Raw genomic sequence first — 70,152 nt, forward strand, 5'->3', positions numbered from 1 at the left:
CCTTAAGGATTAGTGATACTGAGCATCTTTTCATGTACTTATTGGCCATTTGTATGTCTTCTTTGGAGAAATGTACATCCAAATTCTGTGTCTATTTTACAGTTTGGAATTGTTTTTTGTTCTTGAAATTTAAGAGTTCTCTATATAATCTGGATGTCAATTTCTGGTCAGATATGTGATTTGCAAATAAGTTTTCCCATTTTTCTTGCTAGTGTAATTTAAGTTTTTAATTTTGGTGAAGTCTAATTTATCTGTTTTTTTTCCTTTGAAGCTTGTGCCTTTGGTGTCATAGCCAAATAAATCATTGTCAAATCCAAATGCCATGATGTTTTCTTTAAAGAATTTTATAGTTTTAGCTCTTCCATTTAAGTCCTTGATCTATTTTCAGTTCATCTTTATATATATATTAGTTAAGGGTCCAATTCTATTCTTTTGCATGTGGATATACAACTTTCTGAGGATCAATAGTTGAAAAGATTGTCCTTTTCCTCATTGAATGGTTTGGGTATGCTTGTCAAAAATCATTTGACTAAATATATATTCACATGTTATTTATATTTATTTTTGTTATTTTTATTTATTTTTGAGCTCTCTATTCTATTCTATTGGTCCATATGCCTGTCTTTAATGTCAGCATCACACTGTTTGCATTAATACCTTTTTTGTAAGATTTTTTTTAGGGTTTTGGTTTGACACAGGATCTTACTATGTAGTTCAGGCTGACCTTGAACTCAGTATGTAGCCCAGGCTGGCATCAAACTCATGGAGCTCCTACTTCCTCAGCCTCCTGAGTGCTGAGATTACAGGTGTGTACCACCACATTGGCTGCTTTTTTGTAAGTTTTGAAGAATCAAACAGAAAAAAGTTATAAAAAAAATTTACCTATGTAGTTAACTTTCTAGTGGTCTTTATTTCTTCATGGGGATTCATGTTATTGCCTAGTGTACTTTCATTTCAACACGAAGGATTCTTCTTAGTATTTCTTGCAGAGCAGGTTGGCTAATGATGATTCTGCTTTTTTTTATTTGGGAGTATCTTAATTTCTCCTTCATTTTGTAACATAATTTTGATGGTTATACAATTTTTAGTTTACAGTCTTTTTGTTTCAACATTCTGAATATGCCATCCCACTAACTTCTGATCTCCATGGTTTCTGATGAGAATCAGATTTTAGTTTTAGTAAGTTTATCCTACTTGGAGTTTATTGAATTTTTTAGATTTGCAGATTAATATTTTTCATTAAATTTGTAAATTTTATCTATATTTTCTCAACTATGTTTCCATTTATTTCTTTCCCTTCTCTCCTTCTGAAATTCCCACTAGGTATATGTGAGTATGCTTGATGGTGTCTCACAAGTTAATTTTTCTTTATTCTTTTCTCATTCCTCAAGGAGATATCAATTGACTTATCACAAAGGTCATTATTTCTTTCTTCTGCCATCTGAAATCTACTGTTGGGCCTCTGTAGTCAAATTTTTATCTTATTTATATTTATGAAATGTCACCATAATTTTAAACTCCAGAATTTTCTGTTTGGTTAGACATTATCCTCGTACTTTGCTTTAATTCTTTAGACTTGTTTTCCCTTAGTTCTCTGAACATATAATACCCTATTTAAGGGGCTGGGGATTTAGCTTAGCAGTTCTGCTGCCTGCTGCACAAGCACAAGGACCCGAGTTCGATCCCCGGTACCAAAAAAAAAAAAAATACCCTATTTAAAATCCTTGTTTGATAGGTCCCATATCTGGTCTACTTTGTGACCAGTTTTTATGAAAGCTTTATTTCCCAGTGTGGGACACACTTTCCTTTTTCAAGTGTGTTTTATAAGTTTTGTTGAAAACTGGACATTGTAGATAATATAATATCAGTTTTGGAAATCTGATTTCCACCTTTTTTTGTGTGTTGTTTTTTGTCTCTTGCTCAGTAGACTTGGTGGTCAGTTAAAGATCAGCCAGTGATTTCCTTAAATACATTGACCAGTGAGTTTTTCCTCCCTTTGCCAAGAGGCACTGTGCATGTAAAATGAGGCAAGCCTGCATCACTCAGACAGTGTTACAACTCTGCTGTAGCCTTCATGTCCTGCTTGCTCAGGGCCTCAGATCCATCCATATGTAAAATATTTGAGATCTTAAGCATGCACACACTTGATACAGCCTTCTAGATCCTCAGCAATATGTCAGACATTTTCAGCGTGTACTGGGATCTTAAATTTTTGGCCAGGCTCCTGTTTGACCTAACTGGTATCGCTGCCTCAGGCAGCTGTGGATGTTAAACATTTGTTGCTGATTGATTTGACAACCACCCTGGAGATAGGGCTTTCCTGCAAACTCCAGATTAGATTAGATACAGGCAACATCTTGTGAATGGAACTTTTCCAGGAGACCAAGACAGATCAAATAGGAACAATGCTCTGTGGATGAAACTTTTTGAGGAGTGCCAAATCTGCTCTCCCTGCTCTTTTTGCTTATAGATATATTGAATTTTGGGGTCGGGGATTTAGCTCAGTGGTTCTGCCGCCTGCTTTGCAAGAGCAAGTTCCTGAGTTCAATCCCCGGTACCAAAAACAAACAAACAAACAAAAAAGGTGATATATTGAATTTTGTGAGACCTTTGTGTCTTAAGGCTACCTCAGAGAAAGGAAGGGAGGAAGGAAATAGTCAAGTTACCAAGCTACAAATCCTAGTGCTGTTATTGGGAGTTAGAAAATTTCTTGAATGAATGTTCCTCAGATGGCTGTAAATGTGGTACTTTCGAGTTTGGTAAAAGTAAATTTTGACAATTTTTGTCAGTATTTTCATTGCTTTGTAGAGATCCTTTCTCCTGAGTTCTCACTTCCAGAACATGAGTTTTTAAGTATGCATATATTCTTTATTGTGGAAGAATTCTAGCATGTATCAAGGTAGAGAGACCAGAATAACAAGGTTTCATGTACCCATCAAGCCAGGTTCAACAGGCATCAACCATGGGTGATTTTGTTTCATTTTTGCCCTCTTCTGTTTCCTGAGAAGGCAGAGCTTGAGGCCAAGACATGTGGACATCTTACGAAATGGGGCTTTACCAGAGTGAGAGCCAGGCCAAGTTGTGATATTGAGGTAGCCACTGCAAAGTGCAACTTGTTGCACCCAAGAAATCATTGCTTGCCACTTTTCAGGACTATGCAGCTGAGTGAGAAAGATGAAAAGATTTATCCATTGAGCCCTGTGTCCTTATGATGACAGGAGCATCAGCAGGGCACGAGCGCCCTGTCCTTCCTGTTGCACATTTGTGGATGCTGAGCTGGGTCCTGAGCATTGGAAGGAACGTCACGAACAGGGAATAAGAGCCCAAAACACGGGGGCAAGGGGAGGGGCTGTTAGGTGCTGGAGCCAGAGACTGAGACAGGTGCTGGCCAAGAGAATTTGGAGTGCCTGATACACATTTATATTCTATCCCAAGGCCCTGTTCAGCCTTCCTATGCTGAATCGGGACATGCATTTTTAACAAGCTTTTCAGGGGCTTGCAATGCACTCTCTAGGGCTTTGGCTGTCACTCTTGGTTGAAGTTACTGGTTTCCAGTCTGGCATTGGCAAGTTGTTAAATTCTGTAGGCCAGTCTTTTAGGTCTCCCTCTGCCGGTTATCATTAAGATTGCAGCAGGCTGTCTCTAGTCCTAGCCCTCCTCGGGTCCTAAGATTCAGGCCACAGCCATTTGTGTCTGTCTCTGACTCAGCAGAGAAGGGGGCTCTGCTGTGCTCCGGGCAAACACTCACAGTCCTGGGATGAGTTTCAGCCCTGGTTAGACCAGTTCTGACCAAAGAGGAACTCAAATCTCCTCTCTGTCTAAGGTTTTTCCCATTACCTCCAGGCAGAATGAACTGTGTCCTCTCTGGCTCTCTCAAATACTACTGCTGTGGAGCAGGGGGTGGGAAATCATGCTGATTAAGTTGATGCTTTGCCCAGTCAATGCCTGGCCCTGGTGGTAATAACTAGGGCTGATCCTTTCTCTCTGCCAGACCCTGTGCTAACTGCTTAACATTATTTACTCACTCATCATCACAATTTTGTGAGGTGGGCACCATTATTATCTTCATTGTACAAATGAGGAAACTAGGGCACAGAGAGTTCAGGTAAATCATAGAGGCAGTTAAAAGGCAGAGCCAGCATCCTAGACAGGCTGGTGAAGCAAATGTTACTGTGAATACTGTTATTGTGCCCAGGCGGTGTCAGCTACTTGACATTGATGATAACATCTCATTCACAGATGAGAAGCTGAGACTCAGAGAACTAAGAAAGTGCAGCAGGATGAGTCTACCTGTCCCATGCTCCCCTTAGCCAGGGGACTCTTTTGGTAGAGTTACCAAGTCTGCCTGGTGGACACCTGCATCAGGTGCCTTGGGTGTTAAAAGCATCTTCCTGTGAGCCAGCACATTTGGGGATAGATTGTGAGGATCTGTATTTTATTTTTCAATGTTTTAGGGTTTTTGAGATGGGGTCTTGATACATAGCTCAGGCTGGCCTTGAACTCACTATGTAGTCCAGGCTGGCCTTGAACTCATGGCAAGCTTCCTGCCTCAGCCTCCCAAGTGCTAGGATTACAGGCATGTGCCACCATGCCTGGTGGTGAGAATCTGTATTTTACATAAGCACCCCAAGTTGATCCTGATTCATATAAAAGTTTGAGAAATCTTATTGCATAGCCTCTCATCCATTAGAGCCCATCCTACTAGAGACTCTAGATAAAAATTATTTCAGAATGGGTCTCTTCCCCTCTATAATGGTTTAAAATGCATTCTCCTCAAGTAATAGACTCTCTGACAACAGTGGCTTAAAACCCTAAAGTCCTTTCTTTATTTTTTAAAATCTTTTCTTTTTTATTTAATAAAATGTCCAGAATTAGACATTCTCCAGCCTGGTGTAGTAGGTCAGCAGTGCCAGGAAGGACTTAGTTCTTTCAACATCTCAGTTCCATTGTCCTTGACTGCAGCTATTCTTCATCCATGTTGCTTCATTGCCACAAGATGGCTGCTGTATATCTAGAGATCTTGTTCAAATGATTACTCCCTCAGGCTTTGTTGAAGCAAGGGGATATTTACATGATAGGCTCAACCCAGCAGATATTCTCTTCTGAAATTTTTAATTGGAGATGTTGCTAGAAGAAGAGAGTATATTGTAAAGGACAATGGTTGTGGTTTTTGTGGCCAAATGGATTCTCACACCACATTATTTTTAGGTGAAGCTAATGCAGTCATCCCCTGATGTGTTTTGTGATACATTTTAGATTGTGGTGCTGGCTGTGTGGCTATCCTTTGTCCTGCCTGTTTTCTAAACCTGATTCTCTAATTTTGTCAGCTAGGTTATGAGTTACTTGAGTGCTTCAAATATTTTCTTGTCTCCTTGGTTAAGCCAGAGTCCCTTTCCAGGGCTCATAAACAAGTCTACCATGCTTGGCTCCTCCTGATCTTAGCTGAAACAGAATTCTGTAGACCGATCTCGTCTGGCCAGAGGACAGAATAAAACAAGTCTTCCCTTTATTACACTTATTACAATCTGTCTGCATTTTATTTATTTGTTTGCTTGCTCTGTCTGACTCCCCACTGGGGTACAAACCCTATGAGGCCATGGACCACTGTGTTCTTTTGTGCAGAGCATAGTGCCTGACAGTGTTCAGAATGGCTGGATTTGACAGGATGGATGAATGAATATTTAAAGAATCTTGTTTGTGATGGGCCTGACCTGGGAGTCATGAGATGGGCAGGTGACCCTCATTGCAGGTCACATTCCTTCTTCAGAGTCACCTGAAGACCTCAGTTCTGCTCCTGTAGGATGAGCAGGCCCCTTATTGACTGTTATTAAACAGAGTCACAAGGGTTGTCTCTGCCCTGGGAGAAGTGTGCCTGCATCCTCAGCAAACAGATCTCAGCCAAGCACAACAGGGAACAATAATAAAACAATATTTAGAATAAAGGCTATAATTGGCTTTAATGCCTAGGCACAATGCCTATGTGTTAGACATTGATAACCCTGGAAATAACAAGGGAGACATTCATGACACTGGGGAGTTATCCATAGTCTGGTGTGTATTGGGGGTTATTCCAGTCATTACAGCTGCATGACAAACTACCCTCAAACTTAGTGGTGAAGAAGATTCACTTATTCCTGTGGATGAGGCCTGTTGGGGATGGCCGGTCTGTTTCAGAATATCTGGGGCCTCAGGTTGAAGACACAAGGCCTGAGGGTAACTGGATGCCTCTGAAGTCATATTGCATCCTTTCCACTATATTCTAGTAGTCCATGGAATCTAAAGGACAACACAGAGCAGATGGGGAAACTGGACTCCAGCTTTAGACAGACTGTGTGTAGAAGGGGATATGGAATTAGAAATATTACTGTGGGCCAGGGATTTAGCTCAGTGGTGCCGTGCCTGCCTGGCAAGAGCAGGGTCTTGAGTTCAATTCCTAGTACAAAAAAAATATAGAAAGAAAAAGTAAAAGAAATATTACTGTGATGATTACTCCCCTTGCCACTCCAGGACCATCACTTCCTTTCTGTTCCACATACATGCCAAGTTCATGCACCTCAGGGCTTTGTCCCTATGCCTGCAACTCACTTCTTTAGATTTATATGTGATGCCCTCATAGTTCGTGTTAGGTTTCCATGCAAATATCACCTATCAAGGGCTAGGGGTGTAGCTCAGTGGTGCTGTGCCTGCCTGGCAAGCGCAAGGTCCTGAGTTTGATTCCCAGTATCTGAATAAAATATCACCCATCAGGAGGGCTGCCCTGTCCAGTTCCTCCCCATACCTATCTCCTCTCTTTTATTCATCAGCATACTAATGTATTGTCTATCTTCATAGCTTCTTGGCCTTTTGGCTAAGATCAAGTGTCTATCTTCTCCCCCTTCTAGAACCTATGCCACCGTATGACCGCAAACAGCTAGAAAGCATGAATCATCGCTGCTGAGTCCCCACAACTGATCACAATAGGGACCCATTAATCATTTGTGATTCAGTGAAATCTTGGTCATGGAATATAATAGGCTTGGTGACTCTAGGAGGTTATGTATTGCAGGATAAAGTGAATTACAGTGCCACTGTCACATAGAAAAATATCCAAAATTTTCTGTGAAGTTGTACTTATAACCCTCACAGGCATCTTGTAACTAAACAAAAGGCTGAAGCATTGGCCATCAGGTTAACTTTATAAGTGACTGTAATTCTCCCATGGGCCAGTAGGATGTGTGCCACTCTCACCCCTTTTGTCTAGTTGTTCTGTATGTTTGTGACAGTAGGGTATTGAGGTCCCCCACTACTATTGTATTAGTGCTTATTTGATTTTTCATGTCCGTTAGTATTTGTTTTATAGAGTTGGGGGCACAAATATTTGGTGCACATATATTTATGATTGTCATCTCTTCCTTTTGTATTGTTCTCTTTACAAGGACGTAAAGAGACTTTCTTTATCTCTCTTAATTAGTCCTAGTTTGAAATCCATTTTGTCTGCAAATAGGACAGCTAGTCCTGCTTTTTTGGGGGGGGGGTTCCTGTTGCATGGAGTATTGTTTTCTACCCTTTAACTTTCTGTCATTATATTAATTTCTTTTTGAATTAAGTATGTTTCTTATATGCAGCATTGTTGGATCTTGCTTCTTGATCCATTCTGCCAGTCTATTGATTTTGATTGGTGAGTTGAGACCATTAACATTGATGGTTATAACTGATATGTTTTGACTTATTCTTGCCATGATCTTTTCCTGTTGTTTGATCCCCACCTTTTGCATTTAATGTCTTATCTTGCCTAATGGATTCATTCTGTTGGGCTTTGTGGGGTTGTGACCCTTGTTGTCTTTTCCTAGGATACTGTTTAAAATTTTTTGGAGTGCTGGTTTGATATTCATGAAGTTCCTCTGGTGTTCTTTGTCCTGAAAGTATCTTATTTTTCCATAGATTTTTGAAACATAGTTTTGCAGGGTACATCAACCTGGGTTGGAGGCTGTTTTCTTTTAGGGCTTGAAATACTTCACTGCAGGCTCTTCTTGACTTGAGGGTTTATGTTGAGAAGTCTACTGTGATTCTGATGGGCTTCCTTTGTATGTGATTTGTTTCTTTTTCTCTATCTGCTTGTAATATTTTGTTCTTCTGTTGGGTTTCTGGAATCTTGACTATTATATACCTAGGTGTAAATTTTTTTTTGGTACTGGGGATCAAACTCAGGACCTTGCACTTGCAAGGCAGGTGGCAGCACTACTGAAGGTATAGATTTTTTTTGATCATGGCTAGTTGGAGTCCTATATGCCTTGCTTATATGTGTATCAATTTTTTTTCCCCTGCTTGGGAAGATTTCTGCCATTACTCCTGTGAACAGTTTTTTTTTTAATGTCATTTGCACTGGCTCCTGTTTTTCCATTGACTCTGATCAGTCTTATGTTATTTTTCTTTGTATCATCTAGCAGCTGTTGTTGTTGAAAATTAAAGCCTACTGGGAAAGCGAAGACAGAGTAGACTACAGCAATTTGTGAGTTGCTGGGACCAGCACCTTCTACTGAACCTGGACCTGCTACAGGGGAAGGTTGGTTCAAACCTGCAGTAGAACCTTGTAGAGTTCTAACCCGCAGGAGGTCAGGGAGCTCAATTCTGGCCTCACAGTCAGAAACCAGCCTGAATCTCACTGAGTCCTTCCCATTTTGATGTTTCAGGTTAAAATGTTTTTTAAAGTATTTAAATTTTAATTTCTGTTTTGAGCCATGAGTTATTCAGGAGGCTTTTCTTCAGTTTCCAAATATTTGGACACTATTATGATCAAAGAATGCTGAAACTGTAATTTTTATTCTTCTTTTTGTCCTTAGAAAATATTCCCTGGTAACAATTTTTGTCTATTTTTTCTGATATTTTATTTATTTATTTATTTTAAAATTCTTTTATTGGTACATTTTAGGTATACATTTACATTTCTCATTGGGAACTTGTACCTTTACATGATGTATCTTTGTTCTTATTTTTTCCCCATTCCCCTGCCCTCCATTCACCCCCTCCACCCTTCCCTATTTGCAAAGACTTTGTTTCCACTTTTTTCCATTTCTCATAATTTTTTCTTTCCCTTCTTTTCTTTCCCCTACTCCTCCCACTCCCCCTGCCCCTTTGGACCATTTCTTCCTATTTTGCATTATCAATTATTCATTTTAATCATTGGTACATTTTAGATATACAATATAAGGGCATTCATCATTGGGAATTTTACACCTTTACATAATCTCTCTTGGTTCTTATTTTTCCCCCTTCCCCTGACCTCCCTTCAACACCTCCATCCCTCCCTATTTACAAAGACTTTGTTTCCATTTTTCCATTTTCTCATATTAATTCCATTCCCTTCTTTCCTTTCCCCTACCCATTCCACTTCCCCTTCCCCTTTGCCCCTTTTCTTCCTATTTCACATTATCTATTATATCTTTTAGTCCTTATTTACACTTTCAGTTTCTCATGCTAGAGAAACTATTCAGTGTTTGCACATGTGTGTCCTATTTCACTTAAGAGTATCGCCTCAATGTGCATCCATTTAGTTATAAATGTCTCTAATTTCTCATTTTTGATGGCTGAGTAATACTCCATTTTATAGAAAAACCACATTTTCTTTATCCAGTCTCCAGTTGATGGGTATTTTGGCTGCTTCCAAGTTTTAGCTATTACAAACTGTGCTGCTATAAACATGGGTGTATATATATCACTGTGGTATGATTCTTTTAATTCTTTGGGGAAGAATTGAAGGGCAATAGCTGGGTCAAATGGGACTTCTAGTCCTAGTTCTTTGAAGCATCTCCATACTGATTTCCACAGTGGTTGCACCAGTCTGTACTCCCACCAGCAGTGGAGCAGGGTTCCTCTTTCACCACAGCCCCACCAGCATTTGTTATTGATTGATTTCATAATAGCAGCTGTTCTTTCTGGAGTGAGGTGGAATCACAGCATTGTTTTCATTTGCATCTCTCAAATGACCAGTGATGTTGAAAATGTTTTCATATGTTTATTTGCTATTTCTACTTCTTTGTGTGAGAAATGTCTGTTCATTTCAGATGCCCATTTTTGGACTGGGTCTTTAAACTTGGGAGGTCTGATCTTTTAAAATTCTTTATAGATTTGAGATAGTGGGCCTTTGTCTGAGGAACAGCAGGTGAGGATTTTTTCCCACATTGTGGGTTGGTTGTCTCTTCACACTGCTGGTGGTTTCTCTTGCTGTGCAGAAGCTTTTTAATAAGAAGAGATCCCACTTGTTGATTGTTTGTGCTAGTTCACAGACAATTGAGTTTTTGTTCATACAACCTTTTCCTACACTACTGTCTTCAAGAGTTCTACCTAACCTCTGTTCCAGCCAGTTCAGCATTTCTATTTTAATATATAGATCTTTAATCCATTTCAATTTTAGTTGAGTGCATGGCAAGAGATATAGGTCTCATTTTAATCATTGGCATGTTGAAACCCATTTTTTCCAGCACCATTAAAGAGGCTATCTTTCCTCCAGTGAGGGTGGTTGGCTCCTTTATCAAAGATGAGATGGCTGAGTGTGTCTGGAGTTGTTTCTGGATCTTCTAATCTGTTCTGCTGGGCCTCAGTTCTGTTTCTTTGCTAGTACCATGCTGCTTTTATCACAGTAGATTTGTAGTATAGTTTCAAGTTGGGGATTGTGATACCCCCTGCCATGTCTCTGTTATCTAGAATTGCTTTTGCTATTCTGGGTCTCTTCTTATTCCAAATGAATTTCTGGATTTTTTTCTCAAGGTCTGTGAAATATGCTGCTGTGATTTCAATTGAGACTGCATTGAATCTATACAGCAGTTTTGGAAGTATGGTCATTTTCATTATATTGATCCTTCCTACCCAGAAGCAGGGGATGTCTTTCCATTTTTTGATATCATCTTCAATCTCTTTTCAGAGTGCTATAGTTTTCAGAGAAGAGGTCTTTGATTCCTTTCGTTAGGTTGATTCCTAAGTATTTCAGTTATTTGGGTGCTATTGTGAAAGGAATTATTTGCCCTATTTCTCTCTCAGTGAGTCTGTTCGTGTAGAGGAAAGCTCTTGATTTTTGTTCATTGACCTTGTATCCAGGTACATTACTGAATTTGGTTATTAAGTCTAGAAGACTTTTGGTGGAGTTGTTGGGGTCTTTGATGTAGAGTATCATGTCATCTGCAAATAATGACAGTTTGACTTCTTCATTTCCTATCTTTATTCCTTTTATTTCTTTCTCTTGTCTAATTGCCGTGGCAAATGTTTCCAAAACTATATTGAACAGGAGTGGTGATAATGGGAAGATACCCAGCAGGGGAATAGCTGGGTCAAATGGGACCTCTAGTCTAGTTCTTTGAGGTATCTCCATACTGATTTCCCAGTGGTTCCACCAGTCTGCATTCCCACCAGCAATGGAGAAGTGTTCCTTTCTCCCCACACCCCTGCCAGCATTTGTTACTGGTTGATTTCTTGATAGCAGCCATTCATTCTGGGGTGAGGTGGAATTTAGTGTTGTTTTCATCTGCATCTCTTAAATGACCAGTGATATTGAACATTTTTTCGTATATTTATTTGCTGCTTTTACTTCTTGTCTTGAGGAATGTCTGTTCATTTCAGATGCCCATTTTTGAATTGGGTCTTTGAATTTGGGGGGTCTGATTTTTTTTTTTAGTTCTTTATATATTCTAGATAGTAGTCCTTTGTCTGAGGTACAGCTGCTAAAATTTTTTTCCCACATTGTAGGTTGTCTCTTAGCTCTGTTGGTGGTTTCTTTTGCAGTGCAGAAGCTTTTTAATAAGATGAGATCCCAGTTGTTGATTCTTTGTGCTAGTTCTTGTGCTACTGAGGTTTTGTTCATAAAGTCTTTTCTTATGCCAATGTCTTCAAGATTTCTACCTAACCTATCTTCCAGCAAGTTTAGTGTTTCTGTTTTAATATTTAGATCTTTAATCCACTTAGATCTTAGGTTAGTGCATGGTGATAGGTATGGGTCTAGTTTTAATCTTTGGCAGGTTGAAATCCAGTTTTTTCAATACCATTTATTAAATAGGCTATCTTTCCTCCAATGATGGTGGTTGCCTCCTTTGGCAAAGATGAGATGGCTGAGTGTGTCTGGAGTTGTTTGTGCATCTTCTAATCTATTCCACTGATCCTCAAGTCTGTTCTTTTGTCAGTACCATGCTGTTTTTTTTTTTAATCACAGTAGTTTTGTAGTATAGTTTCATGTTGGGGATTGTGATACCCCCAGCCATGTCTCTGTTGCTTACAATTGCTTTTACTATTCTAGGTCTCTTACAGTTCCAAATGAATTTTTGGATTGTTTTTTCTAGTTCTGTGAAGTATATTGTTGGAATTTCAATCGGCATTGCATTGAATCTATATAGTAAATGCGCACCCATGTTCATCACAGCATAGTTTGTAATAGCTAAAGCTTGGAAACAGCCCAAGTGTCCATCAACTGGAAACTGGATAAAGAAGATGTGTTTTTTTAATAAAATGGAGTACTACTCAGCCATAAAGAATGAAAAACTAGAGTCATTTATAGCTAAATGGATGCATATCAAGGCCATACCTTAAGTGAAATAAATAGGACACACATGTGTAAATACTGAATAGTTTCTCTAGTGTGAGAAACTGATAGTGTAAATAAGGGTTAAAATGATTAAAATGAATAATTGATAATTTGAAATAGGAAAAGCGTCCAAAGACATAGGGGTGAAGGGAGGGGAAGGGGAAAGGAAAGAAGGGAAAGGAAAAACTATGAGAAAAGAAAAAAAATGGAAATGATGTCTATGTAAATAGAGAAGGGTGGAGGGAGTGAAGGGCGCACAGGTAATGGGGAAAAAATGAGAACCAAGATATATCATATACAGGTACAAACACCCAATGATAAATGTAAATGAATTGTATGCCTAAAATGTACCCATAAAAGAATTTAAGAAAAAAAAAAGAGTGGTGATAATGGACATCCTTGTCTTGTTCCTGGTTTTAGTGTGAAGGATTTCAGTTTTTGACCATTTAGTATCATACTAGCTGTTGATTTTTCATAGATGGCTTTTATCAGATTGAGGTAGGGACCATCTATTCCAATTTTTTGTAGGGTTTTTTATCGTAAATGAATGTTGGATTTTATCAAATGCTTTTTTAGCATCTATGGAGATAATCATATGGTTTTTGTCCTTGGCTCTATTGATATAGTGTATTACATTGATTGATTTGTGTATGTTGAACCATCCCTGCATCCCTGGGATGAATCCCACTTTGTCAGGGTGTATGATCTTCTTGATGATCTTCTGCATTCTATTTGCCAGTATCTTATTAAGGATTTTTGCATCCATGTTCATTAGTGAAATTGCCTATAGTTCTCTTTTTCAGTTGGGTCTTTCTCTGCTTTGGGGATCAAGGTGATGCTTGCTTCCAGGACTGAATTTGGGAGTATTGCTTCCCTTTCAATTTCACTGAAGAGTTTCAACAGTAGTGGCAGTAGTTCCTCTCTGAATGTCTTGTAGAATTCAGCACTGAAGACATCAGGACCTGAGCTTTTCTTAGTTGGTAACTTTTTAATTATGTTTTCAATTTCATTTGTTGATATTGGGTTGTTTAGAATTTTTAGGTCTTCTTCATTCAACTTTGGTAATTCATATGTATCTAGGAATCTGTCCATTTCTTCTGTGCTTTCCATCTTATTGGCGTATAGGTTCTGGAAGTAGGTATTGATGATTCTCTGGATTTCTGCTGGGTCTGTTGTAATTTCACCCTTTTCATTCCTAATTGCATGGATTTGGGCCTTTTCTTTCCTTTTTCTGATAAGGTTGCCTAAGGGTTTGTCAATTTTGTTTATTCTTTTAAAGAACCAACTCTTGGCTTCATTAGTTTTTTGTATTGTTCTCTTAGTCTCCAATGAATTGATTTCTGCTCTGATCTTTATAATTTCCTCCCTTCTATGAGTTTTGGGTTTGTTCTGCTCTTCTTTTTCTAGAAGCTTGAGCTTCAGCATCAGGTTGTTCAATTGAGCTTGCTCTGTTTTCCTAATATGTACATTCACTGCTGTGAATTTCCCTCATAAGACTGCTTTCATTGTGTCCCATAGATACTGATATGTTGTATTGTCATTGTCATTTAATTGAAGAAACTGTCTGATTTCTTCTTTAATTTCCTCTGTGACCCATTGGTTATTCAGAAGTGTGTTGTTCAATTTCCACATGTTTATGAAAGTTTTTCACTTCCTTTTCCTATGGATCTCCAATTTCATTGCACTATGGTCTGATAATATACAGGGGATAACTTCAATTCCTTTGCATTTACTTAGACATGTTCTATGAGTGAGTATGTGGTCTGTTTTGGAGAATGACCTGTGTGCAGCTAAGAAGAATGTGTATTCTGATTTTGTGGGGTGGAACACTCTGTAAACATCTGTTAAATTCATTTGTTCAGTAGTTTAGTTGAGTTCTAGTATTTTATTACTTATTTTTAGTCTAGTTGATCTATCTATTTGTGACGGTGGAGTGTTGAGGTCCCCCACTACAATTGTATTTGTGCATGTATTACTTTTCATGTCCGTTAGTATTTTTTTTATATAGTTGGGGGCACTAGTGTTTGGTGCATAGATATTTATGATTGTCATCTCTTCCTCTTGGATTGTTCCCTTTTCAAGGATGTAGTGTCTTTCTTTGTCTCTCTTAACCTGTGTTAGTTTGAAATCTACTTGATCTGCAAAGAGGATAGCTACTCCTGCTTTTTTTCGGGTTCCTGTCACATGGAGTATTGTTTTCCACCCTTTAACTTTCAAGCTATGAGTTTCCTTTTGAATTAAATGTGTTTCTTGTATGCAGCATATTGTTGGATTTTGCTTCTTGACCCATTCTGCCAATCTATTTCTTTTGATTGGTGAATTGAGACCATTAACATTGATGGTTATAACTGAAACGTATTGACTTATCATTGTCATGACTCTTTCTTTTTGTTGGGTTCTCCCCCTTTACATTTAATTTCTTGTTGTGCCAGATGGGTTCATTCTGCTGTGCTTCCTGGGGTTGTGATCCTCATTGTCTGTTCCTAGGATATTGTGTAAAATTCTTTGGAGTGCTGGTTTGGTATTCATGAAGTTCCTAAGGTGCTCTTTGTCATGAAAGTATCTTATTTCTCCATCCATTTTGAAAGATAGTTTTGCAGGGTACATCAATCTGGGTTGAAGGCTGTTTTCTTTTAGGGCTTGGAATATGTCACTCCAAGCTCTTCTTGCCTTGAGGGTTTGCATTGAGAAGTCTGCTGTGATTCTGATGGGTTTTTCTTTGTATGTGATTTGTTTCTTTTCTCTAACTGCTTGTAGAACTTTGTTCTTCTGTTGGGTTTCTGGAATCTTAATAATTATATGCCTATGTGTAGATTATTTTTTGATCAAGGCTATTTGGAGTCCTGTATGCCTCACTTATCTGTATGTCAAGTTCTTTTCCCCTGCTTGGGAAGTTTTCTGCCATTACTTCTGTGAAGAGTTTTTTTTATGTCATCTGCACTCTCCCCTGTTTCTTCGTTGACTCCAATCAGTCTTATGTTACTCTTCTTTGCATCATCTAGCAGCTGCTGGATTGATTTCTCGTGTTCCTTTACAATTTTGAAGCATTTTTTCTTTTCCTGGTCACTAATTGCAATCTTATCTTCTATATCTGAAATTCTGTCCTCACATTGGCTCATTCTGCTGTGTAGACTTTCAATGGAGCTTTTGATCTCCTGGAAATCTGTTTGCATCTGTTTTATGGTTTCCATTTGTTTCCTATGTTGGGATTTCATCATGTTCCTCAGCTCTTCCCTAGATTTATTAATCACATCTTGCACTATGAGCACAATCTCTGCTGTTATGTGAGAAATTATTTCTGATTTCATTTTTTCCAGATCCTCTTTTGTTGCCAGTTCAGGGATTCCAGGTGGTTGAGTATCAGAGTGTTCCATCTCATTTCCCTTTGGGGTTGCTGTAGGTGATCTGGAAGTCTGGTTTTGAGACTTGTTTACATGTCTTCTCATTTTGATGGGGGTGATGCTCTTCGCACCCGTGCGGTTCACCTCCTCTGGGCTGGGAGAGGTGGAACCTTTTCTGATATTTTTATAGCCACTGAAACTTTCTTTTGTCTACTGTTTGTATGGTATATAATTTTCCATCCTTTTACAATTAACCCATTTCAACTTTGTATTTGAAGTGCATTTTTTTTGTAGCAACATATATTTGGATCTTGCTTTTAAAATCCACTTTGACAATAGGTTCTTTTTAATTCTTTTTTTTAGGTCATTTACATTTAACATGTGATTATTGATATGTTGGGTTTATTATTGATTAATTAATTAATTTAGAGGAAGCATTTTGTTTTGCAGCCCATGTGTCTTACTTTTCTTTTTGCTGAGACAAAATACCTGACACCCAACGTTAAAGGAGAAAATGTTTATTTTGGCTGATAGTTTGTAGAGGTTTCTGTTCATAGTTGGATGGCTGTAAGGCAGGGTGGCATATCAGAGGGGCATCCCAGAGGAGAAACAGTCCATGACAAGCAGAAGGCAGAAGCGACAAGGGATAATAGCAGCTTCTTTCTGTCCCTTTTGTATTATATCTAGGCTATATGCCCAGAATGATCCCAAACTGATCAGTGGACTAATTTAGTAACCACACACCCTTAATCCCAGCATCAAATACTCTAGATCCAGCTACCTCTGAAAAAGCCCCATCTATAACCGCATGAGACTTTGGGGGGACATCAGGCCATAACACCATGTCAGCCTCAAACTTGCTATGTAGCCCAGGCTGGTCTCAAACTTGTGATCCTCCTGCTTCAGCATCCCAAGTACTAGAATTACAGATGTGTGTTGCTATGCCCAGCTAATGTGTTGGGTTTAAATCTGCCATATTGGTACTTACATTTTACCTGTTGTCTGTTTTTTGTCTCCTGTTTTCTCTTTTTCTGCACTATTTTCTACTAATTGAGTATCTTTAATTACATTGTATTGTATTACATTGTATCCATTTTCTTAGCTTATTCATTATAACTGGATTTTAGAAGTGAGAACAGAAGAGAGGACAGGGATGCATAGGCCTTCAGTAGTGAGGAAAAGGGATGGGTATGCCAGCAGTAGAAAGAACAGGGAATGTGTATGCCAGCGTGATTGCTTTAGTTTTATAGTATATATCTTTAACTTCTCACAATCTATTTTCAGGTAGTATTTTGCCATTTTCTGTGTTATATAAGAAATTTATGTCAATATATTTCAATTTTTCCCTTCCAGGTTATTGTACTAGTTTTTTCATACACTTTATTTGTACAATGTTGCTATTATTTTGTTTTAAATGTAGAGGAAGCCACTGCTGTATTTTTTAATGATACTGATTGCTCTGTCATGGGCTCATTCTTGACCTTGATGAATAGTGGTGTGGCTACTGGGCCCTCTAATGGAAAATAATCCTCTGGTGGGTGTGGATGTGTGCATGTTCTGGCCCCATATAAGATGTCAGCTCTTGGATGCTTCCTTCCTTGAACCTTTCAATTCCTTCTTTTACCATCCCCCACAATAATTCAGCCATTTCAATTTCACTCAACATAAGCTATCGTGTTTTCTTGATGTTTGGAGCCACTTAACTGCAAGTTTGCATCAGCTGTGGTGTCCTCATCAGAGTACTAAATCTCGTATCATGAAAAGAACAGCCTAGACAAGAAACGCTTCCTCATTCAGGCTAAAGCTGCAGCCCCCTTGATCAAGTACTCTTCCTTAATAGAAAGGGACTCAGCCAGGTCTGTGGGCCCTAGGCATACAGAGGCACCCAGGGAACCCAAATCTCTGAGGGTATCCACCTAGATCCATCAGTGCAAGTGACAGGGGAACTACTGGATCTGCTTGGGGTTATTTTAAGGGGCAAAGACTGAAGAACCATCAGAGCACATGTGAAGGCATGGAAGATTCCAGCTGAGTTGACAGTGCTGTGGCTAGCTGAAGTCGCACATCCTGCCTACACACTCTTCTATCTGCCCCAAACCTTAACTTTCTTATTTGGACTTTCAGCCTTCAAAACTGTGAATTAAATAAACTTTTATTCTTTGGACATTACCCAACCTCAAGTGTATTGTTATAGCAGTGGAAATTGGACCAATACAGCTTGAGAAAGCCCAGTGTGAGCAGAGATTGGGGCTGTCTGCTCTGGCAAAGAGTTTCAGTAAATACTTGGAAGTCTTCTCAAATACACTCTTTCATACTTTTGAAAGGACCTAAAAAATTTTCCCAACACATAGAGCTTGAGCTTAGCATGATGAGCCTCCCTCATACAGCCTTGTTCATTTTTGGACACCATATTAGTAAATTTTCTATAAACATTCTATAAAAATTTCTATTGGCTTGTAAGGTGTCCTTATTTTTGTACTTGGTAGCATGCATGCAGAACTGGGTCCACTCTCTATGGGCATTGGCACACAGAAGACAAAGCCCCCTAAGGCCATCCCTTCTCCAGGTGGATGACTCTGGCCCCTCTTCTCCACCACCTTAAGTAAAATAGTAGTCTGGAAGAATAGTGCTACGTGATGGCACTTGTTTATTTGAGTGTAAGGATATGAATACCAGAATAGATGATTAACCATTCCCTTCCCTTCACAGTGACCTGAGGGAGGAGCAGGAATGCCCCAACTGAAGTCTGGGGACCAGCAAATAGTCTAGACCACCTTCTCCCCTATATCCATTTGGAGAGTCCTTGGGTCAGGTGCTGTTCCATCCTGAAGCTTTGATGGGTTCAAGGGATGACTAGGGCCTTGGGGCTCACCAAGCAGGTGGCCTCAGGGGGGCAGCGGCCAGGGAACATGCAAAAGTGATCAAGTTGCAGGCCTCAGACTGGGAGTGAGAAGAGGTGGGGGTGTGTGCTGGAGGTCCACATCTGGCAGCCTTTAGGACAGACTGGGCTTCCCAGGCTGGGCAGCATGGGCAGCCAGGAGTCTTACTCCACTGGCAAGCCCTTCCTGCTCTGTGGTACCCAAGTTTGTATGGGGGGCCACCAGGGCCCTTCACTCGACCACGTCGATGGACAGCATAGCCTTGATCGCTGGGAACTTGTTGCAGGAGAAGTCTGCAAGCAGCTGCTTGGTGCCACTCCGGGTGGGCAGGATCTCAAAACGGACCCGGGACCGCTCCTTGGGGCGCAGGGCTGGCACCCTGAGGAAGAAGAGCATGAATCAGTGTTGTAAGATATACAGAGCTCAGGCTGCACTGACTTATGTGGCCCCACTCCCACTCTGGTGAGGGTAGGCAAGATCACCACTTCTTCAGCTGCCTGTATCACCTAGTCCCTCCAGGCCCGTGACCTTCAGTGAGGAGGGGAATTTCTTATAGCCTCCCAAACATGCTAAGCCCTGAGGGGTCAGCTCTTAGTTCTGGAGCCCAGGACCTCCCATGAGTTCAGGTTTAGTGAACCCCCAAACCAAGTGCAAATGCATATTCTTGAGTTCCAAGACTCCCAAAAGAGTGAAGACCCCAAGACCAGTGGAAACTCTGTCTGCCCTGCCCAGTAGCTCCAGGCAGGCCCTCCTGTCCCCTTCCTGCCATTCCCACATTGGCCACCCAGGCTAGGGACTCACTCAATCTTGAGGTTGCCCCGCAGCAGGCCGCTGCCCTCCACCATCAGCACACAGTCCTTCACGGGTTCATCCAGGGGGTTGGAGAAGAGCATCTGCACATTGACAGGCTTCCTCACTCGGGCACGGTCCAGCACCTGAAGAGGAGAGGACTTGCCAAGTCAGGATGCTGGCTGCTGGCCCTGTCTGCCACTGATGAGGACTAGGAGGAATGATGTAGTGATGGGGAGGATGTCACTGAGGACTAAGGAAGGGAGGGTCGTCCATGTAGCTCTCCTAAGTGCCAGGTGGCCTCCCAACATCCACACAGGGGGTTCTAAGACATTACCACTGTCCCCATGCTATGGACGGGAGGCCTAAGCTCAGAAACAGGGCACCTTACAGAGGCTGATGGTGCAATGATGTCCCTGTCAAGCTCACAAGCCCTGGGTGAAGTTCATCCAGGGAAGGGCAGACCCTGTTTCCCAGGACAGCCCAGTCCACCACCGGCTCTCAGAGGGTTAGAGGGTTTTTCATGCTGAATTCAATTACATTAATTTCCTTGAATCCTCCACTCATTCATCCTGTTTTTTCTCTTAAATCCTGAACCTCCCTTCCTGAGATACCCCATAGGTACTGAAGGTGGTGACCACTGACCTAGTTCACAGCCCCTTCCACTTTTTGTCACAGGTGTTGGGTCTCCCCACCTCCATGCAGGCCTCTTCTCTGATGACACCCCAGTCTATTGATTTCCTGCTAAGCTTCTAAACCATAGAAGTTTCCTTGTGTGCCAAATTCTGATGACACAGGGGTCAGAGAAGATGAAGCCAGGGATTTGGGTCAGAGAAGGAAGCTGAATGATTTATTTACCCCAAAAGACAAAAGGTGTTATGCTTCTGCAAAAACCATCCATGACTCTGGGCAGACATAAGTCATAAAGATGGACAGTTATCTCTCCCCTCCTCCAAGGGACCAAATGGAATCATGCATAGGGAAGAAAGAGTTTTGAAGAAATAGAAATAGAAATTGTAAACTAGTGGATTTCTTTTCTTCTATTTTTGAAGACCACTGTGTGTGTGTGTGTGTGTGTGTGGTGCTGGTTTTCGTTAGTTTGGTTTTTGTTTTTCTTGTCATTAGTCCTCACAGGAAATGTTTTACAGTGACAAAGCTAAAGTTCAGATTGATTCAGTAACTTGGGAAATTCACACACCAGGAAATAGCAGGACCCAAATGGTTCCAAAGCCTTTACTCTTTTTTAAAGGCCCTGCAATACCAACCAACAATTTGTGAATAACTGAAGCATTTTAGAGACCATGATATGTACTATAATTGGTCTCATGGACCTCACTTATATGCATAATGTAACTTTTAGAGTAAACAACATTATGCTATTGAGATATAATAAAGCACATAAATGGTGCCATGTTTTTTGTGTTCATATTTGAGACTTCTATGTATTTGCTTTTGTTCCTTATTGTTGATTATTGGCTTCTTCTATTGGCCTGAATCCATAAATGTAGCCAAAGGATAGTACGAGGATCACAGGTCATGGATTTGAAGGACGTCACCCTTTGGGACGATGTTGAGATTTTACCTCTGATTCCATGGTGTAAGGTCCTCAATGCTAACTGCCAATTGGTGCCAGATGAGACAATATGATTTTACCCCAATTTTTTGTTTTCTATTCATACAGATCACCTTCATTAATTTAAAATCCTGTGCCCTGCTCGGAGTGAGCTATGCATTGATTCATTCAGTCAAGACAAGAATGTCTCAGTTCTTCAGAGGTTTAAGTAGAATAGAGAATGTGCCTGAAAGAAGGGAGACCAGGTATATTTTATAAAGATTAAACAAGAAATTTCACAATAGCCTATTTTTAATCCATGTGTGCTCTGATTTCCTTTCTAAAGGTATTATGGGATCTTTAGAGATAAAGTAGACTTGATAGGGAAATCTGAAAGATGTAGGGCAAAAGTGTTGAATAAAAGATAATGGGAACCCAGGATGTAGCTCAGTGGCACTGCGCCTGCCTGGCAAGAGCGAGGTCCTGAGTTCAATCCCTGGTACGAAAAAAAAAAAAAGGGGGGATAAGGAGGTTTGAGGTTATTAAATAAGAAAACATAACAGGAAAATTTAACTTCTTTAAACACTGATCATTTTTAAGGCGAATATTTTCATAACTGAATTGGCCAATACCCAGTGTCATTTCCTAGCTTCACATGTTAGAATGGACACTCAATTGCCCATTGTGTCCTCAGAAATGGGGAGTGTTCTTGGGAATTCCTTGTGAAGTGGGAGATGGTGCACCATGAGGGGACACAGAAGCAATGACAATGCCAGCTCTCCTCCGGGAGAGCCAATAGCTCTGTTCCAATCATGATCCATGAAGTACACTGTGGCTGCCTACACTAAGGTACAGTGCAGGGGAGACAGTGATGAGCCCACAACATGGGCAGCAGCTGCCCTCCTGATGTTTGTAGCCAGGTAGGGACCAAATCACTGCACATGTAAAGGTATGATCTCAGCTGGGAAAATGCCATGAAGGAAGAGGACAGAAGGTTCTCAGGGTATATATGGGATCAGGCCTGATTTGGGGGGGGGGGTCAGGAAATGTGACACTCTGCCAAGGAAGCACCTTATTCCATGACAGAGTTGGAGCAGCTGAGACTAAGTTAAAGAACTTGCTCAGTGTCAGTGCTGATAAATATTGGGGCATAGATAAATACCATTTGCCCTTTTAGTCCATTTGGCTGCACTGCCCAAGGTCAGAGTGACTGTCCCTCTCTGCTGTTCCTACACTGGCTCTCCAGACCCTGGATCACTAGCCTCTGAGATAAAACCACCCCTATCCTGAAGCACAGACCAGAATAACTAGCACAGTGAAAAGGCTCATCACAGACCAGCTGTAGGAGAGAACAGGACACCACATCAGAGTGAGTACCCTAGGTCCCCCTGACCTCTAAATCAGGAACCCTGGCAGTTAGGGCATAGCAATTACCCTGCTCCTCCAGCAATGGTGTGTTTGGGAAGCCAGCAGTGGATTAGATAGGACAGCCAGTGAAGGCAGGTGGTAGACATGGCAGATGGGGGAGCACTGGGTCATGGGCCTTTTGGGAAGGGAAGATAACATTTTCTCTGCCCACCACCTGTCTGCCCTTTCTGCCCTTGTCCAGTCCTTTTCCCCTCAGGTATGTGCTGCCTGGGCCTGGGCTGGTGGGTGGGGCCCAGGGGCTGGAAGGTGAAGAATGGGCTTGGAGGCACATGGGTGCTCCTGCTAGTGCTGAGGAAGGGATAGAGCGGCACCTGGGGCCTCCTGCAGACTCACAAACCCCTGCATGCTTGGGTGGCAGTCTGGGAGAGGAGTCCTTAGACTCAACCACTTTGAAGATGTTATTGCTGGTGACTGGGTGACTTAGAAAGGGCACGGCTGGGATTCTGGGGCCTGAGGTCTAGCCCTGGCTCTGGCAGTAACAGACTGCTCCCATGTTTCTGAGTTTGGTTTACTCAGGTGTGAAAGGCCTGGGACTAGGCTCCTAGGAGGCCATGATTCTGCATTCCTGGGTTCTAGAGAGTGGGAGGTGCGGGCGAGTGATACCCACTTCTGATCTGTTCCATGAATGGTGGCTGTGGCCACGTGCGATCGCCATGGACCCCAACCACAACCTGTGCCAGCACAGAACACAGCCCATGCTCAGCAGCTGAGCAAGTGGGTGAATGGGCCAGAGAGAGGGTCCTTTCTTCCAGCCTGGCTCTAGCGATATCCCCAGTGGGTCTAGAATGGGAGCCAAAGAAGCTGCCAGGCAAATGTGCCCATTTATCTTGCCAGAAGGGAGCAAGAGCTCTGGCCTGAGCAGATCCACTTGGTTGATGCTAGGTCCACTCAGAGCCCAGTTCTCTGCCCTCCCAGCAGGAAAAGATTTCTTTTGTGGTCTAGCAGAGCTGCAGGTGACAGGGGCCAGTGAGTTCCTGGGGACTGGACTTGCTAGGGGAGGCACCCTTGGCACCCCTTACCTCCAGGGTCAAGGTGGGGTTGTCCAGGATGATGTCCCGTTCTACCACCACCTCAGCCTCATCAGACACCTTGCATACAGCTGTGGTCCGGATCATGTTGTCTGCCTTCAGGTACTTATCATACTGGGCATACGTAATCTTCACGGGATGTTGCACTTCTGTAAGGAGAAGCCAGGGGATGGATGGAGAGTGAGAAAGTGCTCATTCTCTTCAGAGCTGATGTCAAGCCAGGGAGAGCTGGCAGGAGCACTTGCAGCCTGAGGGCTTGACTGACCCCTGTTTGGGCCAGGTCCTGTTGTGAGTGGACTCCAGAGCAGGGACTGAAGGAGAGACCAGGACTCAAACTGGCCGGGGAGACTCCTCAAAGTATAAGCTTCCAGGGACTGTGGTAAGCGGCTTCTCCCAGTTCCGGGAAACATTGCCTAATGGCATTAACAATAACGATGACAACATAGTAATAACTAGGAAGGGAAGGCAGGGCATTGGCTAAATAAATGTTTAGAATCTTCCCAGTCATCAAATACCCTGGGGTTCTATTGCAGCAGCATCTCCAAGTAGCATCCCACCTTGGGGCCCTGCTGCTTCCGAATCACCCCCACACCAGTAGACAAAGCTTTGTAAGACAATGCATTTTTCTAAATTATGTCTTTCCTATTCCAAGTCATGACAAAAACTTTCCATGGCTCCTCACTACCTTAGGGGTAAAGTGCAGGCCCTAACCTGGCCCCACATCATCTGCGCCCTATTCACCTTTCCCCTTAAAGAACCTGCCGCACTGCTCATTGTGCCCTCTACCCTTTGGCTGGCAGGTTCGCTCACATGGCACTGCCTCCTCCACCTTCTCTCCCTATGCCTGGGTCCTCTCCAGGCTTTGAAGCCTCTCATCTTCTGACATGTACACCACAGGGCCCTGTTCTTCTTCTGCTGGTCCTGGGCTCTGCTCTCCCTCAGGTGGTTATGCTGGGTGGCCTAGAGGTGAGACTGGGAGGAGGAAGCTGCCTCTGCTCATAGTACTGGAGGAATTTGCTGTGCTTGTTTCTAATGTAGAAAAGACAGACACTTGCTCCAGCTGGTCCAGCCCTCCCAGTGGCTAGACCCTCTCAGCTCAGGCCTGATGCTCAGAAAGGGAAGGAGACACATCCAAGGTCACCCAGCAAAGTACATGACATCGTCAGGGCCCCAGGACTACTTCACCTGCTTCCCCTCCTGCTTTTCATTTCACTCTGCTGTTTCATGCAAAGGGATTTTTTAAAAAATTTCCTTCACAAGGATTATTTTTGGCCTGCAGAAATAAGCTCTTGCTTGGCTAGAGGAGGAACAGTGGCCATATTCAATTGTAGAGCATTTGCCTTGCATGTGCAAGGCCCTGGGTTAAATCCTCAGCACGAGGGGAAAAATGCTCTTCTTTTGAGCTTCAAAAGTAAATAGTAGGGCCAGGATGTAGCCCAGCAGCACAGTGCCTGCCTGGCAAGCACTAGGCCCTGAGTTCGTTTCCCAGTACCAAAAAAAAAAAAGAAAAAGTAAATAGTAGTCAGGCAATTGCTTCTTATTTTGAGATTTCTGCCAAAATTTTGCCAGAAGGCAGACTGCTAGGGGATTTGCCTACTGACAATGCAACACATCTCAATTTCTCTGGCTGACAGAATTTTTTCAAGATATCACTTCGTGGCCTTTTGGGTAAGATCAAGTGTAGAATTTTTTTGAGATGGGCTGTATAATTAATCAGTTTCTATTTGTTCCTTTATGTAAGGCAAATAGTCACCCTACCCTTATTAATCTGCTTTTAAGCCCAAACTTTTCATAACAGCCTGAAATGTGGGCGCACCTGCATTCTAATCCCACAGCATCCATCTTCTTCTGTTCCACCTCCTTCCCTTCCCTTCTTTGCTACTCTGAGGCAAGGAGTTGCTGTTCCTCCAAAGTGCTCAGATCTTCAAGAAAATCCATCTCTGTTGTCAAGAATCAAGAAATTCCACTCACATCCTGGCAGCTGTGGGGAAGCACTGGGCCAGGAATCATGACCCCGTTGTATATTATAGCCCATCCAGGGCCAAAACCAAACTGGTCGGTTGTGGGGTGAAGGGAGGTGGGGGCGGGGCGGCATGTGGGAGGTCTGGCAGCAACACAAATAGCAAACACAGGGTGGTGCTGGATTAACCATCAGGAAACCAAGACCTGGGCATTGCCAATTACTAGGTATGACAGTTAATCTCTGAAACAAGTTACAAATCTCTCTAAGCCTCATTTCTGCCTATATAATATGGATCTTGAAATCCACCCTTTTTAGAAGGTCAAGTGAGGTAGTTTGTAAAGACTTCAGGGTAGTGTACAGCTGTAGGGTTATCAGGCCATGACAAACCCTCCTTCCTTTCTTTTCTAGGGCTTAAAAGGATTTTGGTTGGAGCCACCATGACTTGTGCTATTCATAGAGTCAGTAACTTCTGGAATATAAAACCCAAGGCTTAACCACTGAGGCTGTCACTGCTCTGACCCTAGTCAGTGGGTGTCCTGGAGTCTGCCAGGAACCCTCCAGTCCCAACAGTCTATTTACTACCTCACACACATGGACTCACCAACTATAGCTCAAGTTACCTTCTTCAGGGTCCAGGGATACTGTGGCAGAGCCCTTCCACACCTCATGTACAAGTGTGCCATTGTAGACGATGGTCCAGGCTGTCATGTTCACTGTCACTGTCTTCCTATCACTGGCCAAGTTTTTGAGCAGCAGGGCTAGGTTGACTTCTTGGCCCACTGCCAATACACCATTCACCTTGAATCTCCCAGAGATGCTGGGTGCCCGTTCCTCTCTTGGCAAGTCCTCTGCAGATGTTGCGCCAAATGATGGATTTGGTTTAAGTTTGCTCAAGGCCTTTTCTTGCACTCGTCTTTCCTCATTGGAATCTGTGTGTTGGGAAAAGAAAGAAGGATCTCAGGGATGTGGCAGCAATTTGGGCAAAGGACAGTGCCCTGCTAGGAAGGGTGAACTGGGACTACTCTATGGTTGAGCCACCAAGCTGCTCCAGGCAAGTGACTGATTGATTGTTTTTTACTTTTAATTTTTCGATGATAAGTCTATTATGAGACTTAAGGAACCAAAGATCATTTAAAAACAAATAACAAAAACTGAGCTGCTAAATTTTAAGATGAATTCATAAGCAAAAACAAGGTTTGATTTAAAACTGACTTTGTTAAAAAACGTCAAAACACATCCTCACCTACCCCTGCCCTTGCCTAGAGGTATTACGAGAGGTAGCGAGGGACCAAGGTCTCCATAGCTGGAATGGCTCCAAGTTATGAGCAGTGTGAATTGTCAAGAGATTTTAGGGTTCAAAAATGCAAGGACTGAATTAATGCATGGGTTTTGGACTTGTACTCGAGTTGCAGGTGCTGCGAAGGTGAGGTGTGAGGAGCCCACGAAGAGCCCTGGTGGCGATGGTCCCTGAAAAGGCCTGTGGGGCACTAACTACTGAGTGACCAACTGCAAAGTCTCTGTTCCAGGCTGACTAAGCAGTTCACACAAAGTTCCTGGCCTTGACCTGAAAACAGATCTGCATGAGGATGGAGAAGGTGCTTGGGCCAAATGTCCAAGAACCTTGGAGGAAGGACCGGATTTATACCTGAAGGCCTTAGGGATGGTCCCTTGGCTTCCCTAGCCAATTTGTGAATTTTCCAAGGTACCAGACAACTTATGATAAGCACTTTACAATTCAGCAAGCCCTTCCCCAAGTTACGTATAACACCTGGTTGAGACTTCAGGGGCCAAATCCATCAGGTTCAAGAAGAAGCAGCTGGCCTGGAGCCACTCTGGGGATTAGATGCAAGCGGGGAGGGGCCAGTCCCCAGGTGCTTGGAGCCCTAGTGTAAGGTTCCTCCCCACTCCCTACTATAAGGAGGCAGCCAGGTTACCCGAGCTGAGGGCTCCTGGTGGGCTGGGTTCCTCTGGGTGCCCCTCCATTCTCTGGTCGAGGTGTAAGTCCACGGCCAGGGCTGATGGTTGTGCAGGGATCTGAGACTCCAGTGCTCAGGACCTCGACCCAGTGTGTTTGCACAATGAGGCTCAGAGCCTGGATGCCTATATAGGTCATCTGCTGTGCTTACTCAAGACTAAACTTCCTGCTTTTGTTTTTGACCATGATGTTGATTGCATAAATGCTTAGCAACCCATTTTACAAGCTTTTCTCCCTGGGGCCTTCTGAGACAAGCTGGTACAATTAAGTAAGAAGAGCTAGGTACCATCAGCAGCTGACCTGTCCAGCCATCATGCAGAGGCTGAAGCATTGCCAGGAGTCCTGCAGGGGCCACTCCACCCCTACCCTTCTCTGTCACTCAGGAGGTGTGGCTGGGATGGCCAGAGCCCCCTAGAAGCAGCATCAATGTGTAAGAATGATAGGAAAACTCACAGGCTCATATATCCAGGTAGACAGGGCCTGCAAAATAGTCACCTTGGGAAGGCATTAATCCAGGTATGCTGCAGATGTTCAAATGGATAAAGATCACTCTGTTATTTAAGTCCTAGCTATGTGCCAGACATTTCACTTGGCACATTGTGTGCATTTGTGCATTGAAATCCAACTGAAGACAGGCATTGCTAGTCAAGTTTCACAGGCAAGGAAATGAAGGGTCAGAGGCCACAAGAAACCTGCTTGGGGTTGCACAGTTCTAAATGGTAAGGCTGGTGTTCACCTTCTGCCCCAGTTAATTTGTTCCCTGCGGCTTATATTTGTAGTTGAACATACTTGTTCTATGCCTGCCTCCCCCATAGGCCCATCTGCAGTGTTCTCTGCTGCATTCCCAGGGCCCAGCCTGGAGCAGACACTTGGGTGAAGCTTGTGAAAGTTGTGAGAGCCAAAATGGAGTCACTTGGGTCAGCCTTAATAAAAATAAATAAAACCAGGAGGTTAGAACAAAGGGTTCTTACACATGACTGCTTCATAGTAAGTATTCCAAAAGACTCTTCTAGAGCCACAAACTTTCACAGAGACTGCCACAACCTTACACAAAAAGTACTTCTCCAAGGACATCTGCCTAGCAACTGGTTGTTGAACCTTGGACTGATGTTACCCTGGCTATTAATCACTGTGGCCAAAAATTACTGTCTCAAAATATCTGATGTAACCCTTCCGTTTTTCTCTTTAGAACTGTCTCCTTGCTTCAATCTCCGTGAATATGCCTATAGTTTACTAGTGTGGTGCATTTCCATTGCAATGTTCTGCTGCTTGCAAATAAATAGTTATATTTTGGAGACTCTCATTCTGATTACTTTTTTAGGTTGACAGGCTCAACACTTGTTTATTGATTAGGACAAGGTCCATCTGACTTCAACCCTGGAAGCAGCCTGCAGAGACAGAAGGGGGTCAAACTGAGGTCGCCAATCTCATTACCCAACAGTTGTGCCTCAAAATGTCCTGAAATACCAGCACCCAGTGGGACCGTCCCCTTGGCCTTGGAGTTAGACCCCATCTCCTCTCCTCAGCTTTCCTCTTTTGAAAGCTCTGGCCAACACCAACAGCCAGAAGTTGCTCAAAGAGAGTTTGTTTTAGGGGATAATGTATTTTTATTGACTCCTTGGAACTGACTGTGAGGAGAAAATAAATCAATGATTTTCAAGAATTTTGGAAACAGTAAACTATTGACCCCATTAAAGAGTGACCATGTCCTGGTAGAGCAAGTGCTAAATTACTTTGGGCTGTTTCTAAAAATGAACTTCACCTTCAAATGAAAGACTTTTGTCACCAATGAGACTACTGTGTGGCTGGTTCCCAAAACAAGTTCTGAGTAAAAACGATAGAGTAAAGGCAGCTTCATAGCTCTTGGCCTTCCAAGGTGACCCTGGGGGACCAGTGCTGGTGGGACTTGGGAATTTGTCTTCCTATGTAATCACAGCTCACCTGGCTTCTTGGGAGCTCCAAATGTACATGGCACAAGCCCACATCTTTGGGCCTCTTCATCCATTTCTTTGTTCAAATGGTATTTTCTGCCTCTGTTTCTTGGAGGCTAGGAAAGCTGATTGATGGAGAAATATCTCCCCAAACCCTTGGAACCTCCCATGGGGGCCTTGTCTCTCTGTGTGATGTCCATTCGTGCTGCTGTCACCCCTTTCTGCAACTGAGATGAGCTGGGCTGACAGCTTTCTGTCCCTTACTGCACACTGCTGCTGGCATGGCAGCTGCCCTTGATCTTTCTGTACCCACTGAAAGCAGAGCAGTTGGGTGTTTGACACCAGGGAGCCATCCTCCCATTTGGGCAGAACTGAAAACTTAGGGATCTGATAGGGTGGAGATGAGTCCTTTTCTTTCCACTCTCAAATCCACCCACCCACCACTGAGCCCTGTGGGGCACCACCCTGTCATCACCCCTCCTACCTTCTGGGTACTTGTACTTGTCTGTGATGTCCATGCGAGAGTAGCTGCCCACTGCCTTGGTGCTGATGTACCTGCCAACCGACCGAGTATCTATGGAGTTCTGCTTCTGGGTACCGTTGGAAGCATTATAGATCCAGGTAATGCGATCAGCATTGACCTCCGAGTAGATGAAGGGCATGTCGAAATTCCGGTCCACATCCCCCTCTCGGACTGCGATGACTGAAGCGGGGCCACACTGGAAGACCCCTGGTGGGAGGTGTGGAGGTTGGACACACATATGCCAAGGCTAGGCCTATGCACAAAAGCCTGCTCATGGCCTGCTTTCCTGAGGGCCATCCACTTGGCCATATCAATCCCTGTCTCCATCCTGGCCAGGCTGTCTCATCTGGCATTCAGTAGATACCCTCCCAGTGCTATCTTTCTGCAATGGCACCCAGGTACAGCTCCATTTCTACCTAGAACTGGCTCCACTCTGCCTCCCCAGGTTACCTAAACTGAGCTGACCCACTGCTGCCAGTCTGTTTCCTAAAGAGCAAAGTCTTGCTATCTATATTCAGAACAGCTTCCTTTTTTCTACCTCTGCAAATCATTCTACCCTAGAAAGTCATTGCCCTATTACTCTTGGAAGACTTCCCTGAATACCCAGCCCACAGGACCTCTTGCTTCTCCAAGCACCCAAGGCCTGACCTTCACCTTGCTCCTATAGCACTCAGCATTGGTAGCTTACATAGAAGATAGATAGATAGATACATAGACAGATAGATAGATAGAAAGAGATAGAGAGATAGAGTTTCACTCAGGATGTGTCCAGCTGAAAGAAAGCAAGGTGTAGCAGTATAGAAAGATTATTCTATTATGTTTACAAAATAAATAAACTCTTTGTTTAAACACCCACACAATTTTTTACGTGCTTGAAACAGTGACTTATTGTTTGTTTGTTTTTTTGTTTGGCTGTGATCCTTAGAAAGAAATACATTTGCTGTCCTGGAACATGTGTAATACTGAAACAAAAATTTCACAGGACAATACTTAGTTTTATTAGGTCCAATGCACCCCGATAATTTATTGTTTTTGTTTCCATTCTATTTCATTTTCATTTCTTACAATGATGGTCACAACCCATTAACTTGATTGTATAAGCACTAATGGGTTGCAATGGGATATTTAAAAAACAGTGGGCTAGAAAGTATCTGAAGGTGACTCCCAACCCCAAGTCTGGTAATGCATCTTGCTTCTGGTAGAGGAGCTAAGGGTTATGTGGTGAGGTTAGACTCAAGTTTCATTGTTAACTCCTTTTAAAACTATGTGTGCATAGTGTGTGTGTGTGTGTGTGTGTGTGTGTGTGTGTTTGAAAAAAACAACTCAAATTGAAGTGACAGACCAGACATGCTCTAGGGGGCAGAGGAGAGGTGAGGCTCCTGGAGAGCCTGAGATTCCATCCTACTAAAAAAGGGAAGACAGAGGCAAGGTGACCTGCCCAAGGAAAGCTTGGCTTGGCAGAGGACACTCAGGAAGGGAGGAGCCCCGGTAGGCCATAATTCTGGGCAGAGCAGCCACTATGGACTAAAGCCCATGGGCCAACGGGAGCCATGAGGTAGAAACTGCCTGGGAGGGGCAGCTGCTTGGGGCAGTGCCGGAAGATCATTACTGGCAGGGAAAGGCTTATTTCCAACCTCTGGCATGGGCTGAGCCTCTGTGGGAGAGGAGCAGCAGCCAGAGTGAGTGCAGGACAGGCCTCCCCTCCATATTAATAGCATCTGGAGCCAAACCAAACCAGGGGGGACATCTATTTTTAAAAGTTTTGGTTTTAACCTCACAGCATATTGCAGAGATGGTAAGGGTCTGGGTTAGCTCCTTGTGCTGCTCTCCTACTATAGATCACAGAGGCTCATGACTTGGAGCCAAGCTAAAGCCAAGCCCAGCAGAGGCTTACCTTGGCTCCTCTCCTGGGGAGTAGCATCCAACACCTGCCATCCATTGTATGAGGGGCCCAGGTCATTCCGCACAAACCAGCCTTCGTTCCAGACATGGAAATTCCTGCAGGCAGAACCAGAGACTGCAGAGCTTGCCCAAAATCACACAGCAAGGGGGGTGGCTGACTGGAGAGAACAGCACCTTGATCCTTGTGGGGTGAGTTAACCCTGTGCCAGCTATTGTGTTAAGTGCTGGAGAGCACTGTTTCATGGAAATTCTCACAAGACTGTGAAATGGTGACTATGTTTAGGCCTACTTCATCATATGGGAAACTGAGGCTCAGAGACATTAAGCAGCTAACAACGGCAAAGTCTGGACCCAGATATGCCTAACTCCAAAGCCAAAGCTTTACCTACCATCTACTCTTTCTCTGAGAAGCAAAACAGTGGAGCCACCCAGCAGGTAGACCCACCCAGCTTTTGCTCTGGATTGTGTCTCCCTGGGAGACATGTCTTTACTTGGTGGGGGCTAAAGATGGATGAGGTTGCAGCAGGAGTGATGGGTCTGAATAAGAGCCACATAGCCTCTTGGTTGGGGTCTGAATTGATGCCTAACAGACTCCTTCACATGTAGCAGTAAACTCTGGAAAAAAAATAGAAAAGACAACTAGCTGAGAGGGAATAAATCAGGGAGATTTTGGAGGTGAGTCAAAACATGGAGGAAGCATGCAGCAGGGGGTGAGTTCACTTTCTGTGGCTTTGCCCCAAGGATAGGCCGCAGTCAGAGGACAGCTGCATCTTTCTGACCTGAGTCCCAAAATAGAGCCTGAGTTAACTAGGGTTGCTGAAGAGTTGAGGGGAGTGTTCTGGAAAGAGAGTTAGGGAAGAGGAGCCCCAAATATGTTTATAAACTCTGCCCAAACCTCTGGGTGATCCCTGAGCCATACATGTAATGAGGCAGACTACAAGTAGGCCAGCTGGAGATGAAAGTCCTGAACTGAGGCTGGAGCTACTGTAGTTTGTAGTGTGAATCTATCTGAGGTCAACTGCTAAAACAAAACAACAGAATACTGACACATCCATTGTCCGGGGTACAATCACTCCACACACAAAGAACCAGAAAAATGTGACATGTCCTCAAGGGGAAGGACAATCAACAGAGATGAACCTTAAAACAATTTAGATGTTGGAATTATTGGACAAGAATTTTAAAGTAGCAACTATAAGTATACTCTATGAAGTAAAGGGAAATAGGTTCAAAATGAATGAAAAGAGAACTCTTGGCAGAGGAATACAAAATATTTTTTAAAACTAGATAGAAATTTTTAATTGGTACTGAATGGACCTCAAGGCCATAACATTAAGTGAAATAAATCAGACACAAAATCTTAAATATTGTATGACTTCTCTTATGTGAAAAACCCGAAGTATAAATAAAGTAAACTGCAAAAAAAAAAAAAAAGACAGAAAATAGGAAACAGGGAAATAGACTTTTTGCAAAAGGGAAAGGGACCAAGGTAAAGAAAGAGGGGGAGGGAGAGGAGAAGGGGTTGGAAATAGAATTATGATGTGTAATATACACATACCAACTCCCCACAATCAATGTAATTATTATGTACTGCAAAGATACACTAATAAAAATTTTAAAAATAATCAAAATAACATTAAAACTAATAAAAAAGAAATTTTAACTGGAAAAAACCATCTGACATTAAATAATTCAGTGGATCAGCAGAGATTAAGATAAGGAAAGAGGGCCGGGGATTTAGCTCAGTGATTTCGCCGCTTGCTGCACAAGCACAAGGACCTGAGTTCGATCCCTGGTGCCAAAAAAAAAAAAAATTACCAAGATAGAGGAAAAAAGAATAACCTTGAAGATAGATTAGTGGAAATTATCCAGTCTGAAGAGGAGCAAGACAAAAGATTGGAAAAAAAAAATCAATGCAGTTGAGAAAATAGGGGCAACATATATGCTAGACAGATTTATTACATTCATAGGTTAAGGTACTTACAAATCATTGTTTTAAAAAAGAGGAAAAAGAAAAACATGCTAATAAAAGACAGTGAGCAGGAGATTTTAACTAGAAATATAAATGATCACTGACCATAAGGAAATGGTTTTAACCTCACTACTAGTCAAAGAAAATTAAAATGACAAAGAAATACCATTACAACTGCACATAGATTACATCTCTTAGACTGACAGAGATTAAAGTGCAGGATGATATGCATCACATTGTTTTCCTTCTTCCAGGTGGGAAAACATGAGAGGTCACATACCACTGGTGGGAGTTAAATTGGTGTGACCTTTGTGCAGGCAATCTGGCAATGAGCACAGTATAAAAATCCTTTAAAGATCTGCATACTCACCCAGCTAGTATTTCCACTAGAGGAATTTCTATAGAAAAGCTCCCATAAGTGCACACAGGGATACAAGTAAATATGCTCACTACAGCATTGTTTGATGTAGCAAAAATGTTGGAAGAAAACCTCATCAATAAAGGAATGATCAGACAAATCACAGCACAATCATACAGTAGCCATTCAGCCATCAAAAAGAGCAGAGCAAAAATCAATCTACTATTTACACGGAGAGAAGTCTAAAATATATCATAAAGTAAGAAAATCAAATTTCAAAATATGTGTCTATATACACACATATGTACACACATATATCTACATGAGGAATCCTTTTGAATTAAAAAAAGTATATAAAATTGGAGAAATTAGTCTCTAATAATTCTATTTTCTTATCTATCCATGATTAACAGTTTGGTGTATATAATATGTATATCGTGCCTATGAAATAAGTTTTATGCTTTTTTATTTTTTTATTGTTTTCCTTTTTATGAGAGTTACTGATTAATTCTATAATGAAAACAAATAAATATTTAGAAATTATATTATATAAATGATAGTAGCTAACATAGTAAGTGTTATGGAGCTAACTGCCTTAGACTTACTCTATAAGTACAGTAGGATTTGTCCCTGTAAAAATTGTATGTTAAATATTACTGTTTTGATGCTGGGATAGAAACATGCTAAGTATATGTTCTACCACTGAGCTACTCCCTTAGCCTCTATATCAGCTCATTTAATCCTTATAACACCTTGTAAGTTGAAAATAATTATTATCTCCATTTGCTGATTCTGTAAACTGTGGAAGAGAGAAGTCACATGATTTTGAAGTGAATTTGAATTCAGGGAGAAGGGAGAGAAAGGGGAAATAAATATGAGAAATAGTAGGGAAAGTGATAATAGTTCAAACATGTAATGGCTTATGTTGTATTTAAAATAATCCTATTTTTGAAGGTTAACAACGTAAGGAAAGGCTTGTAATATTTAGTTAAGAACACATGATTACAACTGTGAAGTGATTGGTTTCCAGGTGTGGAAAAGAGTAGGATATATTTATTATAAGTTCTGTCTTGTACTCAAACATTGCAAAATGTATAATTTCAATTATACATATACAATTAATTCAAATGTTAAAATTTTGTGAACAATAATATCATCATGATTTTTTCTATATACATCTTTTTTTTTTTTGGTACCGGGGATCGTCTATATACATCTTTAAATTTCCTACAGTTGTTAAAAACATCATCATAAAAACTGTCTCCAGGAAGACCACAAAGTGTCCTTTTGAATGGGACTCTAAGAATGTTAGAATTCACCAAGGGGAAGGCAGAGGAAGTATGAGCAGATGATCCCAGGTTGGTCAAAGGGCCTAGAAAGGGATGAGAGAATGGTGGGAATGCAGTCTCACAATCACTTTATTTCTGACAGAGAAGCCTAGGGGAAGGGCAGGTTGGTTAAAAAAAAAAAAGTGCTAAGTAGAGTAACTGTATTTTAACACTTATTTGCAAGGTGGGAATTTAAAACAGAACAAATAACAAATACATCCTGGCTCCTCCCTTACAGAGAAGACTGCCACTTGAGTCACAAATGCTGGAGGGGGGTGTTTGCAAAAGCTCTTGGCACCATTGTGGAAACTCTGGTTTGGGTTTCTCATGTGCCATACACTCTCCTCCATCAGGTTAGTCTCTGTTCCTGCTTCCAGGGATTCCTGGACAGGAACTCAGGAAAAGCACAGACTCAGCATCAGAATGACTTGAAGCATTTATTAAGACCATCTTCCCCCAGCCATGTTAATCCTAACATGACCTTCGAAGTCTCTAACCCACCTCAGGTCTGGGTGGGTGGGGGTGGTGGTGGCCTGTGTGTGCGGACATTCAGAGGCAGAGCTTTGTGTGGAGAGGTTGCCTTAGGAGCCAGGGCCTTGGCCCAGGTGTGGGTGCCTACAGCTGCCCAGCTCCACCTCCTGGGCAGGGCTCAGAAATCTTCTCCTGCCTCCTACCTTGGAGCTCTGCAAAGTCTACAAGTACAGTCAGGTTTATGTCTGTAGAAATTGGGAACTAGAGTCAACTGAATTAAGAAAACAAGCCAGAAACATCAAGATATCCTTGGCCAAACTTCCACATCATTTGGTTGCTGCCTCAATAATTAAGCAGGTTCCAGAGACCTCCTTCATAATGGCCTAGGAGGGAAGCAAAGAAGCATCCAAAATGCTCTTGCAAGGGGTCCTCCTGCCTCTGAGAAAGGGAAGAAGACTCTGGACCCTTTGTCTTTCAAGCCAAAACACTGGCATGAGCAGAATGACTTAGAAAAAAATGTATCCTGTTGGGTGCTCTGGATGGGGTTAAAAGAAACACCTGGAAAGAATCACAGAGGATTCCTGATCTAGCCCTTCATTTTAGAGGTAGGAAATGTGAGGTAGGAAATGCAATTGAGGAAAAGAGGTTAAGAAGTGTAACATGTTCTGGGCATGGTGGCACATGCTAGTAATCCCAGTACTGAGGAGGCTGAGGCAGGTGCACCACTGTGAGTTTGAGGCCAGCCTGGGCTACATAGTGAGACTCTGTCTCAAAAAAAAAAAAGAAAAAAGGATGGGGCCATAGGGACTGTAATTTGTATGTCTTGCTGCCGGGCGGCTCTGATTTTGAATTCAGTGGTTCCGGCTGGCTTGAGCCACCTGTGGTACGTGCATGACTGTCCCCTCGGGTGGCTTGTACCACCTCTCAGGGGGTCTTTGATTAAAGTAATGCAAAGAAAGGCATTGATTTAGCAGACCAGATGTCATCATAATACAGTTCCTTAAGGAAAACATTAAAATGGTATAAAAAATTATAATTTAGCTGATTTGTGTGGTACAGCAGTTGTAAATGAATATTATATACCCTAGCAATGGGGTATTGTAAGATTTCTATGTTAAAATTTAGAGAATTAATTATTGATAAATGATCCATGAATATACATAAATTTCTTTTACATTTAATAAAATAAACTTGTTGATTATTATAATTTTTGATTGGTATGCATATTAATTAATATTCATATTTGGGCAGTAATTATTCAAATTCAAGAAACTAACTAGATATGGTCCACTTATGCCCTTTTTATTAGTAAAAAGGCCGACAAAGGTGACCAGATCTGTTTATAACATCAGTGGTTCAAAACGGTGGGAACATGTTTAACATATCATACACTTACATAGAGTGCCTAAATATCTCTAACTGCTTACTCCTAGACAAGTAAAAGTTGTCCCTCAGTATCCATGGAAGATTGAGTCCATGACATCCTACCACACCAAAATCCATGATGCTCAACTCCCTTATATAAATCAGTAGAGTATTTCCATATACTCTGCAAACATCCTCTAGACTTTAAATTATAATACCTGGTATAAATTAAATGTTACATTAATAGTTATTAAATTGTGTTGTTTACGGAATAATTACAAGAAAAAAGAAGTTTGTATGTCTCAGTACATACTTAGTACGTTGCAGACCTAACTACATTTTGATCTGCAGTTGGTTGAATCTGTGGATGTGGATCTCATAGATTAGAAGGGCTGACTACACTTCTCTCTGACCCTTTGTTTTTTCATCTATAACATGAGCAGTTCCTCTCTCAGGTCCTTTTCAGTCCTAATGCCTTTTGGCTTGGTTGAGTACTATTTATATCCCACCCCTTGCCTGGTCACTAATTCATGACTTGGGACAAATCATTTTTCTTCATGGAGCCCTTGAGACATGTTTAGACTTACAAAGAAGTAGCATGTGATGTTTAAGGGGGTACAAAAGAACCAGTTTCTCTACCAGAGTGGGATGGACAGTACCAACCCAAGCAGAGCCCCTGGTGATGTCCAGCCAAACTCCTCTGGAAAATTTTAAGAAATCTTTGGAAAATCTCAAGGTTAGAGAGATCATTCAGGAATAATAACAACATTCTATGGCATTTTTATGATTACAAATCTGCCTGAGTTCATATCTCCTCTCTAACACCTCTAGTTATGTGTTGTTGGGTAAATTATTCAATCTCTATGCCTCAGTTCCCTCAACTATAAGACAGGGATGATAATAACATGGCCAACCTCAAATGTGAAGAACAAATATAAGCACTTGGACCAGTACTTGGCACACAACAGTGGCTCAGCAAATTATGAGTTGTTGCTGTTATTATTACTAAGCATTTTCAGATGATCAACTTCACTGATATTCATTTTACTACTAGACACAATTCTAATGCTTCCAATATTTATAACACACAAAGATTAAGACCAAAGGTTGGCTGTCCAAACCCAGGTTGTCTTTATAATAATAGGTCAGTAATCCATTCCAGGCAGAAAATGACTCTTGGTTCAGCACTTAATGTAGAAGGGGAAACATGGCTCCCTTGGGATGGGTAGCAGGGTGGGTTGAACTACAGAGAATACAATTAATCAAGTTGCTAAGAGACTTAAGTAATCATCAAGGTCAACTCCCTTAGGTTTTACTGATGGGGAAACTTGAGGCCAGAAGGGTGAAGTGGCTTGCACAAGTCCCACAGTGGTAGTCGGGCTGGAACTAGGGCTCAGGACTCCTGTCCTAATACCATCCAGGATTGGTTCTCCACTCACCGCTGGTAGGTAATGGGAGAGGCATGACCATTAGCTCCATTGCTTTCTGAGAAGAGGTCAGCAAAAGGGCTGAGAGAGTAAGGGGCGATGGGACCCTCAGGACTAATCAGAGCCCCTGCCATCCTTCCTTGAGGCCAACAGAAATGACAGTGGAAACACTCACAGACATCTTCATGGGCCTGTACTTGTCCTAAAGGTGATTATATTTGGAATGAGTTATTAAGCTGATGTGGAATGGAAATGTGAGCCAGTAGCCAAGATACCTGTGTTCCAATTCCAAGTTCAGCTTAAAAGCGCCACCTTCCCATTTCACTGAAGGCTCCTTGAGAATTCCCTCTCTGGTTCCCGCAGTACTTACTGTCTGGAGCTCCAGTGGTGCAATCAGTTAGTGCGTGGTACTTATATAACAGTACTTACTGTCTCAATCACCGTTGGGCACATCACATACCTCGCTGTATTGCTACACAACCTCTACCGACCCTTGTCTCCTAAAGGCACTTTAAATGCTTTCAGTAGAGGAAGAGAGGCTTAAGCTGTCTGGACTCCCCACAGTTCCAGGGTGTCGGATCATTATAGAAGTGTTATAGCAAAGGGAATCCTCTCGCAAAAGATTAGACGTCTTGTTTGACCAGTCACCTCCTTTTGTATAGGAAGCTAAGGCTAGGCATGGCACTGTCCCAGCAGTCAGAACTGGTTTAATGAAATTGCAGACAAAATAGTATGAGAAATAAGTCAAGAAGAAGAAAAGACACTTGTTTATGGGAAGGTGGAAAAAAAAACCTGTCACAAGTAGTGATGTCGCTAGAGAGAAAATGGTGTATGTACTGATCAAGAAAGAAAATCCTAAAATAAGCTTTTTTCCCCACCTCAGGAAACCTTGGAATCCATGCAATCATAGGTGAATTACAGGAGCCTCACCTGCAGAGGGGAGGGGGCACTTATATCAGTACACTTGTTGGCATAAGGTAGTTGTTGTGTTAACAGCTTTTTCCATTTCTTTATATTTTTTATTTTGCTTTATTCCACTAGTTGCAGTAAGCATATTTGAGAAAAGTTGAACCTTCTTATTCTGAGGATAATAGATAATAAAGGATATTTTATATAGACCATATCAAAGTTGAACACCTGGAAGTAAGATGGCTTCAGCTATGTAATTATCTAACTATATACGTGCCTGTGAGCAATTGTGTGTGTACGTATCCTTTAAAATGGAGTAAAACAATCAACTATTGAAATGTGCATGGTGCATTACACAGAGAGACACATATGCATCTATGTGTGCACATAGATGCAGATCATCATTTTCAACTGCCTTCTGTAATAAGTTGGCATATGATATATCCTTAAATAGAATAATGGAGTTATATATTTCTATAAGTTTATATAACCTATTCTATAAATAGGTCATATAAATAACCTATTTCTATTTGGCGTCTAAGATAAATTGCACATATGTGTGTATAGATAACATGTGCACATGAGATACTTATGGTTAGAAATATATATGACTAAATATACACAAAATTTCTTATTTTCATCTAGAATCCAGAAAAACCCTAAAATTTCTTATCCTGTCAACTGCAGTATGTAATAAGTACATGTACATTAAGAGAAAATGTTGCTTTTCTAATTCTCTTTAAGAAAATCTTTAAGTCACATGGACTGAAATAAGTTCATCTTCCTTACTGGAGAATCAATACCTTCAATCTTTATCTTTTAAAGCAGTATCAAATCTGATGGATCCTACTCTATGTGATTTCATGGAGTCCGTGATTATGTCTTTCATTGGAATCAGACCCTTCATCTGAGGGCAGCAAGACAGAATAGACTCAGATTCTGCAGAGGATGTGGAAGAGGTGCTCTGGGTTCCTGGAGGTGTGAAATCAGCTTTGGCAGCATTTCCATCCTAAACCATGGACTGGCATGTTACTTCCCTCCAACATATGGAGCTGGCTATCAGGAGAAGGGGAGCACAAGAAGCTGCTCAGACATGGAGTTCAGAGTGGAGGGAAAGGGCCAGGTACTCACCACACACTATCACTGCCCTTGTCCAGTGGGTTTCCCATGGGGTCGTAGTAGACATCCACACTGAGGTTTCGGTCTGTGTCATGAGCGGAGTTGAAGTTGGTGATCACCCGGGAGGGAATCCCCAAGCAGCGCAGCACTGCAAGTGAAGGTCAGTGTGAGCACTCAGGCTGTGGCGGAGGTGGCACCGTGGCACACCCTGTTGGTGTCCACTGCCCCAGCAAAGGTACGTCACACCCCAGGTACCTGTGTTGAGTGTCCCAGCAAAGACCCAGCACTGGCCAAATCGGACTGGCCTGAAGCCAGATTTTTTCCACTCCTTGAGGATCTCCACACTGCCATTCCAGTTCCTTGGGTCCAGGCCACCTGTGTAACTGCCACTCCAATTCCCAGCGATCACACCGTTGTCGTCATTGCTATTGATCTGGGCAGAAATCCACCCCCCCCAATAAATTAGCACCATGCTTTTTCAATGAGGTGGAGAGATGAGGAAGGAAGATTTTTCTATATCTTTCTAAGTGACTTGGGGATGATAACTATAATAATAGTTCCTTAGGGGTATTGAGTGGTTTATGAGTTTAGAGGTGCTTTGCCTAACAAGCTAGGTTTGATTGCCTTTGATCCATTTATCAATCTCTTGCTACAGGCTGACATGGAAAACAGAGACTCCACAGTGTGTCAGTGGCAAGGCAGGGTCAGAAATCCATGTGGCAGGGGAGTTCTTAAAAGAAAGAACTCAGGGGCTATCATAGATGTCTGTCTGCTTGGGGGTTTGTGATTTGAAAATCCTTTTTGTGTATGGTTGTTTTAAAAAGACCATTTTAGAACTTAAGCAGATAACTTCTTGGAAAGAATAAAAATGGAACATTGCAATTAATTAATTCACTCACTCATTCATCCTTTGTTCATGGCATCATTTAACTTAGGATATAGTTCTAATATAAAGAACCATGATGCAGTGTGAAAACAGTGCTGGCTTAGGACTCAAGAGACCTGAGTTCTACTACCTTTTAGAGACACATAGAAGTATGAGTGAAATGATGTCAAAGGATGCAGTCTGGGATTTATCCAATGATCTGTGGAGGAGAAGGTAAGAGATGAAATAAGATCAGCCTTGAGGAGGCCACTGCTGAAGTTGGTGGTGAGGACCCAGGAATTCACTGTATTTTTCTCTTTCCTTTTGTGTAGACCTAAATTTTTTCATAATAAAAAATTGAAAGAGAGGGAAGAAGAAACCCAGGTATAAGCATTGCCTTTGCTCTTGTCACCTTGGTGATTGTGAGCAAGTCAATTTTTTTCCTCTAGGTCTTAAGTCTTCCTTACAACACAGGGAAAGTGAGAAAGAATTGAGCTCAAGGGCAGTGAAGTTTTCAGTTTATGAAACTCTGTCATTTATCCCAATTGCACCGTGAGAAGCAGAACCAGGACCTCCAAGGGCTGCCCTGGCCTGTGAGTCTCATCCCTTTGGGGTGGCTCTAAATGGTGAGGCCTGTGAGAATGGGCAGTCTGAATAGGCTGGGCCCACTCTACTCCAGCCCCTGGGTCCACTGGGGAGCTATGCACCCCTTCCAGGATGCCTGGGCTGGAATCCTGGGAGCGGGCAAGATGGTGCCTTCCTCTGAAGACTTAATCATCAGGATTATCTCTGGCTGAAAGCTGAGCATTTCAATGCTGCATGGGCCATAATTAGCTACGGGCCCAGCCCAGGGAGGTCTGGAGAGAGCATCAGAGAGGTGCACGGAGGAAATTGGCTCCAAGATAAAGTGGTTTGTGCCCAGGCTGAGAGTGAGTCAGCAGTACAGGAGCAGCTGCTTCACCCACTCTCTCCTGGGTGGAGGAAGCTCAGTTTCCCACGTGGCCCTGAACACCAGCTTTGTCTAACCTCTGCCTCAGTTTAATGCCTCTTTTTCCTCAAAACTTAGTTTTCAAAGCCTAGTCCGAATCCTCTTTTTTGTCCCCTTTCCTGGCTGCTCGGGTCTTCAGTGATCTCAGGAACCCCAAAGTCTCTGGGCCCACCCCATTCCTCTCCTGTACAGCTCAGTTTCAGACTCAATTTTCTCAAAAAGCCCTCTGATGAACCTCAGATATTTATCATGCAGATGAATGTTGTTGGAATTTTTATCCAAGTAACTAGCTTGTTAGCTTGGAAATTATACATTTCAAAGTAAAGAGACCAAGACATGCCTAAACCATGACCCAAAAGAAAATGGAGTTAAAGATATTTCTGGGTACTTATTTAGAGTTCAAGGAAGTTAAAAGGGGGAGACTTGCTTTGACTTTCAGCTTTCAACTTGTAACTTTTGAGCAAATTGATCTTCTGGTCACTTTTTGGTGAGGGCACTCTCTACACACTGAGTGCAAAGCCATAGACTCCTCTGATATCTAGCGTGTGTGTGTGTGTGTGTGTGTGTGTGTGTGTGTGTGTGTGTGTCCTGGGGCAGGCCAGGTCTCTCATGTAGGAATCCAGGTGAGCTAGTCACAAGTCACGTTTGCTTATTTCCCTGTCTGCATAAGGAACAGGATGCCTGTTGCCTTCCTATCCTGACATTTCAGTGCTCTGTGCTGCAGAGGAGCTGGACTACAGCACAAAAAGTTAACGCTTCAGGCTCACTAGGGGATGTGTCCTCCTTCTCAGGAGGCCCCACGATAACAGAGTCCTCACTTTGCATCCCTCTTCGCTCATATCCCATCCCTGGTGGTCACCCACAAGGTGAGTTCTCTTCTCATCTGAGAAGAGCTTCACTGTACAGCAGAGAGGGCTTTGAAGCCTACCAGACCTGGGTTTAGTTCTGCCTCTACCTGCCACCCACTCTGTGGCAGAGTGTCTTGGGGAAGCCCTTGAACTTAGAGAATTCTCCTGTTCTGCATTGGCAAAATGGAATGGTCATAGCCACCAACTATATTTGGTGAGGTTCCCTTGAGATGACATTGTAGATTGCATGTAGCTAACATGGAGTTGGTGCTCATCACATGGTAACAACATGTCATTATCCTTTTCCTATCACTCACCATGGCACTCAGCACCCGGCCAACATATTTGGGGTCGTTTCTGCGGGCCACGTCAGTACCAGGGTCACGTCGGAAATTCAGACTCTTATCCAAGATGGAGAGGCTGATATTCAGAATGTCTTCTTCATACTGTTCAGAATGGGACCATATGTTATGATGAAAGAAATGATAGTTAGTATCAGCTAATTAAGGGAATAGGAGTCACAATGGTGAGAACCACAGGACCTGTTAGGATCTTTCACTCTGTGACCTCCAGAACTGAGAGCTCCTGGGGAAGAGCCACTGTGCCCAGCCTTTAGCCTGAAAACTCATCCTGAGTCCTCACTGTCCATGAGACCCTGTAGTCACTCTCTCAAAATGAGCAAGGGAGGAGGGCTCAGTTCACTCCCTTGCTGCCACAGACCTAGATTTGGGAGCAAGTTGCATGGCCTGCCTGGCTTTGATTTCTCTATCTGCATAATGAAGGGGTAGGCCAACCTCACCTCAAAGTCTCTATCTCTGATTGTGGTCTTGAGCATATCATTTAGACTCCTGGGAAAGTGGTACTCAAGGTAAAATATGTCACTAAGAAACATATCTGAAGACATTTTCACAAAATGAGACTTATGATAAGTAATTGTTTCTTACACTGGCTCTTTCTGCCTTAAATTCTTTACATTTGGTATCCCTTCTGTCTGGAGTCCTCTTCTCCAAACTAGCTATCAGACTTCCTTGCCTCCTTCTGGTACTTGATTAAAAGCTTCTTCTCAAACCATGTCATGCCTCTCTTCATCTGCTAGATGCACTTTATGCCCTTGCCTGTCTTTTCCTTTTATTCCTTCCAATGAAATTGGTTACAAAACCTCACACAGAGAAGACATAGCAGACTGACTTTGGTGGACTGTAGAATGGGGCCTGGGATGGGTGGAGCATGTTCTTGTTTGTGCCTTCCTGGACATCTCAGGAACCCCATCCTTCATTCCAATACCTTTATTTATCTTCTGGGAAAAAAAAGGAAAAGGTGGAAAGACATCCCTGAAGGTTTCTGAGCTGAGCAAATCTGGGAATTCTCTGGACTCAGATGTAGATCAAGGTAGATACAGGACAAAGAGGCCATGGTTTTGAAAAGCCAAGTGCACACAGCAGAGACATTTGATCACATTTTTTACAATGAATAACAGAAGCTATGTTATTGTCCAGAGGATCTTTCCTGGGCCTTGTACTTATTTGTGTATCAGGGCACCAGTAGTATTTTATTGCATTGATAGAGTTACATGTCTGTCTCGCTCACTGGATTGTGACCCCCTGAAAGCAGAAGATCTTGTTCATTTCCTATTCCTTTAGGGTACAGCTTGGGATCTTGTACATAGTAAGTGGTCAGTAAATGTCTTCTGAATGAATTAATTACAAATGGACAGACACAGGGGTGATCTGTGGGGCAAGCTGCTGAGCTTCCTGCATAAGAGTTAATACCCTTAGCCTCTTTATGACTCTTTTACCTGTCCAAAGTTCCAGCCAACCATGCCAATTCGATTTGTGCTGCCCACGAAGATGATGCCAGAATCTTCCTCAACATATTCTTGTCTCTCAGCCTGGTTACTCATAAAAACATCATCCGCTGTTTGACACAAAGAGTAAATACCAGGGACTAGAATCCCACAGAAAACTAACCAGATTGGTCCTCCTGCCTACTCCTAGTGTGGGATTGGAACAAGCCCGCCTTTGGGCCATCTCCAACCTCCACCAGGGAATGAAGATGTAGACTTTAATGCTTCCAACTCTCATAGTGGGAAATATGGATTGGGAAGAGAAGCTAGGCTGTTGTAGGGGACTACAAATGAGACCTCAGGAATCAGACACTAGCTCTTTCAGGCAAGAAGCTACAATACTGAAGAACTGTACAGTAGTCATTGTCCCTTCTAATTAAGCATGTTCTGAAGAGTGTAAAAGCTCATGGATATCCATTTGAACCCCAGAGGAAACAACAGAAACAACGTTTATAGGGAAGAATTTGAGGATCAGAAAGATGACTATTCAGATGCACACAGCTAGTTAGTGGTAGAACTGACCTGTAGCTTCTCTGATATTTCCGTGGTCCACAGACTTCCTCCTATCAAACCTAAGTCTGTGTACAGCATTTTCCCATCTTCTTTCCATGCTCACTGCTTAGATCAGGGCTGGTAATGTGGGTGGTTAGAGACCTACCTTGTAGCCAGGGATTAAAGAGCAGCACGAATGTCCCAAGTTTCACAGAGGAGACTCTGCCCTTGGAGGAGATCTGAAGGCTCAGTGTGTACCTTCCGATGGGGGCACTGGCAGGACTGTAAATGGCAATGGTCAGAGCATTGCCATTATTTTCCATGACCTCTGCAGCCCAGCTGCCACCTGTGCTTCTGCCACTGGCGACTGGAAATGTGGCCTTTGTCCTGGCTGACTCTGAGGGGTTAGGACCTGCAGGAAACCAAGGAATGCTGGTCAGACCACAGGGACAGAATAGGCTCCCATACCCCTGCAGGGGCTCTCTGGGACACCTCATCCAGTGAAGCACCTCGTTATAAAGCTAGAAGTAGCTGGAGAGGCCTCAGGCTCAGAGATGGGAAGCCACTTTCCCAAGGTCACACTGAATCCATGGCAGAGCTGGGCTTGAACCTAGGGCCTGATGACCTAGTTGCCATCCTCCTTGGGTGCAAAGTACCAAAGGCTACTCAGGTGGTTGTCTGTGTGATAGGGGAGGTGAGCAAGTACCTGTTTCAGCTGTGAGATTCAGACCTTCTTCAGAGTTAAGAGCACGGTTAAAGAACGCTACTATATTACATGACTGGCCTCTGCGCAAGATGACCTCCCGGGAGGAGAACTGTCCTGTGTGATGTGCACGCCGGTTGTCGGCCACTTGCCAGTCGACATTCTGGAGCTCTAAAGCTGTGACACAGAAAGCAGAGCCTGAAGTCCTGGGAGACAGGGGGTGGGGGGATGAGTACAAGATACTAAAAAGTCAGGTATGGGTGAGCTATGCCAGCAGAGCCTAACTTTTGGAAGGAATCATAATAAAACCTAAAGACTTTTGATCCTATGTAGCAAGAACATCACAATTTATTCCCTTTCAACCTTTCCAGATGCAGATTCCCTAAGTCACATGCCTCAAGATAACAGAAATGCCCTGAGACTCTCCCCCACCCCTCCCCCTCGTCCTTTCTTCTCTGGGATCTCCCTATACAGCCCAGGCTGTCCTTGAATTTGGGATCCTCCCGCCTCAGCCTTCCAAGTCACTGGGATTGCAGTCTTGCACCAGCACATCTGGCTCAGTGGAAGCTCTCCACATACTGTTCTCTCTGCTGGCAGGGTCTTTTAACTCTACAGAGTAAGCATGGCCTCGGGGAATGACACTCAAGGAAGCTTCTCTCAGCCAGCCAGGACTGTCACTAGAGCACCTTGTCCTATCTGCTGTCGGTATTTATCATTGCTTTGTGGACCGAGGCTGTGACAGAACTGAGGAGGAGGACATGTCAAATTCATCAGCTGTGGACTGGGGATTTAGCTCAGTGGTTTTGCAATCTGCCTCGAAAGCCCAAGGTCCTGAGTTCGATCCCTGGTACCAAAAAAAAAAAGTTCATTAGCTGGGCTCATTTTTTTGTCCATCATAGAAGATCCTGAGGAGAAACGCCTTGAAACTCACCCTCTTCTTCCCATGTGATTGTGGAGGTGACCGAGCTAAACTGCCCAGAGTTCATGAGCTACCATGATGCACGAGGAGTTTGGCTCAGATAACTGTTGAGAAATCTATTCCTTTGAGTTATGTTTGTGATATTATGTCACCTACTCCTCTGCAAACCAAACTAGTCTCTGTCATCACCATGAGGTCACAAGTACAATGGATGTGATGCATGTGCGGGGTCAGGCACCATTCTATTTTGTGTCCATCTCTCCATCAGGCTGTGCCTTCCTGAGCTTTGTTCTGATGCCTAGCATGTTGCTTGTATTAGATAACCAGATACATAAATGAAGGAATGCATGAACAAAGAAAGAAAAAACCTTACTACAGTCAAGTCTAAGTGATAATGGATGACAGACTAGGGTGAATCCAACCCACCCAGTTGAGAGACACAGGGAGGAGAAAATCACTCCCTCCAAAAGGTGTAGGGGTCCAAAAGGCTCCTCTGAAATCCTGGGCCTTAAAAAGAAGACATACAAATGGCTAACAGTTACATGAAAAAATATTCAAAAGACAAAAGGCAATGAATAGTGATCAGGAGGCAAGGGAAAGAGGAGCCCTTGGACACTGTTGGTGGAAATGTAAATTAGTACAGCCACTGTAGAAAACAAGATGGAAGTTCCTCAAAAAATTAAAATTGACCCAGATATTATGGCCTATACCTGTAATCCCAGCAGATTGGGAAGCTGAGTTTGGAGGACTGCAAGTTAGAAGTCAACCTTGGCAATTTAGTGAGTCTCTGTTTCAAAAATAAAAAAATAAGAAAGAACTGGTTATATAGCTCAATGTAAAGACCCTGGGTTCAATTCCCCAGCACTGCAAAAAAGAAAAGGAAAAAGAAAAAGAAAAAATTAAAATTAGAACTACCACACAATCCAGAAATCCACTACTGGGTATAAGTTCAATGGAAATGAAATTGGTATGTCCAAGAGACATTTACATTCCTGTTTACTGAAACACTATTTGCAACAGCCAAGAAATGGAAACAATCAAAGCATACATCAGCTAATGAATAGATGAAGAAAATGTGATATTGTTCCAATATGCAATGATATACTACTCTGCCATAAAATGAATGAAATCCTGTCTCTTGTGACGACATAGAGGGAACTGGAGATCATTATGTTAAGTGAAATAAGGCAGACACAGAAAGACAAATACTGTATGACCTCACTCAAGTGGAATATGAAAAAGTTGACTTCATTGAAGTTGAGAGTAGATTTGTGGTTATCAGATTTGAGGGGAGGAGGGACAGATAAGAAATGTTGATCAATGGGTTTTAAATTATAGTTAGATAAGAGGAAGAAATCCTTTGAAGCTGGGTATAGTGGCACACACCTATATGGCCACCCATCTGGGAGGCTAAGGTAGGAGGGCTGCAAGTCTGAACCTAGTCTGGGCAACTTTAGACCCTGCCTCAAAATAAAAAATTTTAAAAAGGCTGGAGATGTTAGCTCTGTGTCAAAGCCCTGGGTTTGCTTCCGCAGTAACCATCCCCTGCTCTCCCAAAAGAAGTTCCTTGAATGTTTTCGCTATGAAGAGTTGATAAATGTTTGAGGAGATAGATATGTTTAACTTGATTTAAATATTACACAATGTTTGCATGTATCAGAATATCGCATAGTATCCCATAAATATGTGCAATTTTAATGTTTTTATTTATCAACTAAACAACACATTTAAATTGAAAAAGAAGGAAGGACACCCTGGGCCATGAAAGAACATTTTGTCAGGTGCCAAGAGGGTGGCTGTGTTCCACCAGGAAGGAGAGGCCCTGAAGGCCCAGCAGAGTGAGGTGTGCTATTTGGCTAGACCAGAGGCCTGGCAGGAAGGAAAGCAGATTGAGGGGCAGGATCGAGCAGAGGGTCAGGGTGGACTAGGAGGGGCTCCCCTTGAAGCAGCTAAGGAGACCAGGCAGAAGCTCTCTTTGGAAAGGGGGCTCAACAGGTGATTGGACCACCAGTTCAGGGAACTACGGACACATTTATTCATGCATCCTCTCACTCATATATTCATTCATTCAATAAATATTTATTGAAGGAAATATCAGTACATTGTTGTATAACTTCAGGAAAATGAAAACATTCATAAATCAACAAAAATCTATGAACTGCTGAGAAAAGGGAAGACAAGAGGAACAGAGGGAGGGAGACAAGATGAGTGTTCCTGTAGACAGGGGTCCAATGGAGCCAGCTCACATCCGACACTGTCTAGCACATGCTGAGATCCAGTTGGCTAGTAGACAGCCAGGCTACTGGGTGCTGTGTCTCTCTAGGACCCCTGTTTTTTTAACCCATGCCCCTGCCTTCTGTGCATCCCAGTGGCTGAGATTTGGTAGAGCTTTACTGTTGGTCTTGTTTTAGAACAAAGAATGGCGCTGTGGAACATAATTTTTATCCTCTTTCCAAACCTAACGGGATACGTATCCTTCTCCTGGGGAGGCTGGCTCTTTTAAAACACAAGGCCTTTGACAGCATAAAGTGTGCCTTCAGTTGGTCCTCAGCCCAGAAAATGGGGGAGGAAAGGGAGTAGGAGGAACTCTGTGTTTACAGCTGGCACCCTGTTTCTCCTCCAAAGGGCCCTTGCCCTTCTTGGTGCTACCAAAGGTTGTGCATTCTTTGCTGTGGCTATGATGGGTAGCAGAGGACTCCTCCATTCATCCCAGAGATCAATGGCTTATCCTTCAGAATAATGGCCAAGAAGAGCCTGAGCTCCAGCATGCCTAGGGCGCGGAGACACTGTCCCTTCCACAATGGACAACCAGCAGAAGGGAGACAGGTGTACTTTGCATGATCTGCTAGGTTAGACCTGGAGTGATTGTGGTGGCGATGATGAGAGCATTGGTTGATGTTTACTGAGCATCTGTGTGCCAGTTACCATCTTATTAAGCCTGTGAGTTGGGGATGTGTAATCCTCTGTTTTACAAAAGAGGAAGCCAAGGTGTGGAGAAGCCTGAGTCCTGGTCGCCTGCTCCTTAAAGGAGGACTGCAGCCATGCAGCCTGACTCTGGCCCTAGAGCTCATGTTCTCTGTCTTTGCAGTCCAGATACCAGGCATGAGAGTCAGTGGCATGGAGCCCCTTTCCCCATGAGGTGTTGTGGGATATTCATGGCTTCTCTGAGTTGGAGGGGGAGGGTAAGGAGGTCTCTCATTTGTCATCACCCTGTAGAGTGTCAACTACAATTGACAATATGAAGAATAGTCTATATTCATCATTGATGAAATCTCACAACTGGAAATTGAGGCTCAGACTGACAAAGGATTTTATCTGGGGTCCTATACCTAGGAGCTGGCAGGGCTAGGACTCTGAATCCAGGTGTGACACCATAAGAAATACGTTTCTGGTCTCCGCCTGAAAAGACCTAGAACACAGCTCCTAAAACCCTTGGAATCTTAGAAATGATGAGTACCCTTTTATGCTAATGAGATGAGTGATGGCTCACAGGGCAACCATATAATTAGAGGGCTGAAACTGTCATCCCGAGGCCCCTCAGCAACCAGGGAAGGGAGAGGGATTGGAGACGAACTTCATCACCAATGAGCAGTGATTCAATCCATCATGCTTATGTGATGAATCCTCCATAAAGACCCCAAAGGTTGGGTTTCCATGTGGTGAAACACAGAGGGCTGGGAGGGTATACCTTGTCCTATCATCTCTTCTACCTGGCTCTTAGTCTTTTATAACGAAGTGGTGCTCTAGTTAGCAGACTGCTTTCTTGAGTTGTAAGGAATTCTGGCAAATCTTCAAACCTTAGGCATTTGATAGCCAGTCAGTCAGAAGTATAGGTAATGATCTGGCTTCTTCTTTCTCTCTCTTTTCTTTTCTTTTCTTCCTCCCTCCCTCCTTCCTTCCTTCCTTCCTTCCTTCCTTCCTTCCTTCCTTCCTTTCTTTCTTTCTTTCTTTCTTTCTTTCTTTCTTTCTTTCTTTCTTTCTTCTTTCTTTCTTTTTTTTTGTATTAGGGATTGAGTCTGGGGCCTTCCAACTGAGTTAAATCCTCAGACCTTGTGTTAAAAACAGATTTTTTTTGAGGCAGTGTCTCATTAGGTCTCTATTGCCCAGGCTGGGCTTGTGCTTGCAATCCTCCTGGCTTAGCTTTCCAGATTGCTAAGATTACAAGCAGGTGCCACCATCTCTGGCTATAACCTGCACTTCTGATTGGCATGTGAAATGAGGGGTGTCTTGTGGGGCTGAGCCCTTAACCTATGGGGTCTGCACTAACTCCAGACAGTGTCAGAATTGAACTAAATTCCAGGATACCCAGTTGATGCCCACTGTTAATTGGGGAATTGCTTGGTACACTACAGGGCAGGGGGAGGGGACCTCTACACTTTTGGTGGCTAGAAGTAGTGAGGGTAGAGCAGAAGTTCTTATTGACCCTACCATGTCACTGTGTCCCCAGTTTTCCTATTCGGGGGGCGAGAAGCCTCATCTACCCCCAGGTATTTGTCTCCCAACAAACAGGAGAGAGTGGGCACCTGGAGGATAAGAAATGTGTTCCCAGGTGGCAATCTTCAGAGGCGATGTAAAAGGGGAGCCAGCTTCCTTGGCATCCCCAAGGTTGGAGGGGAACAGGTGGGGCACATGTGCATAATGGCTCCTGGGCAGTTTCTGAAGCCTTTTCCCTCTCACTGGCAGCCTCCTTCACTCCTTGTATGATCCCTGAGCCTGAGAATTGGCTCTGCTAGCTCCCAAATCAAGGATCTGGTGATCCTCTGTATGTATTACCTAAAGTCCTTTGCTCCCTACCTCTTTGGCTGCTCTGCCAGAAGTGTGGGAAGGGAAAGGAGGGAAGGTACCAGCCATCTAAGGTTCTTCTCAAATTTGCAGTTTATGTAACTCTTTTAGTCTCAGGGTTGTTTTCTGTGCCACCCTGGGAGAATCCTTAACTTTTTTATACTTCTTTTAATATCAGACAAAGTAACTTGCAAGTATAGCTTGTCTTTTATTAAGTCTCTAAAAATAATTTATCACTTTAAAAGTAAGAGGGCTGGGGATTTAGCTCAGTGGTGCTGCTGCTCGCCTCACAAGTGCAAGGTCCCAAGTTCAAACCCTGGTACCAAAAAAAAAAGTAAGGATGAGAATGTGGTTAGCAATTTACCAGTGAGTACAGATTGAAAGATAAGTTACTAGAGGATGTAAATCCAGAACAGCAAGATCATACGTAATCAAAGAAGGGAGAGGGAAGGGGTGAAGGCAGTGTCCTATTGTTCCTACAACTGACTCATCAACTCAGACACTTAAAAACTGGCAGAAGGAAAAGAGGGGCTGAGGTGCAGCTCAATGGCATAGTACTTGTCTAGCATGTATGAGGGCCAGGGCTTGATCTTTAGCATCACCACCCTCTCACCAACAAAACAAAAACCCAGAGAGAATCACTCATTCTTATTCCTGGCATGAGCACCTGGGGGCCTGGAGAGGTGATTCACTTGAGAGAGAACATCTCTGGACTCCCATTCCAGTGCTCTTCTCACAATTCCATGTCACCTCCTTGCATTACTGCTTAACTCCAGTTTCAGACGTGGGCAATTTCTAAGCTTTGTTTTCTTTCTGAGGATATCAGTCCCATTGGCAGTCCTGCTGTGACAGAGACTGCTAAATTCTATCCCTGTACTCACTGGCTCCTTCTTTTCTGGTAACAAAATCTTCCTTTTTTTTTTTTCTTTTTCAAAATCTTCCATATTAACATGCAGTATAGGGCCAGGGATTTAGCTCAGTGGTTTCGCCACCTGCTGCGCAAGCGCAAGGACCCAAGTTCGATCCCCGGTACCAAAAAAACCACCCAAAAACCCAAAACGGGTAGTATGTTTTGTGGGCTCCACTGCATCTCAGGGGTCATGTCACTAAGGTCTTGCCAGTGACTTGTAAGCAGAAATTTTGTGTATTAACTTCCAGGGAATCTTTTTCTTCCTCTTTAAAAATTGCAGTAAAATGGACATAACATAAAAATCACCATTTCAAACTGTTTCTTTTTTCTTGGTGGTACTCATGGGGATTGAACCAAGTACCTTTGCACTGAGCTACATCCCAACCCCACCCCTTTTTAAAATTTTTTATATTGAGACAGGATCTTCTAAAATTGCTAAGTTGCCTAGGCTGGGCTCGAACTTTGGATTCTGTTACGTCAGCTCCCAGAGTGCTGGAATAATAGGAATGTGCCACCATGCCTGGCTCCATTTGAGCCATTTTAAAGTACAATTCAGTGGCTCTTGGTACATTCACCGTGTTATGTAACTATCACTACTACCTGGTTCCCCACCCAGAAGCATTCATTAGCAGTCACTCCCCATTCCCTCCTATTCCCAGATCCTGAGAGCTGCTAATCTACTTTCCTCCTTTATGGGTTTGCCTATTCTGGACATTTCATATAAATAGACCTGTGTCATATGCAGTCTTTGGGTCTGACTTCTTTCACTCAGAGTGTATTTAAGGCTTACCGATGTTGTCAGATGTACCTGTAGTTCACTCTCCTATTACATGAATATAGCATATCTGCTCATCAGCTGGTGGGCATTGGGGTTGTTTCTACCCTGTGGCTTTTGTGAAGAGTACTGTTGAATATTCATAGGCAAGAATTTGTTTGAAGATCTACTTTCAGTTCACTGGAGGAAACCTTTCTTTAAAAGCAGTTGGCAGTTGCCCTTAGCCTGTTTTCCTCCGTATTTCCACCCTGCAGTCTGGAGTGGGGTACAATGTGGACAGGTGCAAGCAGCCAGGTCAGACCATGCAAGAACATGCCCTAGAGATGGGAGAGGGAGTTATGGACTGAGCCAGCCCCTCTCCCCAGTACTGCATGGTTCTCCTACCTCCCCAGAACTGCCTAAGGAGGAAATCAACTGTCCTCTTGCTTTTCTAAAGCACTGTTACTTGGGGGTTCACAGTCATGCATATCCAAACTGAACCACTATGTGTGTGCCTGTTTTGTTTTTGGTACTGGGGATCGAACTCAGATCCTCGCGTTTGCGCAGCAGGCGGTGAAACCACTGAGCTAAATCCCCAGCCTTTCGTGTGCCTGTTAATTGACCCCTGCCCACCTAGTCTGGGGCTACCTGTAGCAGGAGTGATGAGAATAGCACAGAAGAGATGCCAGACTGTGAAAGGGGGTTACTATGGTCTGAGCCGGCTCCTATCAGCCCACCCTGGCTGTGTAATCCAATCACGGGCAGCACACAGGGAGAACCCCTTGCTGAGCCTGTGGTTGAAGGATCACCTGCTGTACAAGTTGCTGGCAGGTGGTCCAATGTGGCACGACCCATATACAGAGAGTGGGTCTTTCCTAGTTGCCCAGACCCTACTCCCCATGTCCCTTTATAGATCTTACAGACATCTAGAGTTAATTATAGTTGATAGAAATGCTAAATATCATCTACCTGAGTGAGTTTTCTTTTTCTTTTTTTTTTTTTTTGTAGTGGAGCTGGAACCCAGAACTTTTGCACTGGGCTATCTGTCTAGCCCTTAAAAACATTTTTTCAAAGAAAAATTCTGAAACAAGGTCTTGCTAAATTGGCCAGGCTGTGCTTGAATTTTTGATCCCCCTGGCTCTGTGTCTCAGAGTGAGAGCTTTACAGGTGTGTGCCTCTGTGCCTGGCTTGAGCTTTCTCTGATAGAGACTATATTAAGAAATAAAGAGTCGGGGTTTTAGCTCAGTGGCACCGTGCCTGCCTCACAAGTGCAAGGTCCTGAGTTGGATGCCCAGTAACAAAGAAAAAAAAAGAAAAGAAAAGAAAAAGAAACATATTTTACGCAGTGCTCATATACATTGATTTATAACTGATGCAAAGTTTCATGAAAAATACCAATTCTACTATGTAGAATATATTCTGATTATATTCTGAATATATTCTGATTTTCTCTATTACTTCATTAAAAAACAAAAACCATGCTGGTCACCTTCCACTAAGCTAATTTCATAATCTTCTAATAAGAACAACCGGCAACTTGAAAAATAGTGATAGAATTCAATATTCCCATATTACAGGTTAGAAAACTGAGGCTCCCAAAGCAGAATCAATCTGCTGAGGTGACAGAGAAGTTTAGAAATACAGCATGGCCTAGAAGCCAGATCTCAGATCCTAGTCATGAAAGAACCATGCGTCATCTAGTGCCACGCCTCTGCCCCCTGCCCCTGGGCACAAGCACATCTCCACCTCCTGGCCAGCCCCACCTTTGGCCCTGGGGATGCACTGGGGATGCACCTACATCCCTGCTCAGCCCCAACTTCTCTCTCCTCTCTTTCTAGCCTGTGTCATTTCCTTTTAGCTTTTGCTCATGTCCCAACACTTTCAAGCCTGTGTAGCAGAAGTGGCACAATTTCTTGGCCTCCAGCCAGTGGGAAGCCAGGGGCTGTTGGACAACCGAGCTGGGGAGGTTCCCTGAAACAAAACAAAACAAGCCCTGGATGGGTGGCTTTCCTTGTCCCTAGAAGGGGGGGAGTTAGACTTGAACCTTCTTTCTTGTATGGTTATTGTTGGGAGCCCAGCTATATCCATCTCAGTTCTGGGGCCTCCAGAGTTGGTTGTAACAAAGATCATAGGATGAAGAATATAATGGCAAAAAGAACATGAGGAGAGGAAGGTTTGAAGTTTTTATGAGCTGCCTGGCATCAAGGAGGGCCTCTTTTGGGCCAGACACTACACTATAAGAATTTTACCTGCATTATGTCCTTTAATAGTCACAAACGCCCTATGATGTTCTTATACCCATTTTACAGACGAGGGATTTGGAAATTTAGTCAGGCAAAGCCATTTGCCCAACGTCACAATCCAAGTCCAGACTAGAAACTAACCTTGCCTGACCAAGGATGACTGAGCTAATGCCCTGCAGCTACCCAATGTGGTTGTGGTGGGAGTGACTCAGGTACAGTTCCTGGAGGCTGCCAGAGAGAAAGGGCCATTTCCTTGCCCATACATCATGCTGTCAGGGTGAGAGGAGGAGAGGGGAAGACATCTCATCCTTTTCCCTTCCAAAGAGAGCTTAGAATTTCTTAGTGGCTTGAAACTACAGCTTCTGAAACCCAACAAGGAGTGTTGTACTAGTCTAAGTCCACCCCAAACCAATTAAATCAAGATTTGGATTAAGGGCAGTACTGATATTTTTTTCAAAGCTCTCCTAGTGATTCTGATGTGCAGCAGCTAGTGCTGAGAATCAGTAACTCAAGCCTTGGTATCATCTTACACTTCAGGAAGCTGGTTCACTTTACCTGTCTCACCTGAGATACACAGTGACTCTGGGAGGGGTCACGGTCTTCTCACACTGTCCTCCTGCAGGGGAAAATAGGGCTAAGAGAAGGGACTGTGAACTCCTTTTAACACATCTCTTGCCCTGACCAGAGACTGGTAGAGTGCTTTGCCTATCAAACACAAGACCTTGGGTTTGGTCCTCAGCACCAAAAAATTAACCCTCACCCCCCGCCAAAAAAAAAAAGAAAGAAAAGGGCAAAACCCCCAACCAACCAAACAAGCAAAAACAAAACAAAACAACCCCTAAAGCAACAACAAAAAACCTAGGCTATGTTCCTGCCCTCCTTAAGTGAAAGGGAAAAAAAATCTAATAGTAGTGCACACCCCGGCATGTGGGCCCTGGGAGGAAGAGGAGCAGGAGGATTGCCTGTGTGCACAGCGGAGCCCTGAAGGCCAGAGGTAGCACAGAAGTCAGAAGCACAGGTGGACAAAAAAAGCAAAGGACCTAGGGGTCCACGGAGAGGGCTAGCACCTAGGGAGGCTCCTAATAGAGGGGTCTTCTGGGAATCATTCTTGATTAAAAAGTCAAGCTCATCTCATAGGGTTTTTCTTAAGAACCCAAGGCACGGAGAAAACAGGTTCCCAACTGAACAGGAGTTCCCAAGTGATGCTAGGCTGAAATAAGAACGTGAGGAGGAGGTGGGCTGGGGATTTAGCTCAGTGGTTCTGCTGCCTGCCTCGCAAGTACAAGGTCCCAAGTTTGATCCCCGGTACCAAAAAAAAAAGAATGTGAGGAGAACCAAGAAAACTCTACAAGATGCACTGAGAGATGGAGGCAGGATCCTAGGAGGAATTCCCCACTGCTTCCATGGAAGAAAGAGTCACTGCTGTCCGAGCTCCAGAGAAAATATTTGGTGGCAGACCAAAGGCCCAGAATGTGATGCACCTTCTGGAGGTGGAGGCAGTGAAAGCCAGAAAGGCGAATCCCTGAAGCCAAGGCCAGTGCCATGCCTGGCAAAGTACTGGGAAAGGACTGATACACAGCATCAGTGGAACAGAGCCATTTCTCCCCAAAACAGAAATTTGGGTCTTCATAGGCAGAGTTCTGAGGTTCAGGTTTGTGCTCCAAGGACTATAACAGGCTTTAGGGTGGGGCCACTGCTCTGTCTCCAGTGGGGCCCAGTGTCTATCCGCACAGCTGCACTCCTGTCCACTCTAGGGATGCATACCACTGTGCAGCAAACTGCCAGAACTTCCTTTCACACTATCATCCCATCCGAAGCCCAGGCCACCCTCTCTGCCAATGGGCAGAATGGCTGGAGCTCTCTGATTTCAACAAAGGCTTTAAATTAGAGTTGGACACGGGGTCCTCCCAAAGCAGTGCACGTATCATCCAGATTGCCCCCTGGGTCACATCTACCAACATACCCACACTTATTTTCCTGTTCCCTCTGTCCAGAATACTTCTAATCTCACAAACTGCTCCAGACCAAGTTCAGCTCATCCTCCATGAACAAGTGCCATAGACTTCCCAGGGTCTTCCATATCCTGAGTTCCAGCCAGGGTTAATTCCTTGAATTTGTTATGTAGCTTAATTACAGTCCATCTTGCATGTTACTAATGAACTGATATCACCAAGACTGAAAGCTCACTGAGGGGAGAAAGTGCACCTTGTCTGTCTCCGTGTTCCCCCTGGTGCCTGGCATAGCCCTGTCCCTTAATAGTCCCGTAGACTGTGACACATGAGCCCCTCCTAGCTGAGTGGCCAGGAGCTGAGCCAGGAAGTGATTGCAAATTTAAGGGACTGAATGTATTCACCTGCCTCTTCACCCACTTTGTTGTGACCTTAGTACACCTCTGGTCATTGTAGGCTCTAAGAGCTCAGTACCCATGAATCCCATGGCCTCTTCAATGTCACTGTTCATGTGACCCCATCATAAGTCCTGCACAAATTTCTAGGGACTGGGCACATGCTGTGGCTTATCCTCTCCTTGTCCCGGGTGACCTTGTATGGATGCAGAACCAGTCCTGGAAAGGGCCTCCAAGTCCATCTATTTAAGCCCTTCCTCTTATAAACTAGGGGCACAGCAGTAGAAGGAAACAACACAGCAGTTGGTAACAGAGCTCAAATAAGAAAACATGTTAAGAATTGCTTTCGTATGTTCCAGATGTCACATGGACTCATGGGTGAGCTCAGCCCTGGCAGCAAAATACAGTGGAAAACTTTCACGGTGGCTGGGACATGGCTGGGCTCTGCTATCAACTTGCTGTGTGGTCTTGGCAAGGCTTTTCCTGCTTCAGGCCTCAGTTTCCTCCTGAGGGGAGAGAAAAGAGCTAGATGACAGCTACCTCATCCCCTTTTCATAAGGTCTGCAGTGCCTAGAGTGCTTCTTGTTAGCATCCCAGGCATGCTGTTCATTCACAGGAGGGAAAGGGAACATTTTTGTAACCATCTGGTTCTGGTAGTATCAGTGATTACTTAGGTAGCCAGCATTCACCTTTTGTACCTGGCTCAGTAATATCTTTGGGAAACCTTCCTGTGGTTCAAAATCACCATTCATGGTAGTTTACAGGTTTGACTAATGCCTTATTTGGGTTTGGCATCGCTGCTGTCAACATTCTAGTCTGAAGACCCATGACAGGCAATAATTAGCAGGCTACTTAGTAGGGGCGCTAATTAACAAAGGGCCCAAATCCTCGACAGTAACTGACAGTGCCCACATAGCCAAAGAACCTGCCCTTCTTGTTCTTTCTCACTCCCTTCCCTGGAAGGGACAGTGAGGATCTTGTGGCACGCCTGTTGCTTCTGCTACTGGGATTCAGCGCATCACCGAGCCTGCTGGTGCTTCTGGATGTGTAGTTTACTTAGGAACATCCCAGCGATGCCAAGGGTTACAAGCTCTTATTCTCTTACCCCTTATAGCTCTAAGATGTGCTTTTCTTTGCTCCACTACTAACAGCTGGTAAAACTATACTGAGAAACACCGGGAGCGGATGCCCTCTGGTTTGACTTTACAGGGGACAATCAGTGTGTAAAAGAAGCATCAATAAGGCAAAATTCATCCTCGGACTAAAGGGACATTACCTCCAACTGTGTTTGACACCCTGCCCATCACTCAGAGTTACATTCCAGTCTTATGCCACTTTTGGAATGAGCTAGACAGAACCAACAGCTATTTTGAAGAGCCACTTTGGAACAGGACCTTGAAACACTAAGATCTATCCTTCAGAGTCCCCAAGACAGGTAGCTGTTTCTTCCAGCCACCTTGGCCTCACAGACTGGTCCAGGGGAAACAGTGGCTTCCAGCAAGGGTCTACTGGAGGGTGCGACACACTCACCACTCATGATCCGCCTTCCTCTGCCTCTCCTGGGGCTCCTCTGGGAATGACAGAGCTGGTGTTCGGAGACCGTGTCAGGATTGTCTTACCATTTATAGAAGCCTCTCCTACACACCTCAATTAGAATTCTAATGAGGTGGGTGAGGCACCAGGTCATTCCTGTAGTGCCTGTAAACGTTTCACTTACAACATGCTAGTCACCCAATGGAAGGTCATTGTGCTTGTGCAAGGCTAACTTAGGAAAAGGTGGGGGGAGGTGGTATAAGAAGGTGAGATAGTTTGCTTTTATGATTAAAAAAAAAATGAACAAGTTCCTAGATGGTAGGGTTTAGGAAATTATGATGTGCTTTTCTTGAAAGTATCTTGCCCAGAGAGGATACTGGCAAGTCCCCTCTGGGTAAAGGAAGTGTCTTTGCAGAATCCAGAGCAGAAAAAGTGAAGTTCTTTCTCACTGTACACATATGTTAGTATTTCTCACTTGCACGAGGGGTATGAGACACATCATGGGTGGTTTACCTAATATGCATGAGGCCCTGGGTTCAATTCCCAAATCCCCAGCACTGAAAAAAAAAAGAAGAAGAAAGAAAGGAGTTGAGAGTGTTTAAGACATGCTTTACACTGTGCTGGGATTTTCTGTTCAGTCCTTGGCTGAAGGCTGCCATGTGGGAGGTATAGGTGGCTTGTGTTATTCATCTTTTCTCAGATCCTACCAGAGGAACCCATGCAGAAACACACACACTTGAACAAGTGACTCGATCAACCAGTGTAAGGATGGGGATTGTAACTGTATCCTTTCTGTGCTCACTGTGAGCAGGTGCTGGATACTTTTCCTGTGCTACCTGTTCTCATGTTCACCTTAACCCTCTGACACAGGTGCTACTGTCAGTGCCTTGGTACAGAGGGGTCTATGCAGCCATGACATCCTTACCATGGGTAAGTCACTCCACAGCCTGTTTGCCTTGCCTCTGAGGCCACTGTCTAGAGGAGGGGGAACTCAATCTCTCCCAAGCCTTGGTGGCTCTTAGGGTAGTGGCCTGGCACCTGCCCCAGACAGATGACCCAGAGGAGAAAATCAGTGTATAGCAAGAGCCCTGAACCCCAGTGAGGAAGATCTAGGGTGGCTTTGGGCCCTGGCATGGCACTAGCTGTGACTCTGGGTAGGGCCTGCATTGTGAAGGGTCATTGTGCTCATTATTAGTAGTACTGTTATTGGCCTGGGAGCCAAGAGGAGCTGGACCCTAGACATTCCTTCAGTGATCTGACAAAGTAACCTACAGAGATGACAGTACACAGCACTGCCCTTGGAGAGAAACCCGAGATCACACTGACCTGGGTCACATATTTTCTGGCTCTGTCAAGTTACTTCCCCTCTCAGAGCCTCTGTTTCCTTATCTGTAAAACCAAGGTGGAATTGCTATGAGCATTAAAGGAATCAATGAATAAAACTTCATAATTAGCACAGCACTGGGAACAGCACAGTGTAAGAAGTTAGTATTTACTATTATCCTTCAGGAACTCACAGACCAAAGTGTCATATATTTTGCAAAGGGGAACTACAAGTTTGGACACTGGTGTCTGACCACTGACTATATGATCTTCCTTTGGAAGGGTCTGTAGCTGATCAGCCTTGACCCCACAGTGATAAGGTAGAAAAATACACCGAGTTGGATTCAAAAGACCCACATTCAGGGCCAGACACTGTAGCTTGCCCACTGTGTGGCCTTAGCCAAATCCTGTCATTTCTTTGAGCCTCAGTGTCCTCATCAACCTGATCCCCAGGGCTGCAGTGGGGCTCAGAACCATGGTGGAGTTTGGTAGTAGCAAGGAGGCTCCCTTGAAGACAGATGAGCATCACACTGACGTCAGGGGCCAGTTTTCCTTGTCCCCTCTACCACTTCCCTGCCAGGCTGGCCTGAGTGGACTGAATGTTAGTTCCTGGAGGATTGCACCACAGCCGTGGTCGCAGCCTCCACCGGCAGGCAGACTATAATTTACTGGCTGTGTCACAATTTCAGCTAAATGATTTTCAATTCATAGGTGGAGTCACTTAGCTACAGGCAGGATGAAATTCCTGCTTGGCTACACCTCTGCATCTTAGACTCCAGTTAAGATAGGGCATGCAAACACAGGCTTTTAAAAAGAGAAGCTAAGTGATCACTTGCCTTTTTTCTCCTTCTAATTAAGGGATTTAGGACTTCTAAAGACTTTGCAACACATGTAGGAACACAGACTCATGAAAAGTCATCCAGTCCAGGTGATGTCCCAGCCTGAGTCCCCTGCCTTGACACCTTTCTTTTGACAACTCTAAAGATGAGGGACCATCTGCCTGTTAAGGCAGCCTGTGCTGAACTATAGCAGCTATGGCTCCATGTTGAATTCTGGGGTGGTTGTGACTTCCCTTCTGAGCTCCAGGAGACAGGGATTTTTCTCCCACCAGTAACTGCTCAATTCCCAGTGCCTAGCACCATGTCCAGGACATGCAGTGGGCTCCCAATAAACTCAGATTAAAGTGTGTTGAAAGGACAAAAAAGTTCTCCCTCATTTGAGCTGAAAAGCTTCTGCTTACTGATCCTCTTGGCTTTTTCCCACCCCCAGCCACTCAAATGAGCCCACATAAAATGAGCCTGTTTCTTTCTTCATTTAGTAGTCATCATATTCTCCCTCAAGACTAGGAAACACCCTTTTCCCTTCCAGAAGTCTTCTGTTTTATAGGTTAAGCATTAGTTTCTTTAACCACTCCAGCTAAGTCTTGATTTGGAAACTTCTTACCATGTTATTGCTCCTGTGAATCATGGTACTTCTTTCTGAAACTTTCAAGGGCTTCCCACGCCTAATACAGCCTGAATTCCTTAGATTGACAGTCAAGCCCTTTCAGAACACATTCTTCCTTAATTCCATTATTTTCTGCTACTTTTACATGAATTCTCTTCTTCAGCAAAACATGTCTAACCATCTTTCCACCTGTTTATGAAATACTACCTAGAACGCCTTCCCTCTTCTCCCCAAGGCCCAAAGTTAAATCTCTTCTCCTGATCTTTCCTGTGCATGGTTGTGGAAAGTGCATTTGCAGTGAAGCAAGGAAATCTAGGCTTAAGTCTGAGGGACACACTCTAACTGCAGGAACCACCTTAGCAAATCACCTAACTTCTGAGCCTAAGATTTTATGGGTGCGGTGACACCCACACCACCCACTTTCAGAGTGGAACCATGAGATGACTTCTGTTAAAACCCTTGCTGATGACAAAGTGCCCTGGCTAACCCACCTCTGAACCTTTTGAAGGTGTCCTGTGTCATTTGTTAGGTAGGCAAGAATACACCATCTAAATCTGTTAGTGCCATTTCCAGGAACACCTTCAGAGTGGGTGTTTCCTCATACTTTGAGAGGGAAGTATGTATTTTCCCACGGCTGGCCTGTTCCTGATGCCCCTCTCTGTGCTAGGAGTTCCACATCATTTAACTTTGACACTTCCCTGGGAGGTAGGTACAGTATTACCATACAGTTTTACAGATGGGAAAGCAGATGCTTAGTGATGCTAAGCACCTTGATAAGGTAACATGCTAGCAAGTGGCCATTACAGGATTTCATGAGGACTGTCTCTGTCTCTCTGTCTCTCTGTCTCTCTGTCTCTCTGTCTCTCTCTCTCTCTCACTGGGAGCGGAATCTCAGGCTTCATGTAATGAAAGGCAAAATTCTACCACTGAGGTACACCTCTGACTTCCTTGTCTCTGATGAATCTTCCTGGTCAGTGAAGCCTTCGAGGGTCACACCAGCTCTTTTGTTCCAGAAACTGTCATTACTGATCCCGGTGATGATGTTGATAATCCAGGGCTGAACAGGAAGTCAGGGCCCTTCAGGGACTAATACCAAACTTTGACTTTAATGAATAAATTGAAATGAAATTACAATTGAAATGAAAACTTGGAGGAAGAGTAGCTAGAAGAGTAGCTATCTGAAAGTTTCCCCTCTGGCCCATACTGGGGCTTGAACCTAGGACCTTTGTGCCAAGCTACATCCCCAGATCCCTTTTAATGTTTTATTTTGAGACAAGGTTTTGTTGCTCATGCTGAGCTTAATGCCCAGGTGGAGTTTGAATTTGTGATCCTTCTTCAACAGCCTCCTCCCGTGCTGGGATTACAGGTGTGTGCCACCATCCTGGCTGAAAAATCCCTGCTAACTCACATCAGCGCTCATTTCACTGGCTGCCTGCTTGCAGGACAATGGTGCAGTGAAGTCTAGGAGGTACTCAGCCCTCACTGGATGAAAGACAAGAAACAACAGTTTAGGAAGATAAACTGGCCAGGAGTGGTGTTGCATGCCGGTGATCCCAGCACTTGGGAAGCTGAGGCAGGATTGCTGTGAATTTGAGATCAGTGTGGGCTACATAGTGAATTCATAGTGAGGTACATAACAACTGCAAAGAAGTGCATACCACTCATAGAGTGCTGGGTATTGATTCTGGAGATAAGTAAGGGCTGATTAGTCTGGAGGAGGCATTTCACCTGAACCCTGAAGAAACAGATCACAAAGAGGCATTCCTAGTGGCAGGAGAAGTGCAGGGAGTCTGCAGCCCATCCCCACCCCAGAAAGACTGCAGATGTATTTCTCTGGAATACACAGAACCTGAGCAGCGGGTGGGATGGACCGTAGGGACACTTAATCCTGGAGCCTAGGGAAAGCAAATGAGTGTGTAGCTCCAGCTCACTGTGTGTCAGGGCTCTTTGTGGAAAGATTGGTTTACTCTGTCAAGTTGTCCTCTGACCTTTGGGAGCAGGCAGCAGCAAAAGCAAACAGAGAAAAAGCCACAGCCTGGAGGCCAAGATGTGGTTTGCTTAAGAGCAACCCAGAGAATTGTGACGATAAGGGGCAGATCACTGGGACTATGTAAATTTTCAGAAAGGAAATGCATCAGAGATGCCTTCCAGCTCAATTCCTTCCCTTGTCTGATGAAGAAACTATGACTTGCAGAGATTTGCCTAATATCTTAGAATAGCTGATCTATATCCCAGAGCTGGAAGGGAGAGGAACGTAGGGGTCATTTCCTCAGCTTCCTCCTTTTACACATGAGAATATAAGGCCCAACATACATTCTCTGAGCTCTGTTCTTTCTGATGTGCCATAGTAGTAACATCCTTCCTTTTGGTTGAGAGATGCATCTTAGAAAGGCCTGTGGTCCCTACGGTAGGGAAATATTTTTCAACATCATCAATAGCAGTGTATGTTATTATTAATATCCCTATGCATTTGTACAATAATTGTAAAACTTGCTCTTATATTCACCACCTCCCCATCCTAGTAAGAATCCTTGGAAGCAGACATTAGCATATCTGCCATGTTCAGGGGTGAAAAATTGATGACCATGGAGGTTGTGTGTCTTAGTAGAAGCCAACTCAGATCTGAAACTTTGGATTCCAAATTTCATGCCCTTTTTTTGGTCACCTCATGTGAAGTGCTAATGGTAAATGATTTTAGGGGAAAAAAGTTCAAAGCATATGTGTGCTGCATACTTTATAGCAACTTGTATGTGTAGTGCCTTGCTTCATTTTTGCCATCTGACATAGCACAAGTTGCTTGAGTATAAATGTGATGTATTAAGAAGCCTGAAGGTAAAGAGCTATCCAGAGATCTGAGGTAGGTGATGAAGGCATAGGCTGGCCTGGGTCTAGTGGCCTCCCGAAGCCTTTTCTGACCCTCATTCTGTGAGCCTCACTGTTATGGTTTGTGTCTAGATATCCCCCCTAAAGCCTCATGTGGTCATAGGTGGGGCTTTTTCAGAAGTGGCTGGATCTAGAATGTGTGGTGCTGGAAATAAAGGGTGTGTGATTACTAAATTAGTCCACTGATGGGGTTGGCACCTGCCCTAAGCTGAGTAGGCAAATGGAATATAAAAGAGGCAGAAAGAAGCTGATATTGCCTTTAGTAGTTTGCTACTTTCTGCCTTTTGCTTGCCATGAACTGTTTCTTCTCTGCAATGCCTCTCTGCCATGCCAGCCATCTATGGACTGAAATCTCTACAAGCTGTGAGCCAAGATAAACCTTTCCCCCTTTAACTTTGAAGGTTGACTATTTTGTCTCAGTGAGAAAAAAGTAACTAAGATACTCACAGGTGGACCTGGAACAAGGTGTTTCTTCTTCATTTCCTTTTCCTTATCTTACCAAAGTGATGAGAGACTAGAGATCAGTTAGTAGGCCCTGTCTCTAGTGGTTCCCATCTCATGGTACCTGATGAATAGATTTTCCTTATGCAAGAGGGCTCGGTAGGTCTGCCTAATTAATTGAGAAGATCCACGAAAGAGAAAACATTCAGGGCAGGCCTTAAAAGACAGATATGAACAACAAACATTGGAAAACAGGTCATGCTTGCCAGACAATAGGCAGGAAGAAGCCAAGTATGGGTACATACAGTGAGCGGCCCATCAAAAGGGGTTGATGGTACATGATCAATTCTCCCATTAGCCTCCTGTCAGACCCATGTCTACCATTGTGCTTAATCACCAAGTTCTTCCATACATTTTTAAATATGGCAGTCATAAGCAAGTGCAAAGGGTACATTTTCCTTTCTAAATTACATGCTATTACATGCTGAAAGACTTCAGCACTAGAGAATTTTAAGTAGTGAATTATTTTATAGTTTGGGAATTCATCGGCTACTGTCTGGATTTGACTCAGAATTTTAATCTTCATTACACTGGTCCAATACCAAAAGTTCTTTGGGCTGGGGATTTAGCTCAATGACACCACTCCTGCCTCACAAGCGAAAGGTCCTGAGTTTGATCCCCGGAACAAAAAAAGGAAAAAAGAAAGAAAAAGAAATAAAAGCTCTTTAATTCCCAAGGACAAAGAAAAATTTGTCCCAGGCAGTAGATTTAGATCTCAGTTTCATGCATCCATAAACAAAGCTGTAAATGTCAGAGTTGAAGGCTTGTCCTGGCATAACATGGGACTTCACAGTGTGGATGTTAATGACTTTAAGGTGGAGGAGTCACTTGCAAATGAGGCTACAACTCTGTCTACTTACTAGAAGACAGTCTGGATAATAGGAAGCAGGGTGATGTTCTGGGAAATGGCTTTGCTCAACTCTCTGGGACATAAAGAGTCTGGAAAGTTTAAATGAGGCTTGCTCTCCATGATGTGGCAATATTTATAGGGTTGTGCACAGGGAACATAAGAGGAAATGGAATTCTTCTTTTGAATCAATTATAGCACAGGAACAAAAACAATTTCCTTTCTGTTTCCAATAGGACCCAAACACTTGGCTTTTCTTGACCTTCTCCCTGGCAACAAAGTGGCTGGAAGAACTTCCTCTGACTCCCAGATTCTCTGTCCTCAACATTTACATCCCAGGTCAAATTGGACCCCTACATTAGTGATAACTTGAAAACTCAGGTTCTAGGGAAAGCTCTGTTTCTGTCTTACTTGGGAAAGGGAGGGATTGGTCTAAATCCGGAGCCTCAACCTTGTCTTCAGCTTTCACATCATCTCATGCTCTACATACTACTTAGGAACATCTCTCAGATTCAGAGATTGTCAGTGAGGATGGTAACCTCCACCCTTTTCTGATTCTTATGATCTTAATATGTTTTGGATCCTATCCAACTCTTAAGTTTTAAGATTCTAAATTTAAATGATAACAAAACTTTAAAAAGAGGCACGGACATAATGATGCTTATATACACTTAGATGACACATGGAAAGACCTAAAAGAAGATTCTAACGGAGGTTTTCTCTGGGGAAGAGATAGGAGTGTGATGGTTAAGGAAACAAAGACAGTGACTTTTCAGTACAGAGTTCTCTTCTCTTCTCTTCTCTTCCCTTCCTCTGTCTCTGTCTCTCTGACTATCTCTGTCTCTCTGTCTCTCTATCTCCCTCCCTCTCTGTCATTTTACTGAATACATGTTGCATTAGGAATTTCATTTGACTGCATACCATAGATACCCAAGGAATGGTGACTTAATTACACAAAGGGTTTCATTTTTCTTACTGGGTGATAAGTCTGGGTACGTGCCCAGAGCTGGTACTGTGTTATAGAGATCCCTTCCAGGTCTCAACAGCATCTTCCTTAACTGTGACCCTGTCTGGCTTCCAGTTCACAGACAGCTGCCACATCTTGGGAGCAAAACACCATGTTTCAGGCCAGAAGGCAGAAGGGCCAACTTGTTAGAGATTATTTAAAGGACTTCCTAGGAGTCCATCTTAGCAAGTTCTGCTGACATCTTGGTTCTGCTCAGAACTTCATGGTACTGCTCCTTCTAGCTGCAAGGGAAGCTGGAAAGTAATTTTGTATTGGACATATTGTATCCTGTGCAAAGCTAGGATTCATTCAGTTAAGAATGGAGAAAAAGGATAAGGACTTGGTGGTTGTAGTCCCTGTCCTGGGTCCAGACTTGACAGGGCTCCATAACTTTAGCTTTTCTTTTAACAGTTGACCCTATTTTTTTCAGCTCACCCTATTTTAAAAGAGGCTTGCTTTGGAGTCTCCTGGGACTGCAAAGCCCTGACTCCCCATTGTGACAGAAAGCAAAGAGTGGGACCAAGAATGGAAATCTCCAGGTTTGGGTATTCACTGTTGTCTTGGGCAAGTAACTTCCTCTTTCTAGATTTCCATTTTCCTGAGAGAAAAAAGAAAAGCCCATTTAGGAAACAGGAAGGCATCTCATGACAGTCACACAATTTAAGAGTCATGATCTGACTAGGCTATTCCAGCAACCTTTCCCTCCTCAGTTCTTTTCTTCTCTCCTTCCTTAAGTGCCTCGCCCCTGCCCTCATCCATTAAAGTGTTTACTGCCTGAAAAGCTCTGGAAGGCATAATGAAGTGTGGCGGGTCAGGATTTCTCATAGTGCTTAGAGCTTCTGATGCCTGCATATTTCAGAAGACTTAAGACAAGAAGAATGTCCTAATGGACAAGTGAGCCCTACAGCTGGGAGAAAATGGAGGTAATGAGGCAACTCACAAAACAGAAACTTTGAACATGAAGAGCAGGGCTGAAATAGACTTATAAATTGAGGAGGTAGATAAGTAAGTAGTTTGTTTCCTTCCTTGCCTTCTCTCTTCCTTTCCAAAGAAGAGAAGGGCAGGAAGGAGAAATGATCTTCAGTGCCTACCATGTGCCAGCCCCATAACTGGTTCAGTATTAATTCAGTTTCTCAGACCCTTTCAGTCATTCATGTAGGACCTTCATGAGTGTTGGCTTTTTTTGCACACCCACTATACAATTGTTTACTAAATATTTTCCTTTAAGTCCACCCTCTTTAGCCAGTTTTAGTGGTAGATGCCTGTAATCCCAGCATTCTGGGAGACTAAGTCAAGCTGATCACAAGTTCAAGCCCAGCCTGGTCCAATTAGACACTTAGCAAGAACTTGTTTCAAAAATAAAAAGGTAAAATAGGGTGGGGTACGTAGCTCAGTGGAAAGGCCATAGGTTCAATCCCTAGTACTGAGAAAAAAAAAATCAACCATCTCTTTTTTTTCTTTAATTTGCATACTGACTTTAGCCTTGTACCAATAGATAACATCCATAAAAGAGTTTGGTATGTTACATGAAAATAAACAAGTAACTATGAGAATTAAAGTGTTCATTCCCATGTCAGGGTTAGATGTGGCACACTTTGGGGTCCATCAGTAATTCATTGGGTCCTCAAAACTGCTCTACAAGGTAGGGATTATTATCTTTACTCTACACACAAAGAAACTACAGTTCATAGAGGTTAAGTAACTTGCCCAAGATCACAAAACCAGCAAAGGCAGCTAAGACTCAAAACCACTTTTGTCTCCAAAGCTCTGTTCTTTGTCTTCTAACTCTGTCCCACAGAGAGGAGGAGGCAGGAAAAAGCCACATAAAAGCGGGATCAGTCCACAGAGTCCATACCTTTGATCCAACTCACCTGTTTTGTTTCCACAGAGCCAAGCCTTTGGTCCATTTTTTTCCACAGCAGACTCCTCATTTCCTTCACAATGATCAAGCTGTATCGGGTGCAAACCTGGTGCTTGATCTGTGTTTATTAATGGGTGACTTTGCTTCAGGGGCAGCACCTGCCACTGTCATTGTGGTGCCAAGGTTCCTAGGAGCTTTCTTAATCTTGCCCTCTCAGGTTGCTCACCTAGCCTTTCCCCTTGCCATCAACTCAGGTC

At 43.3% G+C, this 70,152-nt stretch overlaps 1 protein-coding gene across 3 annotated transcripts; it reads right to left on the reverse strand.

The window, feature by feature from the left end:
- Window positions 1-18,515: 18,515 nt before the first annotated feature.
- Window positions 18,516-60,170, reverse strand: Tgm3 (transglutaminase 3). Of its 3 annotated transcripts, none has more exons than XM_087188734.1 (14): window positions 60,026-60,087; window positions 56,707-56,767; window positions 46,547-46,720; window positions 46,007-46,252; window positions 45,301-45,419; window positions 43,823-43,951; window positions 41,060-41,237; window positions 40,817-40,952; window positions 31,848-31,951; window positions 29,915-30,160; window positions 26,145-26,453; window positions 23,553-23,710; window positions 19,566-19,699; window positions 18,516-19,143 (listed from the first exon to the last, which is right to left on the reverse strand). In XM_087188734.1, exons 4-14 carry the CDS (start codon window positions 46,161-46,163, stop codon window positions 18,996-18,998), a joined length of 1,818 nt encoding a protein of 605 aa, XP_087044860.1. In that variant the 5' UTR covers window positions 46,164-46,252; window positions 46,547-46,720; window positions 56,707-56,767; window positions 60,026-60,087; the 3' UTR covers window positions 18,516-18,995. The 3 variants fall into 3 exon arrangements, with proteins under 3 accessions (XP_087044860.1, XP_087044861.1, XP_021110631.1); XM_087188735.1 differs by having other exon boundaries at window positions 56,716-56,767; window positions 60,026-60,084; XM_021254972.2 differs by lacking the exon at window positions 56,707-56,767 and having other exon boundaries at window positions 60,026-60,170.
- Between the last annotated feature and the right edge of the window lie 9,982 nt (window positions 60,171-70,152).

The sequence above is a fragment of the Heterocephalus glaber genome, unplaced genomic scaffold (assembly GCF_053883595.1).
Source record: "Heterocephalus glaber isolate CG9 unplaced genomic scaffold, H.glaber_assembly_v1.0 deba00001532, whole genome shotgun sequence".
Classification (NCBI taxonomy): domain Eukaryota; kingdom Metazoa; phylum Chordata; class Mammalia; order Rodentia; family Bathyergidae; genus Heterocephalus; species Heterocephalus glaber.

Excerpts from the sequence above, each read along its gene's own strand:
- Tgm3 (XM_021254972.2), bottom strand. Across the intron at positions 41,238-43,822 it reads GCCGGGTGCTGAGTGCCATG|ATCAATAGCAATGACGACAA; the intron begins GTGAGTGATAGG and ends ATTTCTGCCCAG. Across the intron at positions 30,161-31,847 it reads TCCCCAGGAGAGGAGCCAAG|GGGTCTTCCAGTGTGGCCCC; the intron begins GTAAGCCTCTGC and ends ACCTCCCACCAG.